This window comes from Arachis ipaensis, chromosome B07 (genome assembly GCF_000816755.2).
Source record: "Arachis ipaensis cultivar K30076 chromosome B07, Araip1.1, whole genome shotgun sequence".
NCBI classification, from domain to species: domain Eukaryota; kingdom Viridiplantae; phylum Streptophyta; class Magnoliopsida; order Fabales; family Fabaceae; genus Arachis; species Arachis ipaensis.
Window position 1 is genome coordinate 72095554 of NC_029791.2, and position 53818 is coordinate 72149371.

At 36.9% G+C, this 53818-nt stretch overlaps 1 protein-coding gene and 2 long non-coding RNA genes across 3 annotated transcripts; all 3 read right to left on the reverse strand.

The window, feature by feature from the left end:
* Positions 20046 to 20282, reverse strand: LOC110264650. Its single transcript, XR_002350826.1, has 2 exons — positions 20251 to 20282; positions 20046 to 20161 (listed from the first exon to the last, which is right to left on the reverse strand). It is a non-coding gene; the product is annotated as an uncharacterized LOC110264650 (long non-coding RNA).
* Positions 21561 to 23230, reverse strand: LOC107607351. Its single transcript, XM_021107852.1, has 4 exons — positions 22712 to 23230; positions 21927 to 22174; positions 21701 to 21847; positions 21561 to 21590 (listed from the first exon to the last, which is right to left on the reverse strand). Exons 1-4 carry the CDS (start codon positions 23133 to 23135, stop codon positions 21561 to 21563), a joined length of 849 nt encoding a protein of 282 aa, XP_020963511.1. The 5' UTR covers positions 23136 to 23230.
* On the reverse strand, positions 29036 to 29418 carry LOC110264651. Its single transcript, XR_002350827.1, has 2 exons — positions 29263 to 29418; positions 29036 to 29168 (listed from the first exon to the last, which is right to left on the reverse strand). It is a non-coding gene; the product is annotated as an uncharacterized LOC110264651 (long non-coding RNA).

Sequence of the window (53818 nt, forward strand, 5' to 3'; positions counted from 1 at the left end):
TTATATTTTTTTTATTTTGAATTAAATAATTAATTGAATTCCGGTTCTTACATTCTCCCCTCCTAATTAGAAATTTTGTCCCCAAAAATTGGTTGACCTATCATCATCTATAAATGTTTTCTCAAATTAAACCAACCTCACGTTATTCATCCTACCATTCCTCAACATCAGCTCGAATTCCTATTTACATCCTCCACTCTGATTTACAACGTCATGACTTAAACGAATTCAAGCCTATGCTGTACTCATCCTTCTCACTCTTAGATCCCTCCAATAAACCTCAATACCACATCAGTATTTCAATTCAATGTTCTCCAAATCCATCTTGTAAAACCAACAACTTATCCATTATAATCTATGCACAAATCCAATTACACCTGTAATCATCTCCACAACCTACTCAAAATCAATCTAATCTTATAGCCACCATCAAACTTAGTTTCCTAGAAATCATTATTTACATTAAGTCACATAAGTATTCAAGCCTAGGATATTTCTATTCACCTCCTACTACTCCTATTCGCAATTATCCTGTGTTATTGCTCCCGCAATCTTTCGCTACGTCACTCTGATTTTCAGCAATAAAAAATCTAATCCTTCATCAAAGTCATACTTGTAACACCCTACCACATAGAATCTTATGCTCAAGTCATAAGACACAGGTGGTGATGACAGGTCATCTTAGCCTAGTTTCACTAGCCTTTTTCCTTTGTTTTCAATAGGTTTTATGCACTTTCTTGAGCCATAAGTAAGCCATTTGGGTAGAATTTCATGTTTTCCTTAGATTCAATCATCCATGGATAAATTGATGCATTTTCATGAGTTTTTGTACCATAATCACTTGAATTTCAAGAAGAAGAAGAACTCTCATGATTATAGCACAGCTTTGATGCAATTGTTGATTGATGATAGGTGGAAAGAGGTTTGGAAGAAGGTTGAAGAAAAGGGGATAGCAAGGGGAAAGAAGAAGCACTCACGTTTGAGCTCAAGTTTGCCTTAAACTTAGACTCAAACGTGAGGAAGAGTGCAACCACACCCTGGAGCTATGCAACGTTTGCGCCAACGTTTGCCTCCAACTTGAGGTCAAACGTTGGCCACATCTCAGCAAGGAAAATCACCCCTGGAGCTTGGCAACGTTTGCGCCAATGTTTGTCTCAAACTTGAGGTCAAACATTGGCACCATAAGAGAATGAATGAACACCCCTGTTTGATGATTCAATGAGCCACGTTTGTGCCAACGTTTGCATCAAACATTGGGCCAAACGTTGGCTAGAAGAGCTGAGTGGGAGGAGCCACGTTTGACCTCAAACGTTGGCTCAAACATGGATGACAGCAAAAGTGGCCGAGCTGCATAATTGGTTTCACGAAGATGTTTGAGTCAACGTTTACCTCAAACGTTGACTCAAACGTGAATGGTTCATGGTCCGGTTCACAAGTGGATTTCTTCCCAACACCAAGAGCAATCAATAGAGGTTATTATCAACCCAATTCCATCAAGACCAAGGGCCCAATTCAAGGCTTGAAGATCATTAGAAGAGAGTGTATAAATAGATTAGAATTTAAGTTTTACGAGAGCTTCCCTTTTTAGAATTTTTAATACTTACAGTAGAGAGCTCATCTTGACATTTTGAGTTGTTGCTTTTAGAATTTGAGAGTTCCCGAGAAGGAGAATTGAATTCTCTTCCCCTGGGTTGTTTTTGCTTTCTTCTCTACACACTTTGTTTAAATCTTGGGGGTTGGAGAATTGAAGGAATTCTGTTTCAATCTCACCCCGAGATCTCTCTGTTTGATTTACTGCACTTTTTGAGAAATAAATATTTGAATTCCTTTCTTCTACTGCTTGATATTTACTTTTCTTTCAATTGAATTCTAAATTTGGATCCAGGAAGGCATTGAGATCTAGACTTGGTTATCTAGTCTCTTGGGTCCTAAAATCTGGAGTTATCATTTTCTTTTCTCTGTTGAATGCTTTTCAAGTTTATTTACATTCCTATTTTAGATCCGGTTCAATTCAAGTCACCTTCTACTCTTCTATGTGTTGAGATTTATTGTTCTTTTGTTTAATTCTTGCAATCCCACATCCTTGACCCATTTATAATTCAAGCTATTTACAGTTCTTGCACTCTAAGATTCTACAATTTACATTTCTTACGTTCTAAGTTTCTTCCATTTAATTTCTTGTTCTTTAAGATTCAGCACTTTTATTTTCTTTTCTCTTTAAATTACTGCAATTCACCCTTCCTCTTTTACATTCCTTGTAAATTTGGCTACTGCCAATTACAAATCAAACAACCAATACTTGATTCGCTTGACTAAATCGATCACTAAACTAAAATTGCTCAATCCTTCAATCTCTGTGGGATCGACCTCACTCACATGAGTTATTATTACTTGATGCGACCCGGTATACTTGCCGGTGAGTTTAGGTGATTGGAATTTGTTTTTCAAAAAAATCACATCATGCACTTGCTGGTTAGTTATGCGGATTTGTGACAAAGTGTGATTCACGTTTAAGAGCTCCAAGTCCTTTGGCGCCATTGTTGATGATCACAATTTCGTGCACCATAGAGCTCGTCGCGTTTGGTTGTTTGGTCGCAAACGGTGCAGCAATCAGAGCTCCAGATTTAAAGTTACAAGAATTTGAAGATTGAACTGGAAATGAAGTTAGGGTTCTTACTTCCCCCATTTCTTTACAGCGTGAAATGTGTTGTTAGAAGGGGAAGGAGGCAGAAATTATCCTTATATATAATGGGATTTGGGCCCGGTTTGGGTTCGGTCTAACCGGTTTGGCACGTTGGCCCATTTTTGGGCCAAAAACTTTAAAATTAGTGTCTAAATTTATATTTTAATTAATTCTACCACATTAAACTATAAAACTCTATTTTCTAATTTTCCTGATTAATAACTAATTTATTCGCTAATTATTTACTAATCTTTCAATTTTTACATCCTACCCTCACTCTTGAAACTGTCAATCTCCGTCAGGTCCATTACTGTCTTCATCACTATTCCCAATTTGCATGTGCCATCCTCTCAATAGTAGTTCACGTAACGGTAGCCATCTTTTCCAGAGTGGCCATAAGAATCAACCAGATAGCCTCGCTCGTGTCCACGAGATGCCACTTGGGTCTTATCCACACTAAAAAATTGATATTAAGGTGATCAGCTTTAATATCTCAAGTCTAGTGCTTCGAATATCCAAAAGTAATGCTCATGAATATTTATGCAATATATGTCAAGCAGACATCCTAAATAGCATGTACATACAAACAGAGTATGCTCAGAAGCATAGTCAGTCTATCTCTCAGGCTCTACAGGAACGAAATACTTTGATACCATAATGTAACATCCTACCACATAGAATCTTATGCTTAAATCATAAGACAGAGGTGGTGAGGTATTACGACCTCTAAAAGTACAATTATATATATAATATAGTGAAAAAGAATTAAAACTAGGAGCCTTTGAAGGAAAGTTAAAAAAATAAAAGCGTTAAACAGAAAAGCGGAACACTCATGGCAACTGATAGATAAGAATTACGACGGTTCGGAAATTTAGTAAAACAATTTCTTCGTCGATAGCATAGTCCAAACCGAAGTATAATCCTCCCAATCAAAGTTTAATTTCAAATTAAAATAACCGAGAGTAATTAAACCTCGAGTCATCTTCCATAGGAACTAGTGCCTAAAAGCGCACAATTTTGGTTGCAAGATCAAAGAGTTTTCAATGATAAAACAAACAATTAAAGGAATTAAAGAACGATCCAAATTGCAATTAATAAACTAATAAAGGAATAAAAGAACTATCTATGTAATATGGACAAGTAAGACTCAAAATTGATGGAATTGTGGTTCAAAACATAATGGAACCTTGACATGGGATGAGTTATGGAATTCCTTCCTTGCCATAACCACAACTATGAAAATTATGATGGATTAATCTCACCTAATTAACCCTTTACATCGAAGAGTAAGTCAAGTGAGCATAATTGTTATTAATCCACAAATCCTAGCTAACTTACCAATTACTTTAGTAAAAAGCTAGCGTTAGTGGAAACAATAACAACTAACAACCCAAGAATTATCACTAAATGCCGAACATTATGAGTCTAGTATTCCATATACTCATTTCCCCCAAGTCAAGGAATGAAAATATACTTCATAATTAAAATTAGCATTTCATCAAATACATGGTGGCCATAATCATAAAACATGACAAAATTAGAAAAATGATAAAAACTATGAACCACAAATAATCAAAATCAACACTAGTAACTCAAACAAACATATAGTAACCAAAAATCATCAAGTTCATCAACTAGAATTCAAAATTGCAAAAAGCATATATGTATTAATAAAGGAAATTAAAATAGAAGAAAGTGTAGAACAAGTAGTGTAATAAAAGAGAAAATTAAGAAATACTTACAAAGGAAATAAGCTAGATTCCAAGATCAAAATTGGGAAATGAAAACTTGTAGATAAACCCTAATTACATCCTAAGAAATTTGAGAGAAAACCTAAACTAAACTACCCTAAAACTAACTAAGTGTATTCTATAATGTATGGTATGAGTATGTGTGTTACTAGACTCCTTGTATGCTCCAAAGCCTTCAGAAATGGGCCAAAAAGCCTCCCAAATCGCGAGCCGCATGACTTTTTAATGAAGTCACGCACAAGGACTTGTGCGTACGTACACATGCTGAATTTTCCTCTTATGCGTACGCACAGAATGTTGTGCATATGCACACATGGCTGTGTGCTTCTTCTTTGATTTCTTCATATTTTCTCCAACTTGCGTGCTTCTCTTGCACTCTTATCAAGTCATTCCTACCTCTTAAACCTGAAATCACTCACCAAAAGAATCAAGGCACCGAATGGAATGAAAGTGGAATAAAATTGATTAAATTAAGCACAAAATAGTATGTTTTCACAATTAGGCATAATTTAGAGAAAAAACACAAAAAGTATGCTATTTAGGTGATTAAATATGGGTTTATATGATGAAATCCACTCAAATCAATCCAAAATTTATCATCAAATATGGACTCATCAATTCCCCCACACTTATACAATAGCATGTCCTCATGCTAATCACAATCAAAGGAGAAGGGTAAAAAGGCAAGCAACTTATTCAATGCAACTACATGCATGCAACTATGCTAGATATTACATACTCATATATATACCAAGGTTCCTACTAAATTTGGCAAAAATAAACAATAGAATTCCAATCAATCCAAAATAAATCATTAGGGCCAAAATAAGGAATTAATGCAATAAGATCCATATCCAAAGATTTTATTTGAAGTTTTTCAAAATTAATTTCAACAACTTACAAGAAAACATAAAATAAGGAATGAAAACATAGAATTGAGCGATCGAACCCCTCACCGGATGTGTATGCGCTCTAATCGCTCAATGTTTAGGGCTTAATCACTCATTTCTCCTTTAATCATATTTTCTAGGATTTGCTAGTCATCAAACAATCAATAAATACTTGATGCATGAATACAAATATCATGAGGTCTTTGGAGGGTTGTAATGGGAATAGGGTAAGGGTAGGATTAATATGGTTAAGTGGATTAGTAGATTGGATCTTTGATTAGCTCAAGTATACCACCTAATCCTATATTAACCTATTTACACCAAAGAAAACAACCTAAAGTGTTATAAACATAAAGGCAACAAAATAAAGGAAATGACAAGTAAAACTAAAAGAGCAAAGATGTAAGAACAATAAATTGCAAACAAAAGTAAATCAAAATAACAATTAAACCTAAATCTAAGAGGAATGAATCCTAATTCTAATCTAATTCTAGAGAGAATAGAGAGCTTCTCTCTCTAGAATATAACCTAAAGCATGTTCCCACTCTACTCCTAATTGCTTTCCCTTTGATCCATCTTGAATTCAGTCTCTAATAGCTTTAGAAATGAGTTTGATTTGGGCCTGGATGGCTCAGAAATTGCCCCCAGCGTATTTCCTTTAAGTTGCTCACCTGCCGCTTGTCACGCGTGCGTGTCGCCTGGCAGATTTCGCGTACGCGTCGCTATGAATCCTCCAAATGCTCATTTCTTCATGAGTTCTCCACTTTGCATGCTTTTTATTCACTTATTCCATCCAATCCTTGCCTGATAAACCCTAAGATCACTCAACAAATATATTAAGGCATCGAATGGGAGAAAAGTGAATTAAATTTAGCACTATAAAAGAATAAAAAGCATGTTCTAAATCATTAAACATAGATTAGGGAGAATTACAAAACCATGCTATTTTAGTAAATAAATATGGGAAAAGTTGACAAAATCTACTAATTACAATACAAAATAAACTATAAAATTGTCAACCTTCCCACACTTAAACAATAGCATATTCTCATGCTAAACCAAGAAAGACAAGAAAGGGGTATTACTTATTCAATGTAAAATCTCTAAATGCAATCTATCTACATGCAACTACTTGGTCAAAATAAATTAATTTCTAAAAATACATATATGAACACAAGTGCTAAAGAAATCAAATCAAATCTACAATTGAATTGATTTATTGAAAAGAATTTATAAACTTGCAAGATGAGAAATAATCCTAGGTGAACACATGTAATTGAGCAATCGAACACCTCACCGGATGTGTATCCGCTTTAGTCGCTCAAGTGTATAGGGTTGATTCACTCGATTCTCTTTTAATCATGCTTTCCAAGATTTGTTTTTCATCTAACAATCAACAATTATTCAATGTATGCATACAAATATCGTGAGGACTTTTCCAGAGGTTGTAATGGGGCTAGGGTAAAGGTAAGGATGCATATGGTCAAGTGAGCTTGAAATTTGAATCTTTAAATAACTTAAACTCTCACCTAACACATGTAACAACCTATATATTTCAAATGCAAAACCTGACTCCCCATTCTTCACTTTTTCTCACACACTCATGCATTCTTTTCAGTCACAACCCATATGCATTGATTATTATTGAACTTTTCTTTGGGATATTTTGTCTCCTTTTTATTGCTTGTTTTTTTCTATTTTTTTCTTCTTATTTTTCTTTTCTTTTTCTCATTTTCATTTCATTTTTTCTTTCAAACTAAAATATATACAAGAGTGATAATACATATGGTTTAAACATTTAATGCATGAGTATGTACCCAATTCCAACTATCCTTAACAAAAATATAAAAATATACTTTTACCTCAACAAATGTTCCCAAACTTTTTCACACTTGAATGATACACACTCTCACTAGCCTAAGCTAATCAAAGATCCAAATGAAAGATATTTATTGTTTTCCGCTTTAAGGCTAATAATGTGCTAAATTTAAGAACAAAAGAGGTTAAAATAGGCTCAAAATTGGCTAACAAAGGTGGATAAATGGGTAAGTCCATTTGGGTAAGTGAGCTATTTGAAATAAAGGCCTCAATCATATAAATGCATTCATACATAGAATAATGAACATAAAGATTCAAACAAATCAAGGATTACAATCATAGAAAGAGAATAATACACACAAGAATGAAAATAGTGGTTATATGATGCAACCACACAATTAGGCTCAAAAACTAACAAGCTTATGTGTTCTTAGCTCAAAAATCATGTTCCACAATATATAATTCAAGCAAGTCCAACAAAAATTTTTTACTCAAATCAATTGGAATGTTAATGCCCTATTGATGTGTGGAAAACGATCCAACACAAAACTCGCCGGCAAGTGGACCGGGTCGCATCAAGTAATAATAACTCACATGACTGAGGTCGATCCCACAGGGATTGAAGGATTGAGCAATTTTAGTTAGGTGGTTGATTTAGTCAAGCGAACAAGAGTTGATTTGAGTGATTTGTATCCAACAGAAGCTAAATTGCATGAAATTTAAAGGGAGAGGGGTAATTGACTGTAAATTAAAAGGCAAAGAAAGTAAAGAAGCTAAATCTTAAAGTGCAAGTAATGTAAATTGCAGAAACTTAAATTGCAAGAAATGTAAATAGCTGAAGCTTAAAGTGCAAGAAATATAAATGGCTTGAATAATAAAAGGATTTGGGAGTGGGATTGCAGAAATTAAACAAGAGAAAGTAAAATGGCATTAAACAGAGAAGTAAAGGATGAATTAAATTGCAACAGATCTAAACAAAAGAAGAATAATTGCTTGAGAAGACAAACAGAAAGTGAAATGTAGCTTAATTGCAATAACTAAAAGAAAGTTGAAGATCTTAGGGATTGAGGAGACTAGAAAACAAGTCTAGATCTCAATTCCTTCCTTGATCCAACTAAGAACAATTGCAAAAGAAGTAGAATAATAAATTGCAGAAAAAAGTAGAAGATGAAAGCAGTAAATGGAATTTGGATTCAAATCTCAATTTCTAGAATTATGCAGAAAAACAAAAACAAAGAGATCTCAAGGTGAGATTGAAACAGAATTTCTTCAATTCTCCACCCAAGATCCAAGACAAGAAGTAAAGAGTGCAAAAGCAAGAACAAGGAAGAAGAGAGATCAATTCTCCTTCCTAATTCTCCCCAAAAACTCTAAATCTCTAGAACAACAATGAAAAATAAAATTGAGCTCTCCACTGAAGTACAGTAAAAAATTCTGAAAAGAAAAGCTCCCTAAAAACTTAAATCCTAAGCTATTTATACACTCTCTTCTAATGATCCTTAAGCCTTGAATTTGGGCCCTTGGCCTTGATGGAATTGGATTGAAGATAGCCTCTGTTGATCGCTCTTGGTCTTGAGAAGAAATCTGTTTGCACTATGGACTCTGGATCATTCATGTTTGAGTCAACGTTTGAGGCAAACGTTGACTCAAACATCTTTGTGTAATGGCATCATGCAGAACGGGTGGTTGCTGTCACTCACGTTTGAGTTCACATTTGAGGTCAAACGTGAGCTCAAATGTGATCCTCTCCCAAGACAATTTTCATCCAACGTTTGACCTCACGTTTGAGGCAAACGTTGGCGCAAATGTCAGCTTCTCCGGGGTGATTCTTAAGCCAACGTTTGACCTCACGTTTGAGGCAAACATTGGCACAAACGTTACTTCTTCCTAGGGTGTTATTAAGCCAACGTTTGACCTCACATTTGAGGCAAACGTTGGCACAAACGTGAGCTCTTACCAGGATGGCTTTGCTGTTATCCACGTTTGAGTTCACGTTTGAGGCAAACGTGAACTCAAACGTGATCTTCTCAATGCTGCCTTCATTTCCATTCCTTCCATCCCCTCTCTTCAACATTCATCCAAGCCTTTTGGTCACCTATCATCAATCAACAAATGCATCAAAGCTATGCTAAAATCATGAGACTTCTTCTTATCCTTGACATATAAGCAATTATAGCACAAAACCTCATGAAAGTGCATCAATTTACTCATGGTTAATTAAATCCAAGTACACATGAATTTCTACCCAAATGGCTTACTTGTAACTCAAGAAAGTGTATAAAACCTATTAAAAACAAAGGAAAAAGACTAGTAAAACTAGGCTAAGATGCCCTAGCATCACAACACCAAACTTAAATCTTGTTTGTCCCCAAGCAAGCATCAAACATAAGAGAGAATGACATGAAACAGATAAGTGTGCATATCTTTATTGAGCATATAGTTGAATTTAGTTCATGGGGTTTTTATGCAGACAATGATGGTTCATTTATTGCTTGCTGTTACATAAGAGATGTTTCCTCAAAGGTTTACTAAGTTTTCTGCTATAATGCTTTACTTTTGCTTGTTCCCTTGCTAACTTCTCCTTCTTTGTTTTGCTCAGAGAGCTTATTATTCTTTGAAGACTTGGTGGCAAATGTTGCAGCAGCCTTTGGCTTAATTTTGCTCAACATTTCTTCACCACAGACACATGGCTCACCCTTTTCCTCCTAGGATCATTGATGCCCAGCATTTCTTTGGATAACTAAATGTTTTGTGGCTAAGTTGCTCTTTATTGTGGACTTTCAGTTGGCAATCCCAAATCAGTTGATCTAAGTGGCCAAATTTTGAAATACTCCTCAGAACTTACTTGTCCAAGCATATCCTAGTACAAAAACACCACAAGCATGTGTCCTAGGGTCCAAGCTATTGGTGCCTAGCCTTATTGTTTGTTTTCTTTACCACTTTTGGCTTTTTCTCTTTCTTTTTCTATCTGTTTTGTTTCTTTCTCAAGGGATTTTTAATGATACAAGCCTTTATAACAACAAACCAGTTCACACTTCAAGGAAAATGTCATTATACAACTTTTATTTTATGAGCCATGCATTAAATCAACAAATACCACCACTAACTTTTATTCTTACTTTTGCAACATTGGATATTCACTTTCTAATTCAAACATTTCTCTTTTATTCAGGCATATGGGAAACAAAACAAAATTCAAGGTAATGAAGGATGACAATTATTATGCAGATCAGCATTCTTGACAAACAATTTCACTTGCAACCAGAGAAACACTTTAGCAGGTCATATAAGAATTCCCAAAATTAAAACTTACTTTGGTGTGTGAACACCAAACTTAGTCCCTTGCCACTGCTTTTCTGATGTAATAAGTTAACTAATTATGAACTCTCTTGGCCTTGCTAAAGGTTATGGAACTAAAAACTAGAAAACAGCAGATTGGTTAACTAGTTTATCTGATTGCTTGAAGCTAGCATTATGCATAAGGTGAAAATGTGTTGTATGATGAGGTTTTTGGTGGAACACCAAACTTAGAATCCTTCATTCTCCCTTAGATTGTTTTGGTGTGCAATACCAAACTTAGCTTCTTGCAATATAGATAAAACTAATTAACCTTTTTATTAAAATAGCTATGAAAAGAAAACTACCTCAGGTTGGGTTGCCTCCCAACAAGCGCTCTTTTATTGTTATTAGCTTGACATTGGCCCCCATTAGGGTGGTTGATGACTGTAGTGTCTCAGCTTGTCCCCCCTCACTGTGAGCTTCATTTTTTGTTCCTTGATGCTCAATTTTAGCATGCTCAAGTGAGAGTATTTTGCAAATAGTTTAGTAGTCATTGGCTTGTTGGCTTGTTCCCAACTGTTGATAGATCAACTATACTTCATCACCCTTGGAGAACCCCTCAGTTGGGATCTTCTTGTTCTTCCACCCCTTTTGAGTCTTTTTCTTGCTTTTCTTTCTTCTTTTTGTTGATCCTTCTTTCTTGACAATAGGCTTCACCTTGGGGCTTTTCTTCTCAGTGGTTAACACTTCAATTTCTTCTTGATTTCCCTCTTCACCTTGCACAGTCTCATTCTCCTTGTACCTTACTATGTTGTTTGTTTCTTGCTTTGGAAAATAATCAGTGATTTCCTTGCTAGTTCCTTCCTTCTACTGCAAGTCTTCTTTGTCAATTTCTATGCAGTTTTTCTTTTCATCTCTAAGCTGTGTCTCTGGAAAGACATTCAAGGTGATTCTTTCATCATGCATTCTGAGGGTCAGCTCTCCCTGTTCCACGTCTATAATGGCCCTAGCAGTGGCCAAGAATGGTCTCCCCAGTATAATGGAATCACCTTCATCCTTATCTGAGTCTAAGACCACAAAGTCTGCAGGGAATATGAATTTGTCCACCTTAACTAGAAGATTTTCAATCATACCCTTGGGACATATCACTGACTTATCCACCAGTTCCAGAGACATTTGTATTGGCTTCACTTCCTCTATACAAAGATTTTTCACCAAAGAAGAGGGCATTAGGTTGATACTTGCCCCTAAACACACATTGCCTTGTTGATGATCAATCTTCCAATGGTACAAGGCAGAAAGAAACTTCCAGGGTCTTCAAGTTTGGGTGGAAGTCTTTTTTGAATTAATGCCCTGCATTCTTCAGTGAGCAATATAGTTTCTTTCTCGTGCCAACTTCTCTTCTTATTGATGAGATCTTTCAGGAATTTCGCATATAGAGGCATCTGCTCCAATGCCTCAGCCAAGGGAATGTTTATCTCCAACTTCTTGAAAGTCTCAAGGAACTTATAAAAGTGTTGATCCTTTGCTTCTTTGTTGAATCTTTGGGGATATGGCAATGGAGGTGTAAAGCTCTTCTCTGCTTGCTGCTGTCCTTGGGTTTATTCCTTCTTGTCTCCCCTTGAATTGTGTGGCTGGTTGTCCTTTTCTCTGAGCTTCTCTGGGACATTTTTGCTTGTTGTCATGTCCTTGTTGCTAGCTTCCTCTTTTTCTGTTGGTTCTTTGTCGCTTTCCATAAGCTTCTTGGTTGCTTATTTGTTGTCCACCAATGTCCTTCCACTCCTTAGTTGTATAGCTTTGCACTCTTCTTTCGGATTAGGAAAGGTGTCGCTTGGTAATGAGCTTGATGGCCTTTCAACTGCAATTTGCTTGGAAAGTTGTCCAATCTGCCTCTCCATATTCTTCATGGAAGCTTCCTAGTTCTTTGTTGTCATTTCTTGGTGCTTCATCATTTTCTCCATTAACATCTCCAAATTGGTGATCCTCTGAAAGTCTTATGAGATTGGTTAGTTGTGGGGTGTTGAGGGTTGATGGTAAGTATTTTGGTTGGTGGTTTGATTATTGGATGGATAATGGTTGGAAGTGGGGTAGTTGTTTTGGGGTTTTCTGTAGGAGTTTTGGTTAGTGCTCTGCTGGTTGTAATTTTGGTTGTTTCTTGAAGTGTTTTGATTTGGATTCCTTTGCCATGGTTACTGGTTCTGGTTGTGGCTATCTCTCCATCTAAGGTTTAGATGGTTCTTCCAGGATGGGTTATAAGTGTCACCATAAACTTTACTTGATCTAGAACATTGGTTGTGCACATATTGAATTTGCTCTTGCTGTTGATCCTCTTGATTTTCTTCATTCTGCCCCCAAGGAGTTGATGGTTGGCTTGTATTTACTGCTGCAACTTGAAGACTATCAATCCTTTTGGCCATTTGCTCAAATCTATGCTGAATTTGCTGCTGCATCATTTTGTTTTGAGCTAGGATTGAGTCCACTCCTTCCAACTCCATCACTCCTTTCCTTTGTGATGGTTGGCGTTGCCTTTGGTGAGCAAAGAAATATTGGTTGTTAGCCACCATATCAATGAGATTTTGGGCCTTCTCTACAGTTTTCTTGAGTTGTAAAGTGCCTCCAGCTGAGTGATCCAGAGCCTCTTGAGATTTCAATGTCAAGCCTTCATAAAAATTCTGCAATATGTCCCATTCATTGAACATTTTAGGAGGGCACTTCCTAATTAGAGCTTTGTATCTCTCCCATGCCTCATAGAGAGGTTCAGTATCTATTTGTGTGAATGTTTGTACTTCAGTCTTCAACCTAATGATCCTCTGAGGCGGGTAAAATTTTGGGAAGGAACTTGCTCACTAGATCTTCCCAATTGTTGATGCTATCTCTTTGGAATGACTCCAACCATTGAGTAGCTTTGTCTCTGAGGGAAAATGGAAATAACAACAGCTTGTAAATGTCAGGATGTACACCATTGGTTTTGACAGTATCACAAATCCTCAGAAAGGTGGATAAGTGTTGGTTTGGGTCTTTAAGTGGTCCTCCTCCATAGGAGCAGTTGTTTTGAACCAAGGTGATGAGCTGTGACTTCAATTCAAAGTTGTTTACATTAACATTTAGGGTAAGAATGCTGCTCCCACAATGTCTAGGATTTAAAAATGTATAGGAAGCCAATACTCTCCTCTGTGGTGGATTGTTGTTGACCCCTCCTTCTGGATGATTGGAATTAGAGGGATCCTCTTCCATCTCGTGATATTCCTCCTCAGAATCTTCCTCTCTAATAACAGCCTTCCCTCTAGCTTCTCTTATTGTCCTTCAAAGAGTTCTTTCGTCTTGTTCACAAAAGGTAGGTATAGCTCTCCTTGTACCTGACATACAAACAAAACACAAGAAATACACAAAACCAGAAAACCAGTAACACTTTAATCTATTGCTAGAGTGATGTTTTGGTTAGCTTAGGCAAAAATTCAAACAGTTAATGTATTAGCTGAAAACAAAGAAAAAAATGCTTAATCTAGATCACCACCTCACTTAATCATTGTCAACCTAATCAATCCCCGGCAACGGTGTCAAAAACTTGATGTGTGGAAAGTGATCCAACACAAAACTCACTGGCAAGTGGACCAGGTTGCATCAAGTAATAATAACTCACATGAGTGAGGTTGATCCCACAGGGATTGAAGGATTGAGCAATTTTAGTTAGGTGGTTGATTTAGTCAAGCGAACAAGAGTTGATTTGAGTGATTTGTATCCAACGGAAGCTAAATTGGATGAAATTTAAAGGGAGAGGGGTAATTGACGATAAATTAAAAGGCAAAGAAAGTAAAAAAGCTGAATCTTAAAGTTCAAGTAATGTAAATTGTAGAAACTTAAATTGCAAGAAATGTAAATAGCTGAAACTTAAAGTGCAAGAAATGTAAATGGCTTGAATAATAAAAGGATTTGGGAGTTGGGATTGCAGAAATTAAATAAGAGAAAGTAAAATGGCATTAAACAGAGAAGTAAAGGATGAATTAAATTGCAACAGATCTAAACAAGAGAAGAATAATTGCTTGAGAAGACAAACAGAAAGTGAAATATAGCTTAATTGCAATAACTAAAAGAAAGTTGAAGATCTCAGGGGTGGAGGAGACTAGAAAACAAGTCTAGATCTCAAGTCCTTCCTTGATCCAACAAAGAACAATTGCAAAAAAAGTAGAATAATAAATTACAGAAGAAGTAGAAGATGAAAGTAGTAAATGGAATTTGGATTCAAATCTCAATTTCTAGAATTATGAAAAAAAACAAACAAAGCGATCTCAAGGTGATATTGAAACAGAATTTCTTCAATTCTCCGCCCAAGATCCAAGACAAGAAGTAAAGAGTGCAAAAGCAAGAACAAAGAAGAAGAGAGATCAATTCTCCTTCCCAATTGTACCCAAAAACTCTAAATCTCCAGAACAACAATGAAAAATAAAATTGAGCTCTCCACTGAAGTCCAGTAAAAAATTCTGAAAAGAAAAGCTCCCTAAAAACTTAAATCCTAAGCTATTTATACACTCTCTTCTAATGATCCTTAATCCTTGAATTTGGGCCCTTGGCCTTGATGGAATTGGGTTGAAGATAGCCTCTGTTGATAGCTCTTGGTCTTGAGAAGAAATCCGTTTGCACTATGGACTCTGGATCATTCATGTTTGAGTCAACGTTGACTCAAACGTCTTCGTGTAATGGCATCATGCAGAACGGGTGGTTGCTGTCACTCACATTTGAGTTCACGTTTGAGGTCAAACGTGAGCTCAAACGTGATCTTCTCCCAAGGCAATTTTCAGCCAATGTTTGACCTCACATTTGAGGCAAACATTGGCGCAAACATGAGCTTCTCCAGGGTGCTTCTTAAGCCAACGTTTGACCTCACGTTTGAGGCAAACGTTGGCACAAACGTTACTTCTTCCCAGGGTGTTATTAAGCCAATGTTTGACCTCACGTTTGAGGTAAATGTTGGCACAAATGTGAGCTCTTCCCAGGGTGGCTTTGCTATTATCCACGTTTGAGTTCACATTTGAGGCAAACGTGAACTCAAACGTGATCTTCTCAATGCTGCCTTCATTTTCATTCCTGCCATCTCCTTTCTTCAACCTTCCTCCAAGCCTTTTGGTCACCCATCATCAATCAACAAATGCATCAAAGCTACGCTAAAATCATGAGACTTCTTCTTATCCTTGACATATAAGCAATTATAGGACAAAATCTCATGAAATTGCATCAATTTACTCATGGTTGATTGAATCCAAGTACATATGAATTTCTACCCAAATGGCTTACTTGTAACTCAAGAAAGTGTATAAAACCTATTAAAAACAAAGGAAAAAGACTAGTAAAACTAGGCTAAGATGCCCTGGCATCACCTATTAAGAATGATCTTCATGGAAAATTTCATTATTTTGACTAAGCTTGTTATATATATGCAAACTAAGAAAATGCAACTAAAAATTCTAAAAGACCAAAAAATAACAGAAAAATTAAAATACAAAAGTGTTGGGATTAGAAATTGTCATCCAAAAATCGCTGATCGGTCGGACGACCTCCCCACACTTAAAAGTTTGCCCTGTCATCGGTGCATTCAAAGATGAGCAAGGGGGTACGGCGACTTTCCAGATTGCCACCTTCAGCTGGTGGATCAACCAGTTGCTGCGTGTTCTTTTTTCCTCTCTCCTTGTTGCTTATGGTGACTTAACCTAAAAATAGAAAACAAGGTAAGAAGATAAGTAAATGCAAAAGCAAGGAAGCATAGGTTGTTGGAATGAGGTGAGAATCACTAGAATGGAGTGAGTGATAAGTGTGTGACATTGATGAAAATAAGCATGTCACAATTACACAAATGGATCATTGTACTATTCTTGTCACTAAACACAACATGATAATTACAAGGATCATTCCCACTTTGTCATCCCCAAAATTAGAGGAAAGTAAAGTGAGCTTAATTGATCCTAGTCCATAAGTCCTAACCACTCATTAATTAATTTGGTGACAACTAGAGTCAATGGAGACAAATTATCAATCACTTGGACATTAGTAACTTAAGGTTACCCAAGTTACCAACCCAAGCCAAGAACGCAAAAATCTACACTAAAATCCAACCAAGCATTTTATCAAACACTTTGAAAAAAATAACAATTATAATTCAATTGAACATAAACAAATATAAAACATAAACAACATTAATTGAAATTAAAAGCAACAAAGTGTCATAAACATAAAGGCAACAAAAAAAAGGAAATGACAAGTAAAACAAGAAGAGCAAAGATGTAAGAACAATAAATTGTAAAGAAAAGTAAATCAAAACAACAATTAAACCTAAATCTAATAGGAATCAATCCTAATTCTAACCTAATTCTAGAGAGAAGAGAGAGCTTCTCTCTCTAGAATATAATTGCTCTTCCCTTGATCCATCTTGAATTCAGCCTTTAATAGCTTAAAAAATGAGTTAGATTTGGGCCTGGATGGCTCAGAAATTGCCGCTTGTCACAAGTACACGTGGGTGACGTGTGCGTGTCGCCTGGCAGATTTCCTCCTCACACGTATGCGTGGGTCACACATGCGTGTCGCTATAAATCCTCCAAATGCTCATTTCTTCATGAGTTCTCCACTTTGCATGTTGATGTGAGAATTAGTGTTGGTCTAGAATTTCTCAATAGAAAAGAACTTCGTTGCAAACATAGTTCCAAACTAACTAATAACTCTCAATCAAAGTTTATCACAAGTACAAACCCCAATAAAAATAAACCGAAGTATTTAAACCTCGGGTTGTCTCTCAAGGAATTGCAATGAAGTGCTCAATTATTGGCTATGAAGGAACAAGGGGGTTTGATTTGGTGATTGACAAGAAAAGTAAATAACAAGAAAGTAAATGACAATTAACTAATAAAGGAAAGGAAAAGAACTCTTGGCTAAGGCATAGAAATTGAGATTACCATCCATGTCCAACAACCATATATTGACAATTATGAGGGACTAACCCATCAAGTCTACTTCTATGCTTGAAGTATGTCAAATAAGCTTCATCAACATCAACCATAAGTCCCAACATAGCTATTAATTAGCTTAATAGTAGGTTAGTGTCAATGGACATCAAATTGATCAACATGGGACCCAAATCACCAATCCAATTAGAACCAATGACTCAAGGTCACTCAATTCCCTTAGCCTAGGCCAAGAGTATAGAAAACTACTCTATAACTAGTGAAAACATTTTATCAAACACCTAGAGTGTAATAAAAGCAAATATCACAAAATGCAAGGATTAATAAAAGCCATAACAAACATAAGAAAGAAATCAACAATAACAACTAAACTAAACATAAGAAGACATGAAAACATAAAATTGCATTAAAAGAGAATTGAAATTGATAAGAAAGTTCATAAACTAAATTAGCAAAATAAAAAATTAACAAGAAAACTAAGAGGATTAAGACAATAGAACAATAAAATATAAAGAATTAAAACTTGGATCCAAGAAAATTTGACCCAAACTACCCTAAATTCCAGAGAAAAGAGAGAGCTTCCCTTTCTAGAATTCTAACCTAAAACATGGTGAAAAAATAAACTATCACTACTCCCCCCCGGTTCCCTTCCAATTCTTGGGTTTAAAAGTATCAGAATCGAGTTGGATTTGGGCCTCCTTGAGCTCAGAAATCGCCCCCAGCGTATTGCCTTTAATGAGGTCATGTGCCGCTTCTCATGCGTATGCATGGGTCACGCGTACGCGTCACTGCAACTTTCCTTATCACGCGTACGCGTCGCCTTGACAATTTCCTTCTTCACGCGTGCGCGTCATATTTTCCATGAATTCTCCTTTTTTCATGCTTTTCTCTTTACTCCTTTGATCCATTCCTTGTCTTTTAACCCTGAAATCACAAATAAATATATCACGGTGATGAAGGAAAACTGATTCCACACAAACTCACCGGCAAGTGTACCGAGTCGCATCAAGTAGTAATAACTCACAAGAGTGAGGTCGATCCCACAGGGATTGACGGATTGAGCAACTTTAGTATGGTGATGAATTTAGTTAAGCGAATATTTGATGATTTGAGTGAAACTTGATTAACAGAAGTAAAATTGCAAGAAAATAAAAGGTAGAAGGTAAATTGACAAAATCTTAAAGTGCAGAAGAAGTAAATTGCAGAAACTTAAAGTGCAAGAAATTAAACAAGCTGAAACTTAAAGTGCAAGAAAGGTAAATAAATGAAACTTAAAGTGCAAGAAATTTAAATTGCTGAATCTAAATTGACACGAAACTTAAATTGCATCATGAATAAAGGGATTTGGGTACTGGGATTCAAAATTGAGCTGGAAAATGTAAATTGAAGTAAATCAGAGAACTATGAGATGAAGAGATTCAGATCAGGGTCTCAATAGCAAAACAAAAATAGTAAATTGCAGATGAATTCAAAATAGCAAGGAAACATAGATCAATTCTGAAATCCTAAAGAAAAATTGACAAATTCAGTGAAGTGACAACAACAGAGAGAAAGCCTAGAGCTCAATTGCTCTCTTGTCAAAACAGACAAGATTATATTGAAGAAGAAAGAAAATGAAACTTCGAAGAAAAGGAAACCCAGATCTGATCTCAAGCTCTCAAATTCTAAACAGAAAATTACAAGAGAAAAAGAAAAGTAAAAGAAAAGTGTGAAGTAAAAGTTTTTTTCAAATCAAATTTGATCCTATTTATACACTTTCTATTTTCAGTCATTGAGCAATTAGAATGGGCTTTTGGGTTGGCCTTGAATGAAAGTGGGTTGGGGTGCATTGTAGCTCCTTCCAGTGGAGCGCTCCCTGCATGAAATGAGCGCTACGTTCCTTCCTTACGTGTTCCTTTCACGTGCGCAACTCCTTCTACTAGCGCTCACTTATTTAGCGCTGCGCTCCTTTATTAAGCGCTGGCTTCTTGGTTGAGCGCTCTCCCTTGGTGCTCCCTTACTGAGCGCTACGCTCACTCATTGAGCGCTGCTTCTTTGGTGCGTGCCTTCCTCAAATTAGCGCTGCCTTAGTGAGCGCTACGTTTGCAATTTGAGTCTCACTAAAATTATAAGGTCTTTGCATCACTACAAGAAAAACACCCATTCAGGTACACTTGAAAAATGTAGCCAAAAGTGAAAAAAAATGATGCCTTAGGCTACGGCTACGGACAAATTCATATGTACCAAGTGCACAAAATCAAAAATACAACCACCAGAATTACACAAACAAATTTCAGCCATAGCAATACAACTTCAGTGTTAATAAAGCCAACAAACATTTTCAGTCATAGCAATTAATGTAAATGCAAGTAAAAAACTATGGAACAAAGAATAGATAAGGACATACCACATCTAAGTTCGGAAAATGTGTTGATCCATGGCCGCTATTCGCATCAATAGGAGACTGTTGGGCGTCTTGTAATAAAGCTTCTAGTTCTTCTGGCCTCATTCCAGGTTCCGATCGCTGCAGTAATAACTTGATCATATTTCGCAACCCATGAATCTCTTCGTCTTGTTTTTGCTGTTTGGCCTCTTATTTTTGCTGTTGGGCCTCCATGTGTCCAAGTTTATCCTTCAGACTGGACACTTCCTCTTTGTGCTGATTCTTGATTTCATTAATTTTAGCATATTTTTTTAAATCAGTCTTTGTCACAGATCTTCCATACAACCTTACCCGACCTGGTTGTTCTTTCCCGAATAAGGCCTCAAATGCTTCCTCTTCTGTTTCACCAGCAGCTTGGCGGTGTTGGAAGTCTTCCTGCATAGAAGAAACATTTAAAGCTGAGTTAGTTACTATATCTTAAATTTGAAATGTAATTATGAATTATTTAATGAACTCTTACAACAGCAGTTTGTGTTTCCTCATCCACTCCTTTCCTCTTCCGACTTGTTCGGGTAGCAATGAACATCTCAAACCTTTTTGGTTCCTCCTTTGTTTCCTTTGTTGCTTGCTGCAAAATAAGATCATACTTCGATTTCTTCCTTCAATTTATGCAAATATAAATTCTAATAAATATAAATCTACTATTTACCATAGCCACTTGTACTCTTCCGAAATTGATAGGCCCCATGCGATGTGGAAACTTCACATTTTCCTTGTGTTGCTTGTTTCTTTGACTTATTGACTGGAAGTGAATAAAAAGTTAGCATACAGTTACTAAAACGTGCAGCATAATGAGTTAGGAAAATCGACTAGCAAGGCTGCATTATTAAGCTAAAGCACTGAACAATACCCAAAAGCAAGCATAAAAGATCTATTTATAATACATTGGAACACCTGTTCAGTTTTTTCACAACTGTAAAAATTCACACATCACATGATCAAGTAAATTTTATAACCGAAAATATCCATTCACATTTTTCATGATTTCCACTTCCTTCTTAGCTTTATACTTCCATTTTAGTATTCCAATTGCAAAAGGGAATGACATCTCATCTCGTGTAAAATATGCTTACCCAAACCCCTCATCATTCAATCAATTAATTCCAGTGACCTATAAGTCAATCCAGTAAAAGCAAAATTCAGATGTGGTTTTCATGAGAAAATCTATTACTCAAATTAAATAAAAAAAATAACTTGGCAGAAAGTGTTATATCACATTGAAAAATAGAACTTGATAGATGACTATACAAAGATTTTCAACCACAACTATTTACAGAAGCAACCAAAATATATGGATAAGTCAATTTTTCCAAGTAGTCCACACCACAATTAGTGTTATATTAGTTGCATCCTATGCAGAGCTGTATCAAATTTAGAACTGTTTCCAGATTGAAGGCTTAAAGAATCAGGGTTGAGTTTGACGATTCGAGTTTAGCTAAGCTCCATGAATTTAGATGAACTCTCGAGTTTGACACGAACCTCAAATCTCAAGAGTATATATGTTCATAAATACAGTGAACAAAATTTATACATAATTTCTTAACATATTAAAGTAAGAAAGATTCAAATTTTATATATAACTTCAGTGGGAAGGGAAAGAAAGAAAGAAAGAGAAAAAAAATCAATCTCAAACTTGAAAAATGAAGTATGAAACAGAACAGAACCCCACTTCCAAATCAGAAGCATCAGATGCAGAAAAATTACAAAAGTAAATTCAAGGGGAAAAGGTATTCTACAATAAGAGATTATGTGTAAGAACTAAAAAGCTAGCTACTCAGATCCTTCATCTGCCAAATTGCTCTTTCAATAGTCAAATAGTTTCACATAAAAAGTCGACATATATAGTCTTTTACCTGGATTAGAGGATGACTCCAATAATAGATCAATTTTATGAAACCACTTTCTGGTACTTGAGGGGGTCGATTCTTCACCATATCTTCAATAGTATCATAGGGAACGAAGTGCTTTTGCTTAATCTTTCCTTTGAACCACTTCCAAGCATCTCGAATCGCTTGCATTACCCACTTTTCTCCACTGTCTGGGAGGAGAAACTTGGTCTGCATGATTATAGGTAATTGTTATATGCTCTTGTGCTGAATAAAAAAAACTGAAATCAATAATTACCAAGTGTTTTACGTTAACATAGTCCCACATGAACTTCTTAGCTTTAGGAGGAACAGCATGCCAACTAGTGTACAAAAGACTAACGAATCTTTTATTTCTACCAATAGTGCCAACAAAACTAGTTAAATTAGAAACACTTTGGTCGGTTGGTCCTACGGGCTGTCCAAGATCAAAAGTGACTTCTTCCCGCTGTTCCATAGTCCTTGCATAAATCTCCTTGCAAGTTGTTTTTCCACGGGTTTTCTTCTTCTTTGGCTCTCCTAGTTTCATTCATTGGTCAACATCAGATTATGCTTAATTAACTCGAGCTCAACAAGCATATAAAGCAAACAAGTACACAAATATAAAAATTATAAAAATTATAAATCTGACATATGTAGTTGATACCATGAAGTGGACAAGTTTTAGCTATTCTAGAAATCGATCAAAGCACACAATTTTTAAGCTCATTCCACATCATGGACTTCACTTAATTGTGGCCACTGGCCAATTATGAAATTACATACTCCACATGCATTGGCAGATAGAGATATTCATGTTGGTAATTAAAGCTTCCAGATTTAGAAATTCCACATAATAATAATTCACCTGAAAAGTAATTAAGATAAGTGCCTTTTGCTTCAAACGTGTCATATCAGAATCTAAGTAAACTAATGGTAGTAGGGATCAATCATAAAGTGTTCACACAATGCATGTAGTCGCAGCTTCAAACAACTAGATCTACCAGTCCAGTTTTTCTATAACAATTTAAAAAAAAATAAATATTTATCATCAGTAGAAGCAGAGCAAAACAGTACCTTCTTCATCATCAATGTCCTCCATCACATGTTGATAATAGTCTTTATCAAGTGCCATGCTTTCTTCCCCGTCCTCACTTAGTTCAGTGCTTGTTCCTTCAATTTCCACATCTATCCCATTTTCCTTTAAGAATTCGTCAATTGTTGTAGCCTTTACTCCTGGCATCCTCTTACCCTTTGTTGATATTCCTTGCTCCAACATTGCACTTTCATTGTGTGGGGTAGTTTCAGGAGAAGGCAAAGTTGTGTCATCTTGCCCTGTTTGAGTCTCTTCATCTGTGAGTTGAATATTTTGCTGCTGCCCTTTATTGATTGTGAGTTGAGTAGAACTTGGACAACTCCGCTCTTGGCTTAGACTTGTTGACACGTTCTTTTTCAGTTTACGAATTGCTTCGAGCTTCCTTGTAAGTTCATCTGCCTCCATGTTTGTAGGCTTAGACTTCTTCAAGCCTTGTGTTGATTTTCCACCCTACACTCCATTCTTGACTTTCTCAGCAGTAGACATAGTCAATAGCTCCTTTCTCTTTTTATTTTCTGGCTGTTGCGGTGGAATTTTTGGCTGTACTTCCAAGGTGGTAGGCGTGGAGTAGTCCTTTTGCTAATAGAGTCGAATGTGCTTTGTAGATGACTAAAATCCAGCTTCTTTGATGTGGATTTCTTCTGTCCTTTGGTTGCACGCATCTCCAATTGACTTTCAGGTTCATCCACCCTTCGCTCAGCTTTCTCCTTGTCATTAGCAGCTGCAGCTTCCATTTCATATTTCTTGCGTTCAGTTACAATCCTTTGTCTCTTAGCCTCGAATTGTCTAAGCAAATTCTTACTTGATGTAGCTTTAAGATCAATAAATTCCTTATTCCTACACAAATAAATTAGTTAAGTAGAGTCAATATACCCATCAAAATCAATATAAGAAAAATGTAAGAGACTGACAAATTAACTAAAAAATAAGTATTACTTACAAATAAAAATGTGAAGAAGAAAACTTAAGTATACATATGTACATATTAAGCAATAAATTGCTTAGGATGACCAATCAGAATCAGAATCTCCAATGAAGTCTGCCTCATATTCTTGGGCAGAAGTCACTTGGGGAACCGTTTCAATAACCGTGGGTCGTAAATCAGTCCTCTCCAGAATAAGTTCATCATCATCAGCTGGTATGGCAGGGTTCGTTATACGCTCGTGTTGTTCACTATAGTGTGTTTGACGGGCCTCAGACTCATATTCATCGCTTGTTTTAAATAAGTCTCTTGGGACAGTTTCCATAACATAATGTTTGTTATGTTCATATGGATCTTGCACATAAAAACACTGATGTGCTTGAGATGCTAGTATAAAAGGTTCATCCTGGAAGCATTTCTTATGGAAGTGAACAAATGTAAGCCCATACTTATCTCTCCCAGCATCGTACCACTCACACCGAAATAAGACAACCTTAAAACGCTCAAAATAGTCTAACTCTACTATCTCAAACAAACTGCCATAATAAGCTACATTGTCTTGGATTGGACTTTGATCTTTAGCACTTGCAAAGCTTGAAGTTAAAGCAGTTAATGTGACACCACTATTTTGTGTTTTTCTCCTTGCCTCACGTTCCACCGTGTGAAACCTGTATCCATTAATTACATATCCAGAAAATCTTCTTGCAACAGAGCTTGGACCTCGAGATAATTCTTTTAGCCAGAAAGGCACATTTGGATCCCTCGCACAAGTTTCAAACCACTGCGCGAATGTTTTGTTGTGAACTTTTGCTTTTCTCCATTTCGTTCTCCGCTGATTGTTAACCTCTTCCTCATGCTCTCTATAATTAATAATAGTTAGGTTTGATCTAAAAAATATGGGTGAACTTGATCGGAATAAAAAAAGTTTAATTAAGTTACCTAACATAATCTGCCACTTCTTCACAATTGTGTAATACATACACATGGGCTTGAGCAATTGATCTGTCATCTAGATTAATTGGTTCTCCATTTCCCACGCCTAACGAACGACCTTTGTTAGAAAACAACTTTGATGGCACAACTTCATCTTCGTTAGGATCATCATCATTCCGAGGCCGCTTATTAAGTCTTGTTTGCACACCTCCATGCAAGTATCTTGAGCAGAAAGTTAAGCACTCCTCAGCCAGATATGCCTCTGCAATAGAACCGTCGGGCCGACTTCTGTTGCAAACATATGACTTTAATGTACACATGTACCTTTCCGGAGGATACATCCAACGAAACTGCACCGGACCTCCCAATCTCACCTCATTTGCTAAATGAATGGGAAGATGAACCATTATGTCAAAAAAACTAGGGGGAAAGATCCTCTCAAGCTGGCATAATGTTTCCACAATCTCTAACTCCAGTAAATCTATCTCTTCCAGTGTGATGAACTTTTTGCACAAGCGACGAAAAAAGGAACTTAGTCGAATCAACGGAATAGCCATATGATCAGGAAGGATGCTTTTAATTAGTATTGGTAGTAAATAGTGAAGCGTAAATTGAGCATCGTGGGTCTTATACCCAGAAACTTTTCTTTCTCCTAGATGTACACAGCGTGATATATTCGAAGCACTGCCATCAGGTAGCTTTGTTGTCTTCAAAACACCACAAAAAACTGACTTCTCTGCAGCAGTCATAGAAAAGCATGCCTTTGCCAACTTTGTTCTCTTGCCATTATTCACCTCCTTTGGTTGAAGATTTTTCCAGATACCCATTTCTTTTAAGTCATATCGAGCATTCAAATGGTCCTTTGTCTTACCTGGGATATCTAAGAGAGTTCCAATTACACTGTCAAGTATATTCTTCTCTATGTGCATGACATCTAAGTTGTGACGCAGTGGGTTCTTGTGCTAGTAAGGCAATTCAAAGAAAATTGATCTTTTTTTCCAATTCCATGGGAAACTATTTGATGTACTTTGCTTCTTTCCAAAGACATTCTCAGCATTTAGTAGCATCTCAAAAATTTCGGGTCCTTCTATAACAGGTGGAGGGGGTCTTAATTCCTGCTTCCCATTAAAAGACCTTGTATTGGTTCTCCATGGATGATCCATGGGTAAAAAGACACGATGGTCCATATAAACTGTCTTCCGACTATGTTTTAATTGTAAGCTACTGGTATTTTTGTTGCAACAAGGGCAAGCCAACTTTCCCTTTGTACTCTACCCAGACAACATAGCATAAGCAGGAAAATCGTTGATTGTCCACAAAAGAGCTGCCCGCATGTGAAAGGTCTCATTCTTTGACGCATCATAGGTTTCGATCCCTTTTTCCCACAACAACTTCAAGTCTTCAATCAATGGTTGTAGATACACATCAATGTCTTTACCAGGTGATTGTGGCCCAGGAATAAGCAAAGAAAGCATACAATATTCGGGTTTCATGCACATCCACGGAGGCAAGTTGTATACCATCAGCATCACGGGCCACGTGCTCCAAGAAATGTTCATGCTACGAAATGGGTTGAACCCATCACTTAACAAGCCTAGTCTAATGTTGCGAGATTCTTTTGTAAATTCTTCATCCATTTCATCAAGGTTCTTCCATGCCAAGCCATCAGCAGGATGCTTTAACGTCCCATCTTTTACGCGCTCCTCATCATGCCACCTCAGACTAGCTGCCGTCTTTGAGCACATAAATAATCTCTGAAGTCTTGGAATTATAGGAAAGTATCTCAGAGTCTTTGCAGGAATCAGATGACCTTTCTTGTCAGGTTGGTTCTCGCTATTATCACTGGAATTTTTACTATATCGAGAAGTTCCACACACACTACAGTGTTTTTCATCCTTTAGTTCTTTTCTATACAGGAGGCAATCATTAGGACAAGCATCAATTTTTTTATAATCTAGACCTAAATCTCTTATCATAGACTTTGTCTTATGGAAAGATGAAGGTATGTTAATGTCAGGCATGGCCTCTTTCAATAGCTCAAGAAGTGAAGTGAAGGAGGCATTGCTCCAACCGTGTAAACACTTTAACAAGTACAGACGGATGGTAAAAGATACTGTAGAAAATTTCTTGCAACCCGGATTGTCGTCCGTCCGGTTCTCCCTCGGAGTATGCAAAGTCTAAAAAACTAATAACACCATTGATATACTCTTCGCTATACCTCGGTAGATCCATCCAATCCTTTGGCATATCACAAAACCTAATCGATAATTATTAAATTTTTTAGGCGGAAAATTTATAAGGGGTCGCAAAGTGAAGATTAGAAGAATAGAGGAGGCAGGGAGTTATTCGCTACAAAGGGAATGGGCAATGAAAAGGACATTCAAAGACTTGTAACTAGGTTGGGAAATAGTTCCTAGTCTTAGAAGTAATTCTCTAGAAACATATTGAGGTAAAACAAATAAAGAGAAACATAGAATTTATAGTACAAATATAATAAGTTAAATTGCAACTTCAAAACTAACAAATCAAAAGAATTAAAGTATGCATTGTACCTTGCCATGACACGATCAACGTTTTAACAAAATCTTCTTGGAAGACCTTAACCAAAAACTTTCGCCTTCAACCTTAACCACGAATAACTGTAAAAATTACAGACAAAAAAAATTGTAATTGCCATATCCAACCATTTAACCACGAATTTAGCACAATCATCATTTAGCAAGAATTAAATTGATACAATCAAACAGATTTGGGACCCAGCAGCAGCAGCAGCAATTAAATTATTCAACAGATAACGGCAATCTAATTAAGTAAAAATACAAAATATTATTGTGTAAAACTATGATATTTACCACTCTAATTTTTTAATTAATTAATATTCTTCTGCTCTGTGATCCACTCCAGCATGTTATATCAATATTATATATATACATAGCTCATGATATTCATAACTAGTGTACCCTTGTTTGGCTATTCCATAATGGGAATGGCTCTTTCGAAAAACAGAGCACCCAAGCAATGCAACTATATATCCAGTTGGCAAAGAATGTTCTTTAATAATAATGAAAAGAGTTATAATAATAGTAATTTTTAGGGAAATAGTTCTAATTAACTTTATGCAAGCTGATTTTTTCACACAAATTTGAAGGAATCAAGAAATTTTAAGCGGAGAGAATTTTAATGTTTCCTTTTTTCAGTCAAATAATTCAGATTCAATTCATTTTCAATTTCATTGGGTTTTGACTTTTTTTATTACTATAATTAAAGAGACCAAAGAAATAAATGCCACCTCTCTTTAATCTAATCCTGTTTAATTACATGCAGTTTCTTGAATCTCAATCAACAAAGAATAAAGTTAAAGTAGACAAACAATAATCATTTGTTATCACAATAATAATATGGCATGAATCTTAATTAGATAGTACATGGCACAAAACTATACTCATCACTGTACAGAGCCAATCTTTAGGAGATTATTTTTCAAAAGAAAAAAATTCATCTCAATTTGCTAAAAAAAGGTGGAAAACCATCAACTACAAAATCAGACAAGTATAAAGAGTGAAAATTGAAGGATCTTGTTTTGATGACATGGACTCTTGCATCGATGACTCCAACTTTCAAGAACAAGATAATCAATTGTGTTATATTTCGTAAAATGTGTGATAAATTACATGGGCAATGGCATAGTGTTGTAGCAACATGTCCTAATTAAGTGACACAGGTGCACCATCAACCTCAGCAAAGATAGAACAACAACCACCCTCATACTCCTAATATTATAAACCGTACCCTCAAAACAGTTAAACAGAGCAGGTAGAACAACCCTCAATACTAAACCACCAAGCAACCCCATTTATTAGGATGACCAACCAAAAGACATAGATCCAAGCTAACACTTGTGCATTTTAAGTAATTCAGAAAAAAGCCACACACACACACACATATTCTTCAGGAGACCAAAAAATCAGAACCCAGATTTCATAACCATAATAAAAAACTATTATTATTATTATATTAATATAAGAAAAATAAATAAATTAATCAAATTGAAATACCCAGTACGGGGTACAGATTAAAATTGGAAAAAGCACCAGAAATATCTTCACTTGAGGTGATTTAAGTGGGAAAAATTAAAAAAAAAAGTTTACCAGAATGAGCAAGTTGGCAATGATACATATTGATGTCTAAGAGAACTAAAAATTTATATCAATTTCAAAAAAGAGAGACTACAATGACATTTAAGATCAATGCAGGACTAACTTGAGTGTTATGTATATATCTTTGGATGACATGAGTATTTTTCTCCATTATAGAATCTTTTTTGGGGGGAGGAATTTAAAAAGCTTTTACAATACCTCAGCCTCCTTGATAGGATCAGCTTGGTTACGGTACTGATCTAATAGTGTCTGCACGGCTTTTCCTTCTGGAGAGTCCCTCACATTCCTAGCGCGGACGCGAGCTTGAACTCGAACAAGAGCCTACATGCACCTTAGAGTAACAGCAGCTTGCTTCCTCGCTAGCCTTCCGCGAAATATAGCCTGCAGCCTCACCACTGCCCTCAACGCTCTCAAAGCTCGTCTTGCCTGCAACATTCATCACATAATTAAGGTCAAAAACTCAAAATAAACAAGTAAGAAAAATACAAATACAATCACATGGAACACAAGTTTAACATACTGATAAAACTCTCTGAACACAAGGATCAATCTTGCAACTATGAACTACCTCTCTCTGGTCAAATCGAAACCCACCAACATTGTGCTCAAGCATTCCTTAGGAAACTACAAAAAATTGTGGCTTGATGTCTTACAATGGACTAAGCTTCAATAAGTCAAAGTCATACCATGGTTGAACTCATTCAAAATTAGGATCTAGTTAGTAATTCTTCTGCAAAAGATCATGCTGTGATCTTAGGAATCATGATCCTTACCTGACCTAGAATTTTAGTAATTTAACAACAACTAACTATTGCATGTTAAAGATACTAGAATTAGAAGTTGAGAGTTTTTATTAAAGGAAAAAAAGATTTAAATGATATTTCTGGCAAGGATTCAGTATCAATGAATAAGCTAATGAAAAAACCAACCATGAATAAAAGGAGAAATGATACATATTGATATTCCTAGATATTGTAGTATAAAAAAACCTAAAAACAATTGAATTTCAATAAACTAAGTAGGATTCTGTCTCAGATAAGCAGAGATCTAATAACTTCTTAACCATGTTGCATTTCGTATCATAGTTTTTTTGATCTTTCTTTCAACTGTTTAAAGTAGTTTGAATGCTTTTAAACTTGATAACACCATTCAGCAGGCGTATATATAAGGAAGTAGGTCACGAAGATGAAAGAATTGTAATTTGTAATTTTCCACTAATGATAATAAGTATGACTTAGTGCTAAAGCTAATAGCATCACTATCATAGAGGTTTAGTCAACATTAAAATAGAGCATATGGGAATAGAAAGATCTGGCAACAGTTCAAGAAAAATTGATAGACCAACTACAATAATTTAATTTCTAACTTATGTCATATTAGTCAGAAAATTCTCTATCACACTAATTTATTCATTGATTCTAAGAAAGGAAAACTATATTCATGAAACACAACAGAATAGTTATAAATTGCTACCTACGATATCCTCAATTAGTTCTTCAACAGAATTCAAAGAAGAACACCATTAAGGACAGCTTTTCCAGCCATATCCTTCATCTATTTCACCTTTTTGTGCACCACACTATCTTTGTCCATCAACTGTTTCAGCCCTTTCTCTCTATGCATATATAAGTAGAACCATATACTTTGCTCTCTTGTGACCTCTAATTAAAGAACCATATACTACTTTTAATTTCTATGTAGAAGAACTATTCAATGATTTTTTCTGTACAGAAGAAACCTTGATTCATAGAATTATTCGTGACAGAAATATATTAAGAAATCTCGATTTTCTTGTCTTACCGGAGGCAATTAAGGAAGCAATAAAGAATCATAACCAATTAGTTCCATGTGATGGCAGTGACTGCATTTCATTTTTCTATTACCCAAACAAGTATGGTTTAGAACAACAAGCAACCTCTAGTCAATTCAGATTTCAGTAAACAACAACTGAATCACTTGAACTAAACCAAACTTCAGATTTCACGGATAACAGGCAATTAGTGTACAAAACTCCCAAATTAAAAACCCTAAATCGGAACCCTAAACCTCCAATTTCAGAACTTGTATCCTTTTCTCTTATAAAAAGGCAACACGGAGAAAAGCGTAGCCTATTCTATGAATAGGCTACGCTTTTCAAATGTAGCTTAAAAAAAGTGTGGCTGAATGGGTATTTTTCTTGTAGTGCATCATTCATAAAATCAATTAATTCTAGCATAAACCTTATGATTTTGTGTAAAATAAATGATGTTTGATTGATTTAAAATAATCATGAAAATCCACACCAATCACTTACTTATTGTGCAAGAAAGTGCATAAAACCTAATGAAACAAGTGAAAAATGCTTGTAAAACTAGCATAAGATGACTTGTCATCACAACACCAAACTTAAATCTTCCTTGTCCCCAAGCAAGCACTAAACATGTGAAGAAATGAAATAAAGCAGAGAAGCATATATGCCATTATTTAGCAGGTAATTGAATTTGGACCATGGGTTTTATGCAGACAAAATGCAGCTCAATTATTCTTTATTGATAGATATGAATGATACTCACGGAAACTTGTCTCTCAACAAATTTCCCTTCAGCAAGTATACCGAATTGTCGTCAAGTAATAACTCACAATAGAGTCAGGTCGAATCCCACAGGGATTGATTGATCAAGCAACTTTAATTAGAGGAATGTTCTAGTTGAGCGAACCAGAATAGATTTGCAGAAAATTAAATGGCGGGAAAGTAAATAGCAGAAACAGTAAATGCTAGAAGTAAAGAGCTGAATGTAAATGGCGGAAAGTAAATTGCAGAATCTTAAATGGGAATGGGGTAATTGCTCATAAAAGTAAATGGCAGAATTTAAAGAGAATGGGTAAGATCAGAAATGGGGAGTTCATTGGGCTCAGGAGATGTTGCATTCTCCGGATCAAGTTCATTTTCATCTCTTCCTCAATCAATGCATTCACTGATCTCCTTGGCAATCTTAGGTGATCGAATTCCAATTTCTTGCAGCTGATAATCCCGGGTTAGTTAACCCAAGTTACCAGGTGATAAAGCACCCCTGAGAGCTTAGTAATCCAAGCAGATCCTTGGTACAGGAACACCACAGACACATCCCTCAAGACTCAAACCCTTGGTGCCTAGCCTTTTTTCTTGCTATTTTTTTTCTTTTATTCTTCAACTTTGATTGTTCTTTCCCTTTTTCTTATTAGGATCTTGTTGTTTAGCTAGTCTCATGGGGTGTGTTCAAAGCATATGATTTAGGACAGATAGTTGTCTTCCCACCTTGTTGGTGAACTAACTTAGCTAACTTATGACTACACCACAAACTTAGGAACTTACTCCATAGTATGAACTCCACTCTGGTCTTTTATAAAACACTCATTTTCTTTTCATTTGATTCGAAGGGACAAGCATACAAGTAAGTAAGGAAATGATGCAGTAATGACATTCAGACTAGCAATCCTAGACCTAAGCAATGAAAAACTTAAAAGACAGAATTTAAAAGGTTCAAACTAACATGGAAGCATGTTCTATTTCATACAAGATCTTCCTTATTTAAAGCATAGAAAAAGATTGACCAAAGAAGGAACTCCACCACCTTTTACTCATGTGGATGCCCATGCTCCCCTCCTTGTTTGTCCTCTTTATGTCCCTCTTGGGTGCTCGTACTCCCACTTTCTTTTCCTTTTCCAATCAACTTCTTCCAGAAACCAGCATCTTCCATATTCTTCTTTAATGTTTCCTTCTGCTGTTTCACCTTCCTTTCTTCTTGTTATATAAAATCTTTTTGGACCTCATCATATATAGGGATGGCATAATATAGATGATGCATATGACTAGACATGTAGTTTAACTTGGCTTGAGTGTTTACGTTGAACTCCTCCCTATGTAGTTGCCGTCCTTCATTAAGTACACTGAACTCGTTGAATGCTTTCATCTGAGCTAGCTGCTGCTGGTTGAGTTCTTGCAAGCGCTTATCTTGACGTTCTTGCCTTTCATTCACTTGGTTGATGGCTTGAGTGAGTTGGGAGTAGTGTTCCTATTGCTGTTCCATTTGTTGTTTCTGCCACTCTTCTTGTTGGCTCATCCAGTTGGACTGAAGGTTTAGTATTTGCTCTTGTCCTTCCATATGTCTTATCCCCAAGTCTTCAATGTCTCTTAGAAGATGATTCAGATTCAAGTTGGTTGGGTCATACTGTTCTTCTTGTTGATATTCTTCATGATGAGACTCTTCTTGATGAGCTCCTTCTTTTGGTTTTCGCTTTCCTATTTGAGGTCTTCTTTGTTGTTGGGCGGGCGTAGTATAGATCAGACGCTGGAGTGTAACTAGCCTCCCAGGGTTCACCCAGTCTGGATTGCTATCCTCGAAGACTACCTTGGCTTTTGTTCACAATCTGAGAATGGTGCTGGGGTACCAAAGCCTGGCACCCGAATCAACCTTCTCAGCTGACTCTTGAATGCCCTTAGCTATGAGTTCATGCACATTGATTTCTCCACTTTGTACTAGGCAATGTACCATAGTCGCTCGATTAATATTGACCTCTGAATTATTTGCAGTTGGGAGAATAGGCCTCCTCACCAGTTCAAACCATCCCTTGGCTTCTGGGCTAAGGTCTCCCCTCTTGATGAACCGGGGTCTCTTATCTGCATACCTTTCCTAGTCAGCTCCTATGACACATATGTCAGTCACTATTTCTTCGAGTTCATCATTGTCAGGGCTCTTATTTATCCTTGCATGATAACTAAGCTCATCAAAATATGGTGATTTCAGCTGAAGGGCTCTTGTTATAGCATTTGGACTGAAGTCGACCTCTTTTCCTCTTACATAGCTTTTGAAGGTTGGGGCTTTGGTTTTATCTTCTCTAACCACGTTTGCATAGAACTCTTTGATGAGGTTTGCATTGATCTTCCCTTCTGGGTTCGTGAGCCTTTGCCATCCTCTTTGTTCAATTTTCTCTCGAATCTGTGGGCACTCATCCTCGTCAATTTGGAATGTTAACTCAGGTAGTATCTTCTTGAGCTTTATCCGTTCAAATTTGAGCTCATGGAACGTAGTTTTGGATCTCTTCTCATCAAAAGGGATGCTCTCCATTGGTTCCTTCCTCTTTTGCCTCTTGGAGCTTGATACTGCCATGAATTTGAGTTGCTGTGTGAAGAGAGTGAAAGGTACGGATAGATGAGGAATTTGGTTGGTTAGGACAGGGTGTGATGAAGGAATTTGGATGCCAAAGGTGTGAAGTGTGAGAAATAGCACTTTGGGTGTGAAGGGGAAGTACGGACTAGGATTCACTTATATAGGGAAGTGAGGAGGAGATGAAAGGTGTGGATTGATGGGGTTGGTGTATGATGAACGGATGGGGTTTTGTATGGAATAAGCACAAGGATTACCAACTTGATGGGGTTGGTTCATTTTCCAAGTTTGTTCTTCTTCCAATGTTGCATGGCAACCATTCCCCATGCATTTCCCCTTGAGACACGTGTGAAATATTTTCCTTTTGTGTTATCCGAACCTTCCTCATTTAATTGTCCAATCAATCCCCTTCAATGCTTCTTTCCCTTTTCCTATAAAAATAAAATAAGAAAAATTAATATCATTGAGAAATTAAACTTTATGGCTAGAATAATAAAGAAAAAGAACTAGATTGTTTATTCATGAACACCAACTAACTAACTAACTGTGTATCCTTATATGCACATTGGTGGCACCTTGGGTGGCACCAAACTTAGTTTGTAGCACTGTGATGAAAAAGTTTTGTTCAAGGCTCCAAGACTACCATGCTCTGAATTGCATTCATGCTCTCTCGGCATGCCTTGAACACCAAACTTATTCTTCACTATATACTGCCTAGTAAGGATTTCACCAAGTGTTTGTCAAGTTTGGGTTGGGATTCATGAATATTGACTTATTCACTATTTTCTAAAAGCATATGAAACATGGGTTGCCTCCCATGAAGCGCTTTTTTAGCGTCACTAGCTTGACGTTTCTCCTTCATCAGAGAGGTTGATAATGCTTCAAGCCCTCCCCTCTTGCTGTGGACCTATATCCATTGGTTGTATCAATGATCTCTACATGTTCCAAGGAGAGAACTCTGTTGATAGTGAAGACCTTAGGTAACTGAGATGGTACAGTGGGGAGATCAGGGGAGATATCTGGGAAGTAAGCTGAGATCACTTTATCCCCTGGAGAGAAGTCCTCGGTAGGGATCTTCTTGTTCCTCCACCTCCTTGGTACCTTCTTCTTTGTTCCTTGTGATGTTGTCTTACTCTTTGTGACCTCCTCTTCTAAGGAAATGTGGTTACTGGTCTCATATGGTTCTGGTGGTTTAGGTTCCTCCTGATTTTCTTTGAGCTATGGCAGTTGCTGTTTGCCTTGTTCATCAATCAAGGGAGTTCCCAGATGTGCTGGTTGTGCTTCAATGCTTGTTTCTTCCTTCGTTATCTCACTGTGATTCTTCCTTGGTTCCTTGTTCTTTTGATCTATTTCTTGTGAGAATTTGAAGACATTAAAGCTGAGTTGTTCATCATGGATCCTCAAGATTAGCTCCCCTCGCTCCACATCTATGAGTGCTCTGGTTGTAGCTAGGAATGGTCTTCCTAATATGATTGGGTGAGTGTGACTCTCTTCCATGTCCAATATGACAAAGTCTGTGGGAAGAAAGTATTTCCCAACCTTTATCAACACGTTTTCCACCACTCCTATTACTTGTTTTTGAGTTTTGTCAGCCAGCCTGATGACTACATCTGTGGGCATTATCTCATTGATCTGCAGCCTCTTCATAAGGGATAAGGGCATTAAGTTGATGCTTGCTCCCAAATCGCAGAGTGCTTTATCAAACATTGTTTCTCCTATGGCACAGGGGATGTGAAAGCTCCCTGGGTTCTTTCTTTTTGTAGGCAACTCTGGTTGAATGAGGGCGCTGCACTCCTTATTCATCACTATAGTTTGGCCTCCCTTGAGTGAGCTTTTCTTGGGAAGCAGTTCCTTCATATACTTGATGTATGCAGGCATTTGTAGGATGGTCTTGATGAATGGTATGTTTACATGCAAAGATGCAAACAAGTCAAGAAATCTTGAGTATATTCTCTTCTCCACAGTACCATTGAGTAGTTGGGGAAAGGGTGCATAGAGTCTCAGCAGCTCCTGTTGTGAGATTTTTGGTTCTTTGTGATCTTTTTCCTTCTTATCTGCCGAGGTATCTCCAGGTTGTTCTGACGGCTTGTTTGGCTTGTCTTCAGTCTCCTTACCAATTATAGTGACCATCTTGCAATCTTCCTATCTTACTTTCTTTGTTTCACCTCTCGGATTTTTCTCTGTGTCACTTAGGAATCCATCTGTAGGTTTGGGAATCTGCTCAGAGAGATACCCCACTTGATATTTCAACCTCTTGATGGTGTCTCCCTGGTTCTTAAAATTTGCTCGCACTTCCTCCTTGAACACCTTGTTGTCTTGAATCTCTTTGCATATGCCTTCCAGCAGGTTCTCAATCTTTGAGAGTCTGTCATCAGATGATGGTAGGTTGGGATTGGAGGTAGAAGGATGAGGAGTGTTATTCTGGTTTTGATATGGATGTGGAGAGGTGTTGTTATGGTGGTGTTGATATGTTCTCTGTATGAATTGTTGGTGAGCTGCATTATTGTTGGGGTTGTGACGTCTCTGATCTTGGCTTTGATCTTGTTGATTCCCCCACCCAAAGTTTGGATGATTCTTCCAACCAAGGTTGTAGGTCTTGGAGTATGGGTCATGATTTTGTCTAGGTGAATTCCCAATGTAGTTGGCTTGCTCCTGCTCACTCTCTGCCTCTGCATTCACTCCCTCTTGGGTTGTTGATGAGGTGGTGATTGCTGCTACTTAGTTCCTCTCCATCTTCTTGGTGAGGTCAGCCAACTGCTTGGTAATGAGCTTGTTTTAGGCCAGCAGAGTATCTACATTGTTTAGCTCCATCACTCCTCTAGTGTTCCCTCTTTCGGAGGCATAGAACTAGTCATTCTCTGCTACAGTTTCAATGATATCTATGGCCTCCTCAATGGTCTTCTTCTTGTTCAGAGATCCCCCGGATGAGTGGTCTACTGCTTTCTTTGATTCAAAAGAAAGACCTTCATAGAAAATGTGTAGCTGCACCCATTCATTGAACATATCTGGTGGACACCTCCTTGTTAGGTCCTTAAACCTCTTCCATGCTTCATATAGAGTCTCACCATCCTGCTGCCTGAATGTTTGCACCTCAGCTCTTAGCCTGTTAATCTGTTGAGGAGGATAGAATATTGCCAAGAATTTGTTCACCACCTCTTCCCAGGTTGCTAAACATTCCTTTGGGAAGGACTCCAGCCATTTAGATGCCTTGTCCTTGAGTGAGAAAGGGAACAGAAGTAGTCTATAGGTGTCAGGATAAACACCATTAGACTTTGCAGTATCACATATCCTCAGGAAGGTGGTTAGATGTTGATTGAGGTCTTCTTGGACACTCCCTCCGAATAAACAGTTGTTCTGAACAAGGGTGATGAGCTGTGGCTTTAGTTCAAAATTGTTGGCATGTATGGTTGGCCTTTGGATGCTACTTCCACAGTTTCCTAGGTTTGGGTTGTTGTAAGAACCCAGAACTCTTCTCTCTTGCCCAGCATGATTTGCTAGACCTTCTCTGCCATGGTTGTGAGCCTCTTCTTCATGATGGTTCTCCATATTCTCCTCCATGTTTGGTTCAAAGTACTCTTCCTCTTCCTCAGCACCAACTACTCTCTTTCCTCTTGCTTCCCTCCTTAATCTAAGGAAGGTCCTCTCAGGTTCAGAATCAAAGGAAATTGAAGCCCCGCTTCTTCTCCCTGTCATGCAACCAACAAGGCACAAGCAAGGAAATAGATCCAGAGACTATTTTAAAAAAAATGCTGTTAGTGTTAGTGATGCAATATATCAAACAGTTAGTGGGTGAGTGAAACAGAGTGTAAACAACTGAAATAACTGAAGTAAAGTGCTCAAACAGAAATTTAAATCTACAGAATAACAAATGCTCAATCTAGTGATCCTCCAACTTAATCATTGTTGATACAAAATTAATCTCCGGCAACGGTGCCATAAACTTGATACTCACGGAAACTTGTCTCTCAACAAATTTCCCTTCGACAAGTATACCAAATTGTCGTCAAGTAATAACTCACAATATAGTGAGGTCGAATCCCACAGGGATTGATTGATCAAGCAACTTTAATTAAAGGAATGTTCTAGTTGAGCGAACCAGAATTTAATTTGAGATTTTTTTCACACAATTGAGTTTTTTTTGTAAATTCATCTGTAACTCTTCTATTCTTCCAGGCTTACCCTCAATTAATAACTTTGGAAATCAGAAAATTAAATGGCGGGAAAGTAAATAGCAGAAATAGTAAATGCTAGAAATAAAGAGTTGAATGTAAATGGCGGAAAGTAAATTGCAGAATCTTAAACGGGAATGGGGTAATTGCTCATAAAAGTAAATGGCAGAATTTAAAGAGAATGGGTAAGATTAGAAATGGGGAGTTCATTGGGCTCAGGAGATGTTGCATTCTCCGGATTAATCTCATTTTCATCTCTTCCTCAATCAATGCATTCATTGATCTCCTTGGCAATCTTAAGTGATCGAATTCCAATTTCTTGGTAATTCAATCTCTCAAATCTTGATCAATAGCCAATTCCTTGGTCAATTGCTCATGAGAAGAGATGAAGTATGGTCACTGATTATACCACATGCATTTCCCAAATCAAGTGTGGGTAGGATTATAGTCACATATCCATCCAAACCCAATTTGGTCCAGCATGAGAAAGCATTTCTAGCATGATCTCTTCATTCCTCTTTCAAGGTTCAAAAGAGATCCAAATATGAATAGCTTCTTTTCCAAGATAACTACCCAATTGGATGAAGATCGAAAGCTTTCTAGTAAAATCAAGAGAAAAGATAGAAGAAGGAAAATGAAAACTAATATTGATCCATCAAATTACAACAGAGCTCCCTAATCCAATGAAAGGGGTTTAGTTGTTCATAGCTCTGGAAAATGAAAACAAAGATGGAGAATACATGATGAAAGTAAAACTAGAAGTGCAGAGAAAGTAAAATACAGAGAGTAGCTCTATGCCAAAGGCTCCCTAAAGTTTCCAACTCCCAAACTAATTCAAAGCTACTCCTATATATACTACTCTTCTCATCTTCTAGTTGGCTCTTCAAGTCATGGGTATGGGCCTCCGAATCTTGAGTTTGAAGCAATTATCATTTTCATTGGGCTTAGCTTTGCTTGCAAAGAAAAAAGGTGAAGTATGCAGGGACTTTGACTCAGGACGTTAGTGGTGTCAACGTTAAGTGAAAGTGTGGGTTCGAGAACGTTAGTGACAATCACCTTTTTCACTAACGTTCCTAACCCAAATATGATCACGTTGACTTCAATTTTAGTGGCACTAACGTGACCACTAACGTTGCCTCTTAGTCCTTCGCACACGTTATTGGGACTTACCTTTCCCAATAACATGGAGAGTCCTCCCTTGTCCCTACGTTAGAGTCCACGTTAACTAGGTTAACGTGGCTTCTAACGTAGTAATGCCAATCCTTCGAGAACGTTAGTGATACTTACCTTTGTCACTAACGTTCCAATGTGCCCCTATTTCTCACGTTAGAGTCCACGTTAACTAAGTTAACGTGGCTTCTAACGTAGTCAGGCTAGCCATCTCCAACGTTAGTGACAAAGGTGAGTGTCACTAACGTTGGCTCATTATCTCTTTATCCACGTTAGCTTCCATGTTAACTAAGTTAACGTGGGAGTTAACGTTGCTCATGGTGGCTCTTGGTGGTGCACCCCAACATTAGTGACAAAGGTAAGTGTCACTAACGTTGGCTATCAATTGCTCTCTCCACGTTAGCTTCCACGTTAACTAAGTTAACGTGGGAGTTAACGTGGCTTATGGAGGCTTGGCCAGCGTTAGTGACAAAGGTGAATGTCACTAACGTTGGCTTCTCTTTTGCTTCTTAACGTTAGAGTCCATGTTAACTAAGTTAACGTGGCAACTAACGTGGCCAATTATGAGCTTGGTCCAACATTAGTGACAAAGGAGAGTGTCACTAACGTTGGCCTTGTTGTCTTCTTCCACATTAAAGTTCACATTAACTTAGTTAACGTGACTTTTAACGTGGGCTTATGATGGCTTCGAGGGCGTTATTGGCGATTACCTTTCTCATTAACTTTGCAAGTTAGCACCCATTTCACGTTAGAGGTCACGTTAGTGGGACTAACGTGACTGCTAACGTGGTTCTTCTTTGCTTCCTTTGTCCTAAAATCAAACAATAAAGTGCATCAAAGTTCTAGTCCAAGTCATGAGTCATGCATCATCCAATTTGTCATATAATTCATGCAAAAATCTCATGAAATCATGTAAAGTGCACAATGTATGCTTGAATCAAGATGTAAGTGAATATCTACACAAAACTAGCTTATTTTCTAAGAAAATGCATGAAACTACCTTAAAAACAGTAAAGAAAAGGTCAGTGAAACTGGCCAAAATGCCCTGGCATCAATGAAATGTCTCTTTGAGGATTCACTAGAGTTGATGTTATAATTCCTTGCTCTTTTATTGATCCCTGTTAGATTTTTTCCTTCTTTCTTTTGCTTAGAAACTTATTTCTCAATAATAGCTCAGTGTCAAGTGTTGCAGCAGCCTTTTGGCTCAATTTTTCTTAACACCTCTTCACTACAGACACTTGGCTCACAATTCTTTTTAGGAACATTGATGCCCAGTACCGCTTTGGGTTACTAAATGCTTTGTAACTAGGTTGCTCTTGATAATGGACTTTCGGTTGGTAATCCTGGATTAGTTACTCCAAGTTACCAAGTTTTAAAAGACTCCTCAGAACCTAATTGTCCAAGCAGATCCTAGTACAAGAAGCACCACAAGTGTATGTCCTAAGGTCCAAGCTATTGGTGTCTAGCCTTATTATTTGTTTCTTTCATTTTTGTTGCCAATCCTTGGCTTTTCTTTTCTTTTTCTTTCTTACTTTTCTTTACTTTCCAGGGATGTCCATTAATTGGAGATTTTATAACAGCCACTTAGTTCACACTACAAAAGACATTCTATTCTGCAGCTTTTATTATTGAGCTTATCATCTAATCAAGCAATTACCACCACTGAACTTTATTCTTATTCCTATTACATTGGACAATCACTTTCTATTTCAAACATTTTCTCTTATTGATGCAGGAAGGAAACAAGACAGAATTTAATGCAGATGAGTGATAACAAGCATAATATAGATCCTAATAAGAAATCTACTAAGATATGAAAGTGCAGAACATAAAATATTTGGAGACATATCATGTTTTAGAAATGCATCATCCTTATTTAATTAAAACTATAAAAGGGACTCCACCACCTCTAGTTGTTGTGCTCTTTTCCTCTACGAGATTCTCCTTTCTTATTTGGCTCCTGCTTCCGTTTCTTGTTTATTTCTTGGGGTTCTTCAACAGGGCATCTACGATCCCAAATGTGGTCTACCTGATCCCAGAGCCCAGCATCCTTCAATCTTTGTTGCATGTGTGCTGCATTTTTCTTGGCTTTTGCTCTCTGATGGTCTACCAATTCTTAGCATTGAACATATGGCTTGATCTCTCGGTTCAATATTAGCATGCCACAGACTACATAGTCTAACTTTGCTTGAGTTTCTATATCATACTTCATTCTGTCCAAATTCCTATGCTCTCCAATTGTATGATATATATTCTTCCATTGGTAAAGATTTTGGATGTACTATCCTTGCTTAGCTTGTTGTAGGGACAATTTATTAAATGATTCTTAAGAGTATGCCGATTATTCCCTTTGCCAATTAAGAGTTCTTGCTTGAAATTCTCTCTGTTGATCCAAAATCTTGAGCTGGAAGTTTTCTTGCTTCTCCATCATTTGCTGGCGCCAATGCTCTTGCTGCTCTTAAGCTTTCAAGTACTGCTCTTGTTGCTTCAAATATTGCTCCTGTTGTTGCTCCTGTGCTCTCATATATTGTTGAGACATTTCTTCAATGGCTCTTTGCATTTGGATTAAGTCCATTGCACCAGAAGCTTGTTCTCCCCCCATTTGTAGTCTCCTTCTTCTTCCTTAAGTTCTTCTCTCTTCCTGGGTTTCAGTGATATCGTCCATTTTTTGCTTGGTGATTCCTCTGCCTCCCTTTACCCGATCTGTATCTGCATCCTCAAAGAGTAACCTTGCTCTATTGTACAGCCTCAGAATGGTACTTGGGTGACCAAGTCTTCTTGATTTGCCACTATCCTCAGCCATCTCTTGGATGCTATTTGCTATGAGTTGTGGTATATTGATTTCTCCTTCCTTGAGTATGTAATATGTCAGAATTGCTCTCTTTATTGTGACTTTTTATGTATTTTCAGTAGGGAGTATGGATCTTCTCACTATCTCATACTACCCTTTGGCCTCAGGTATGAGATCAATTCTCTTCAAGTGGCTCGGAGTCCCCTCTGAGTCCCTTTCCTAGTCTTTGCCTTCAAAGCATAAACCATTTAGTATCTCATCAGGATCATTCTCACCTGTCATTCTTTCATCAAAGCTGGGTTCTCCATAGGGTATTACTCTTATCTGTAAGACTCTCATGATGGATGGTGGGCTGAAATCTACCTCAACCCCCCTAACATAGCTCTTGTAGGGAAGGTTGGTCTTGCTTGACCTCACAGCATTTGCATAGAACTCCCTTATCATGGTTGCACTTATGTCTGTGAGAGGTTCACATAGAAGTTCCCATCTCTTCTCTACGATTATTCTTCTCATGATGGGGTATTCTCCACCTTTCAATATGAAACCCATCTCTGGAATGACTTCTTTTGATTCCATTAACCTGTGATATCTTGATTCATGAAATTGAGACTTAAATCTCTTGGTATCATAGGTTAGTGGTTTGGCTTCAACTGGTTCCTTTCCTTTCCTTCTTTTGGAACTTGATGAAGCCATGAATTAGGAAGGAAGGAAGGGAGAAGAAAGGATAAACTTTGGTTAAGGCACAGTTTAGGATGGTGGGCAGAAGAAGTTGGGTATTGTGTGATGTCTTTGGGTAAGAGGAGAATGATGTAAATATTATGGAGGACTTTTATGAAGAAAGCAATGGTATGTGGGCTTAAGAAGTGTTACTACCAATTTATAGAAGGGACATGAACTATTGAAACAGAACAATGGGTTGGAGGATTTGGTTAAGTTGCAATGAAGGGTGAGGATTGAGCATGTCTTTATTAAAACTTCATGGAATGAACGGTTTGCATGTAGAGATGGATGAAGACAAGGATCACTCCTTCATTGGGCATATGGTTCGGCCTCCTAGGTGCTGAACCTTGCAGATTTTGTTTCCAAGAGAACACAATTCCCTAAGCACATGTGACTCACTTTTCCCCCTTGTGACAACCGTACATGATGTGGTTTTGTCCTTTCCTCTCAATCTTCTTCATACCTATCCAATTAAATCAAGGCAATGGTAAGCCAAAAATTAAATTTCGTACGGTGGTGTTTATCAAGTGAAAAGTAATAAAGAAAAACAAAATTTGCTATATGTTCCTTATTTATGAAAAACCAACAATGCCCCTTAGGAATTGAACAAAATTTTGGTGAACACCAAACTTGTTTTCTGCTAAGTGATTCATGTGATACCTAATGAATGTCTATCATAATTAGTATATTCATTATAAGAAACATTTTATTTTCTACCTTAATGCAATAAACTCATAAAATGATGCAATATATGGTTCATCTATTTATGAATTTGAAGCCTTTGAGCAAAAGTGATTTTCTTGAAATTCATAGCATATGTAGACACCAAACTTAATGTTTGGCTATATACTTCAATGGAATGAATGAGTATATATCCTAGGATTGTTATATGATCAGCATGCTTGAAAAGCTATTTTAGAGTGCTTTTAGGCACACCAAACTTAGGAATTAAACATATGCTTCAAAATGATGTGTGCAGTTATCAAATCTACTCATGAGGGCTCAAATTTATGCTGGAAGAACCATTAATTATTGAAATTAAAATAAGAGCAAGAATATTAAATCATGGGTTGCCTCCCATGGAGTGCTCTTTTATTGTCACTAGCTTGACATTGTGTCCTTGTTAGGGTGGTTGATGATTATGGTGCCTCAGCTTGTCCCCTCTCACTATGAGCCTTCTTTCCATGCCTTGATGATCAATCTCTATATTCTCCAACGAGAGTATTTTATTGACAGTGTAATAATCATCAATTCGTGGACCTGTCTCCAACTGTTGGTATATCAGTTGCACTTTGTCTCCTTTAGAGAACCCTTCAGTTGGGATTCTTTTGTTTCTCCACCCTTTTGAAATCCTTTTCTTGCTCTTCTTTCCTTTCTTTGGTGGCTCTTCTGTCTTTACAACAGGCTTTATATCAGGGTCTGTCTTCCTTATGATCAACTCCTCACTTTCTTCTTGCCTTCTCTTCTCATTTTTTACATCTTCCTTTCCTTTTTGTTCTTCTCCATTGTTTGTCTTTTCCTTCGGAGGTGAGCTGATAAGTGCTTCATTGGGTTTTTCTTTCCAATGTAAATCTTCTTCTTCAACCCTCATGCAGCTTTTCTCTTCAACAGAATGCTGTATTTCCTGGAAGACATTTAAAGTGATCTTCTCATTATTTACCCTCAAAGTCATTTTTCCTTGTTCCACATCAATGATAGCCCTTGCTGTGGCTAGTAATGGTCTTCCTAATATAATAGAGTCATTCCCCTTTTCACCTAAGTCCATGATTACAAAATCTGCTGGAAATATGAATTTTCCTACTCTGACCAAGAGATTTTCAATCACCCCCTTGGGATTACCAGAGATCTATCTACTAGCTCCAATGACAACTGTGTAGGCTTCACTTCTTCTATAAATAGCCTTCTCATCATAGACAAAGGCATCAGGTTGATACTAGATCCTAAACCACACAGTGCCTTGTCAATGATTATCTTACCAATGGTATAAGGCAAGAAGAAGCTCCCAAGGTCTTTGAGTTTTGGTGGGAGGCCTTCTTGGATCACTGCACTGTATTCTTGTGTCAAGATCACTATCTCTTTTTCATTCTAGCTTCTCTTCTTATTGATAAGCTCCTTGAGAAACTTTGCATATAGAGGCATCTGCTCCAATGCTTCAGCAAGTGGAATATTGATTTCTAGCTTCTTGAAAACTTCTAGAAACTTGGGAAATTGCTGATCCTTGATCTCCTTCTGAAATCTTTGAGGATATGGCAGAGGAGGTGTGTAAGGCTTCACCATTTTCCTCTGTTCTTGTGATTGCTTCTCCATGACTTGCTTTCCCTTCTTTGAAGCTTGTGGCTGTTCCTCTTTCTCCTTGAACTTCTCTTGGTATTGCTTGTCTTTTTCTCCTACTTGCTTCTTGATGCCAATATCATTCTCCACAGGCTTCTTGTTAGCTTCTTTGCCATTCTTCGAGGTTCTTCCACTCCTTAATTGGATTGCTTTGCATTCTTCTTTGGGATTGGGAATGGTGTCACTTGGTAATGTATTGGGTACTCTTTCAGCCACTGTTTGCTTGGACAATTGGATCATTTGCCTCTCTAGATTCTGCAGTAAAGTTTCATGGTTCTTATGGGCCAATTCTTGATGCTTGATCATCTTTTCCATCATTATCTCCAAGTTAGACATCCTTTGAGATTTTTGGGGTGGTTGTGGTTGATTATTGGATGTTGAGGGTGGATGATAGTTATTTTAGTTAGTGGATGGGTTATTGGGTAGATAGTAGTTGGGTTGGGGTTGAATATTTTGTGGTTTTCTGTATTAGTTTTGGTTAGTGTTTTGATGGTTTGTGTTTCTAGAATTGTTCTGGTTTGAGTTTTTCTGCCAAGGCTGCTGGTTTTGGTTGTCTCCCTACCTCAAATTTGGGTGGTTCCTCCAAGATGAGTTATAAGTGTCTCCATGGAACTCATTTTGTCCAGCTCCTTGGTTGTGCATATAGTTAACTTGCTCTTGCTGCTGCTCTTTATAGTTTTTCTCATTTTGTCCCCACCCAGCTGGTGGTTGATTTGTAGTGTTCACTGCTGCAATTTAAAGACCATCAATCCTTTTAGCCATCATCTCCTTTTGCTGCTCGATCTGTTCATGCATCACTTTGTTTTGAGCCAAAATGGTATCCACACCTTCCAGCTCCAATACACCTTTCCTTTGAGCTGGTTGGCATTGCCTTTGATGAGCATAGAAGTATTAATTATTTGTCACAGTGTCTATGAGATTTTAGGCTTCCTCAGCTGTCTTCATGAGCTGCACTAAACCTCCAGCAGAATAATCTAAGGCCTCTTGAGCTCTCAGTGTCAATCCTTCATAGAAATTCTGAAGTTTATCCCATTTATTGAACATCTCTGGGGTGCACTTCCTGATCAAGGCTTTGTATCTTTTCCAGGCCTCATAAAATGACTCTCCATCCATTTGGGTGAAGGTTTGTACCTCTGTCTTCAATCTTATAATCTTCTGAGGTGGGTAGAATTTAGCTAGAAATTTGCTCACTAGATCCTCCCAATTGTCGATGGTTTCTTTTGGAAATGCCTCCAACCATTGGGTAGCTTTATCCCTTAATGAAAATGGGAATAGCAGCAACTTATAGATGTCTGGATGTATACCATTTGTCTTCATTGTGTCACATATCCTCAGAAAGGTGGATATGTGCTGGTTTGGATCTTCAAGTGGACCTCCTCCATAGGAACAATTATTCTACACCAGAGTAATGAGTTGAGGCTTCAATTCAAAGTTTTTTGTATTAATATTTGGAGTGAATATGCTATGTAACAACCCCGATTTATCGAGTACGCAAGATCTTTTCTGAAGGCACAAATTTCTCTGGAAAATCAGTAAGGGGAACACCTCTTATATAACATAAAGTATCTCAATCATCATTTTCATTATGTCATCCTTAAGCTAGAACCTCTTCTGAGGCAAGCTCGATAACGCAATCGCGAAGAACCTTGTTTTTGAACCGTATTGGTTAGGAGTTTTGATTCTGTTTTTCGTAAATAGTCCCAGTTTTACAAACCGGACTCGATTCATGAGAGAAGAGAGATAATAGGATAATATTATCATTATATTAGTATTAGAAGATGCTTGAATGATATTATAAGATTACCTAGTCTGTTTTAGTTAAAAACAGAAAATCGGTTTAACCGGGTTCACAGTTTGCTGGTGCAGCTTAGCACCAGCACTCTCTGATGACTTTAGCAATGCTAAGGCCTCATCATACATGGTCTATTCTCATAACAAATATGTTACTAGTGTCATTTATGCTAGTAGCTCAGAAAATAATTTTTAGAGATGTTTTTACAAGTGTTCGGATACACCTAGTTTTAGTAGTTATACACCAGAGATATTTTAATATTATTTTAACCCACCTCCAAGCCAACCAATCACAACTCACCCTACACCCCCAAGACACTCCAAGGCTGGTCATTTAATCCCTTTGGACGAAAATGAGAAGAGAGAAAAGAGAGAAACTTTCATGAACACTTAATCTTCAAAGCTTGATTTCTTCTGAACTAAAACTCAAATCAAAACTCCGATTTCACCAAACTGATCCTCTCTTCTCCCTCTACATAACCATGTAACTTATCAAGGCTGGAAATAAGGTGAGATGGCTGTTCCTTTCCCCTTTCAATTCGGTTTTCAAGGAAACATGCTTAAACATGTGTTTTCTTGATGTTCTTCCTTAGGAATCATGCTTAACTTGACTTGAGGGCCAAGAAATGTGAATTTCCAGCAAGTCTAAGGTTAGAAATCACTTGATAATGTGCTGAGGGAGATTTGGTTAGTTGAGGGTTTTTGGATTTAAAGTTGTTCTTGATGTGATTTAGGAGGAAAAAGTGCTAAAGGACCACCTGAAAGTCTAATTGAATTAGGAGCAGCAAAACCAGGTAGGGTTTGACAAATTTAATCTTGATTGATTGTGGTTGAGTTGTGTGATAATGATATGGTTTGGCTGTGCTTGAAATTTATTGTTTGTATGAGTAATTCTTGTTGAAATTTTGGTGAAAATTTGATGAAATTTGATGAAATTCAAGCTATGAATGTGTGTTCTTATGGCTGCTGGAAAAAGAAACCCTAGGTTTAAATTGAGGTCCAATTTATGTTGAAATCATGTAGAAAAGATGGAGTTTTAGTGGCTGCTAATTTAATTTGAATTATGGTAAAAATCGGTTGTTGAAAAGACTGAAAAATGGGTAAAAACAGAGAAAGAATCTGATGAATTTATGAAAAACATGAAGAACACTTTGAGTGTGGTGAAGAACATTGAAGAATACCTTTTAGATCTTAGAAAGGGCAAGGAAGTAATTATTTTGGTGTTTGAGGGGTTATTTGGTAATTTCTGAAAGTTAGGGTGGTAAAAGTAGAAATATTAAAAGTTACGGGTGGTAAAAAGTGAATTTTAAAGGTTAAAGGTAAAGATAAGGTAATTTTCGAAAATTTAATGATAAAATAATAAATAATAATAAAATATTAAATAATAATATTTAATTAAAAATAATAAAATACTACGAAAAAGGCAGTTTTCTGTAAAAGCTTTAGAAAGACAACTTTAAGCGCAGAATCTCATAGTTACCTTCATAAAACACTTAGGGAGTGGTAATAACATGTTAGTGAGGCATAGATAAATGAAAGATAAAAAGTTAAAGAAAAGACAGAAATCAAAGAGAAAGTCTGTAAAGTTTTAATGACAGAAAAACAGATAGAAATTAGTGAACGAACTAGGGAAACATAATTAGTCCTTGAGTTGCGGCTAAGGTTATGTATAATATGAAAAGTTAAACTGTTTCAGTATAGACTTAATGAACCTATACTTGGGACAGGCTAACTATTCATACCAAAATTTACATAAGCTTTCAATACATATGTTAAGCAGAGAAAAGAGTAACCAGAGCAGAGTAAAGAGATATAGAGAACAGAATAACCATAATAGAGTAAATAGATTAAGAGAAAAGAGTAATCATGTTAGAGTAGAAAGACAAAGAGAAAAGAGTAATCTGATAAAGAGAAATGGTTTGAGTTAAGATGTTGTAAAAGTGAAAGATGTAAAGTTTGTATAGTATGATTGAACAGAGAAAGAAAGAGGTACTGCATAAGAATGTTAAAGTGATGATGAATAATGAGAATGATAATGAATGATGATAATGAGAATGATTATGTGATGATCTACTGTGTGAAGGCAGTCAGATAGATGGTGGTACGACCACTGAGAGTGCTTTCCTGGGACACTTAGCTATAATGCTATTATGTAAGTCAGAAGACTCTTACAGAGGTATCGAGAACACACGACTAGCATATACTCCTGTAAGTCAAAGGACTCTTAGAGTGAGAGTGTGTGTATGCTCCTGTAAGTCAAAGGGCTCTTACAGAAAGTGTGTTGGGCAAATATAAGTTAACTAGCTCCGCCATGCAAGTCAAAGGACTCTTGCAGTGGTTTGCCTCACAAGTCAAAGGACTCTTGCGAGGGGCATTGCCAACAGGGAAGCCTTACTTGGTCAGAGGACTCCGGGTAACGTCGGGAGCGGGTATGTAACCGACAAATGAGCTCATTACCTGCGCTAGGGCTAGACATGCATCATACTTGGTTGTGCATTTCCTTTGTTATGATTGTGGTATGAATGTATGCTTTCCTTGTTTGTATTCTACTCTCTGTGTCTGTTTTGTATTTTCTTGTATCCTTCTGTTTGTGTTCTGTTTTCTATTTCTCTATTTCCTCTATTTATCTTCATCTTCTATTTACTGCTTTCTGTATTTTTCCATTCGTTTGCAAAACAACATATAATTAATGAACTTAACTAATAACCCCGACCCTACTAAGAACTCCCCAGTTCTTACCCCTTCTCTCTCCCTTCCCCCTTTAGATGGAAGTATGAGTACCCTTCCGTAGTTCGTTGATGATGGTTCTGCAAAGAGGATTCCGCTCTAGATAGTCTTCTGAGTCTAGGGTGAATCTCGTTCTCTGTTTACATGTATATACTGTGAGACCAGCTAATGTCTATACCCCATTTGTACGTGAACTTTAACCTAAATCCTTTATACGAGACTCATGTTGTGTGGCTACTTGATGAGGTACCAGAGAGACGTCATATGGCAATGACTGATCGTGCAGAGGAGTAGTAGATGATGTTCAACCTTTTGGTGATGTTCCACCTGATTTGAGTTTTGAAGACCTAGAACGTACTTTCCCTCGCTTTAGTAGTTTAGAGGGACTAGGTGAGTATATAGCCTAGGCTAGCCTAGGTGCCAGCTTAGGGACCTCTGAAAATGGATCCTCTCCAGTTTTTTCAACACTTGATAAAATACAGTGCAATCTCTCACCTTTGATTTTAATAGTGGGACCAGAAATAAATAAGAGAGAGAATATGGTGAATGGTTAGATTAAACACTGCACACCATCCAGTTTTTTATTCACTGGAGAGGATCCACTCCCAGGGACCTCTTGAACAGGTCAGGACCTGGGATGTTGTATGTATATATATGTATATAGATATTATTTAGCTATATCTAGGGGTGTTCTAACTAACAGTCTATATTCTAATAAAGGCTGAATCACCGAATGTTGTCAACTACTTGTGATGCATTTATGTGTGGTTGTTTATAACTGTTTTATCTGTTATTATTTGTGAATTGATTATAAATGATTCTGTTTATTAATTCAACATTTTCAAAAAAAAAAAGTACCTCGCTAACTAACTACACTTCTAACAACAAATCAGGCTCATATAATAAATAATAGATAATAATTAGGATGACAAATTGGTAGCACTCAGTTTCTGGTATGTCCTAGGCGTACTGAAAATTGGGTTGTTACATGCTACTCCCACAGTTTCTTGGATTGGGAAAGTTGTAGGAAGCTAGAACTCTCCTTTGAGGCTGGCCATTGTTATTAGCCACCTCTTCTAGTGGATTAGGGGCATTCCCTTCCATTTCTTGATTTTCTTCCTCTGATTCCTCTTCTCCAACAACTCCCTTCTCTCTTGCATCTCCTCTCAATCTCAAGAGTGTTCTCTCTGGCTCAGGATCAAAAGATGTGGATTTACCTCTTCTTCCTCCTGACATAAAACACACACAAAACTAGAAACCAAAAGCAATTCACTCTACTACTAGAGTGAGGTTAATGTTACCTTAAACAAAAACTCAAACAGTTAGTGTGGTTAACAAAAATAAAGAAAAATGCTTAATCTAGATTATCACCCTACTTAATCATTGTCAATCTATATCAATCCCCGGCAACGGCGCCAAAAACTTGATGAGGGAAAAACGATTCCACACAAACTCACAGGCAAGTGTACCGGGTCGCATCAAGTAGTAATAACTCACAAGAGTGAGGTCGATCCCACAGGGATTGATGGATTGAGCAACTTTAGTATGGTGATGAATTTAGTTAAGCGAATATTTGATGATTTGAGTGAAACTTGATTAACAGAAGTAAAATTGCAAGAAAATAAAAGGGAGAAGGTAAATTGACAAAATCTTAAAGTGCAGAAGAAGTAAATTGCAGAAACTTAAAGTGTAAGAAATTAAACAAGCTGAAAGTTAAAGTGCAAGAAAGGTAAATAACTGAAACTTAAAGTGCAAGAAATTTAAATTGTTGAATCTAAATTGACAGGAAACTTAAATTTCATCAAGAATAAAGGGGATTTAGGTACTGGGATTCAAAATTGAGCTGAAAAATGTAAATTGAAGTAAATCAGAGAACTATGAGATGAAGAGATTCAGATCAGGGTCTCAATAGCATAACAGAAATAGAAAATTACAGATGAATTCAAAACAGCAAGGAAACTTAGATCAATTCTGAAATCCTAAAGAAAAATTGACAAATTCAGTGAAGTGACAAAAACAAAGAAAAAGCCTAGAGCTCAATTGCTCTCTTGTCAAAACAGAAAAGATTAGATTGAAGAAGAAAGAAAATGAAACTTTGAAGAAAAAGAAACCCAGATCTGATCTTAAGATCTCAAATTCTAAATAGAAAATTAGAAGAGAAAAAGAAAGTAAACGAAAAGTGTGAAGTAAAATTTTTTTCAAATCAAATTCTAAAAAGCATGTTTGCAATCATTAAATACAAATTACTAAGAATTACAAAAGCATGATATTTTGGTGAATAAATATGGAAAAAGTTGATAAAATCCACCAATTACAATATAAAATAAACCATAAAATTGTGCTTTATCATCCACTTTGCTGAAAATAGGGGTCACGCGTACGCGTGGGCCATGCGTACGCATGGGTGGGTCCTGCTCGCGTACGCAAGCACCCTACTCGAACTTCCGACGCACATAATTTTTTGGTTTTAAAACATTTTTCATCTTTTCCTTGAACGTCATGAACTTCACGAACCCAATTTTCATATGTAATAGATTTGAATGAATTTAGTGGTCCGGAAGCCGAGTTATGGCTCGTCGAAGTTCAGCCAAATCTGATTTTTACAAAATTACTCCAACCTCTATTTTAATCAATTCACCATTCAATACAAACTTTCTATACCCATAATCAACACCAACTCATACTATAACACAGTAGCACACCCCCACATCCTACCATAACCAATCATACCTGAATTCTAAATAATCTCATATACGAATTTCTCAACTATCCAAACAAATGCATCAATGTACCACCTCATAAATAATTCATTCACATCACCTTATCAATCATCATTAAAATCATTATTTAACATTTTGTTTTCATTTAGACATCAAACATTATTCATGTCATCATCAAACACCACATATTCTCATCAAATTCCTCACTCGACACACTTATCATCAATCATCACATACAATCCAACCACTCAACTCAACAACACTAACAACAAGTACTGATATGTTTTCCAATCAAATCAACACCCCTCAACTATTACCCAACACACCAAGTCATAATTATAATCACTTCCCACAAAAATTCATGTCCAAACAACATCATAAATAATCATCAACATCACAATTAATTCAACCTTATCCTACGGTCAACTAGCCTAAGTTTTCACGATACATTATATTCTATATACGAGAAACTGAAACCATACTTTGGCCAATTTTCTTATAAACCCGGAACACCTCAAGCGATCCCACACCACAAGCTTATCAACAAAGCCCTTCACCAATGAACCTAGCTTCCAAAATCAATCTCAAGCTTTCAAATCCTCAAATTAATTCCACTTCTCAACCAATTTTCAATCTAACAACATAATTACCACTATAATTAACATAGAATTTACTTACTCAACATTACACCCAGATATTAAAGAATCTTACCTTGCTCACATCCCAAGGGAGCTAAACTCTACAAAACCCACAAGCTGATTCAAAACTATACACAAAAATCATACAAAATTCAACATACATTCACATTGAGTTTTGAAATTGGGGAGAAGGAAACTAAAAATGAAAAATGAATTTCATACCTAATAAAGAACTGAGCTTTGTAGAGCTCGTCACAATGGTCGCGTGGCCACAAACGGTGCGGCAATCGGAGCTCCAGATTGAAAGTTACAAGAATTTGAAGATTGAATTGGAAATGAAGTTAGGGTTCTTACTTCCCCCATTTCTTTGTAGCGTGAAATGTGTTGTTGGAAGGGGAAGGATGCTTAAATCATCCTTATATATATTGGGCCTTGGGCCCAGTTTGGGTCCAGTCAAACCAATTTGGTTCATTGGCCCATTTTTGGGCCAAAAACTTTAAAATTTGTGTCTAAATTCATATTTTAATTAATTATACCACATTAAACTATAAAATTTTGTTTCTAATTTTTCTGATTAATAACTAATTTATTTGCTAATCATTTACTAATCTCTCGGGTTTTACAGTACTCCATTTTTAGATTACAAAAACCTAGGCTCTCTTCTGAAGTTTCTCAACCTGACCCAAATAACGCTTACCTCCATCCTAAGACTCAGTCATAATTTAGGGACTTAGAGTATCTCTATTCCTAAAATCAAAATCACATTAAATCCTCAATCTCAATCATCGCATTACTTAGGACCTCAACAACAACCAGGGTGCCAACTCAGGTTAATCATCCTTAAGTGCAACACTATAACAACATATACTAAACAACCAATGAATTCTCACTTATTA

What these genes read in the sequence shown, in the direction of transcription:
- LOC107607351 (XM_021107852.1), bottom strand. Translation starts at nt 23,135, where the DNA reads ATGGAGGCAGATGAACTTACAAGGAAGCTCGAAGCAATTCGTAAACTG. An exon ending in GGACATTGATGATGAAGAAG is followed by an intron (nt 22,175 to 22,711) that starts GTACTGTTTTGC and finishes GAATGAAACTAG; the next exon opens with GAGAGCCAAAGAAGAAGAAA. An exon ending in TGAAGAATCGACCCCCTCAA is followed by an intron (nt 21,591 to 21,700) that starts GTACCAGAAAGT and finishes GACTATTGAAAG; the next exon opens with AGCAATTTGGCAGATGAAGG.